Source organism: Rattus rattus, chromosome 3 (assembly GCF_011064425.1).
Source record: "Rattus rattus isolate New Zealand chromosome 3, Rrattus_CSIRO_v1, whole genome shotgun sequence".
NCBI lineage: Eukaryota > Metazoa > Chordata > Mammalia > Rodentia > Muridae > Rattus > Rattus rattus.
In genome coordinates this window covers 125,919,016-125,987,867 of record NC_046156.1, presented here as the reverse complement: position 1 = coordinate 125,987,867, position 68,852 = coordinate 125,919,016, and the positions used below count along the sequence as shown (strand labels likewise).

General features: G+C 43.6%; 1 protein-coding gene across 1 annotated transcript; it reads left to right on the top strand.

Moving 5' to 3' along the window:
* The first annotated feature begins 10,495 nt into the window (after positions 1 to 10,495).
* Positions 10,496 to 38,518, top strand: Slc2a2 (solute carrier family 2 member 2). The gene is made up of 11 exons (XM_032898577.1): positions 10,496 to 10,630; positions 17,102 to 17,194; positions 19,631 to 19,890; positions 24,540 to 24,664; positions 27,631 to 27,746; positions 28,819 to 28,981; positions 29,556 to 29,743; positions 32,022 to 32,126; positions 36,423 to 36,524; positions 37,161 to 37,364; positions 37,444 to 38,518. Exons 1-11 carry the CDS (start codon positions 10,616 to 10,618, stop codon positions 37,642 to 37,644), a joined length of 1,572 nt encoding a protein of 523 aa, XP_032754468.1. The 5' UTR covers positions 10,496 to 10,615; the 3' UTR covers positions 37,645 to 38,518.
* Positions 38,519 to 68,852: the final 30,334 nt, after the last annotated feature.

Below are 68,852 nucleotides of genomic sequence, written 5' to 3'. Positions count from 1 at the left end.
CTGGATCTTAAACACTGCCTAATCCTGTGACTTTGAACAGATCACTAAACTTCAAATATCACCTGTGAAATCAGAACTATAATATAGCCCGTATCAGAGTAATGCCCTCAGGAGATGGCTTTAGTTTGAAATGTGAAAGACTGTAGGATCACTTTTTTGGAGAATCATTATTATCACAAATAGAACTCAAAACAATGAAGTTCTAATGGGTATTTGAACTCACTTAGCTAAATCTGAAGGAGTTAAAATTCAGGTGATGACATCTGCACCCTCATAACACTGAGAACTGGGCATAGGCCTTCGAGATTTAAGAAGTAGCACATACTCAGGTCATTCATGTTAAGAGAATGCAGTCCAGGCTTTACTGAGATCTCCTTATATACAAGAGGCAAAAGTCATGAAAAAAATAATAAAGCAGGTGAAAATCCCCAACCAGGAAAACAGGAAAATCTGTGTCATGGAAAGTCCCAGTCCCAAAACAGGGGCATAAACAACTTCTTATCAACAATAAGCTGAAAGGCTCAGCGAGGGGGCAGGGTGTCATGGAAAGTCCCCAAATCAGGGGACAAGAGTAGTTGCCAAGGGTGTAAACAATTTCCTGCCATAGCAGGCTGAAAGGCTCAGTGAGAGGGAAGGGAAACACCCCAAGGTAGGGCCCAACACTCAGGAAGAAATCATTTACTATATGGAGGTAAGTGGATGTAGGTGGGAAAAGCATCTGTATAGGTGGAATTTGTGTATAAGAAATTAATTATTCTTCAGTCTACTTTCTTTAAAATAAGCCTTCAGTCTCCCTTCAAAGTAAGTCCACATTCCCCAAATTGATCACATGGTTGAAACCTATAGCACTAAGTTGAATCCCCTAAGCATACCATCCTGGTGGTAGATCATCAGTCCCTCCCTGGAGCCATGGTGTGTGAGAACTATTACCTTCCTAGAGAGCTTCTTTAGAGCATTGGGATAGTCCAAGGAAATGGACACAGGTCAAGTAAAATGCAACTAAGTAGTCTTGAGTTACACAGTATAGCTCAGGGTTTCATTATCTAAATCAATAGGCTTAGCATTATCCTCAGACGTTGGAGAGAAGACAGAAAATTGCTGCTCTTAGGCCCTCTGACTTCCTCTTCTTTTCTTTCATTATGGATTCACCAGTTCTGAAAGAACTAAAAGATTAGCCTACCATTTATGTACTGCATATCTTTGCTCTGACCACATAAATCTACCGGTGAAACCATCTGAACTCATCTAACTCTCCCACCTTGGGGCAGCCTCTTCATTGGTCACAAGACCCATACATATCTCTTACTTTCTGACACAGAGGTGCCATTACTGCTCCTTAGATACTGTAATTTTCCTCTCAGTAAAGAAGAAAATGAAGTTGATTGTCTCCAACAAAATCGGGAAAAAGAAATATTAAACGAAGAGAACCTTGCATTTTTTAAAAGAAAATGTGTAACAGCAACTCATGGAGAAAGTGATAGGTATGTGCAATTGAATAATACACACAGCATCTCTAAGCTGAAGAAGAGAATATGTAGCTAGTCTCATCTTCTATATTATATGCCTGACCCTGACATGCACTTAAGCACATTTAACTTACCAACAATTTCACAATGTCTTTGAACTTCAGGATTGTATCTATCTTCTTTACAGCTGGGAGTATCATACAAGCTCTTGTACTCAGATGATGTTCATTAAACAGTTGTGATCCTCAAGGTTGTAGTTGTTCACTGTTCTGATGTGTTCCTCTAAGAACCTACCTCAACCTACCTCAGCCCCTGACAGTTGGTCACTTAGACAAATTCAAAATACTCTCAAGAGAGGATCTAAAATGTCGACCTCAAATCCTAAAGAAAGTGAAATTCTAGAGGACAGCATCCTTCCTGGACTGGTCACTGCTGTCCCCAAGCATGACACAGAGTTGATAATTGGCGTGTATTTGTTATAGAACTAACTGAAGAACTAAGCACTGCAACTGATTAGACTCAGAGCCTGGGTCTAATCCTTACATTGGAAAGCTTTGGATTTCCCTCTGATAACAAGAGGAAGATCTCACATCCTCAGCCTGGGCATGAAGATGCAGCACTAGAGTGGGTTTGGCCTAATGCTGCTTGTATTCTAAGGTTAATTTTGGTCCCCAAAACTGCTTACATGAGTGTCTACACAGAAGACACTAAAGGGACCTAACCTCACTTGGTTCTGATTAGTAAATAAAGATGCTGGCAGCCAATGGCTGAGCTGGGCATTCAGAGTAGGGACTTGAGGACTTCAGGGCTTGGAATGAGAGGGAGGAAAAGGAGATCTGCCATGCTGGAAGAGATGGAGGAGAAGAGACACCATGCCTGAGAAGAGTAGAGGACAGGGAGACATGGCAGCCATGTGAAGGAGTCAGGAGAGTGCCACCCAGAGGGCTGCCCAACTGGGTCCAGGGCAGCTAAGGTAAAATATAAAATTAGTAAGTAATAACTCAGGATTATTGGTGGTAACCTCATGGAGGTTAGACAGTGACCCAGCTATTGTAATGACTAAGGCATATTAAAATATAAAGGCTGTATGTGCGTCTTTCATTCAGGAATGTAAACCATTGAGGTATATAGCAAACCTGCCTCCAAAACTTATTTAATTATTGAATTCAACACAGCACAGTGTAGTTGTGAACTGTAATGTGTGCTTTCAGTGGTTTAGAATTGGTAGGATTCTCAGTGTTTCTTATTGGTTTGCTTATGAAGCTCCCTTTCACCTTAATGAACAATTATCAGGACCTTTCACTATCAGACAAAGACTACAGAGAGAAGATATGACCTTTCACTATCAGACAAAGACCACAGAGAGAAGATATTTATGTCCCACAGGGTTGAAGGTACTAATATGGAGCCTCCAGTAAGAAGTCTGTGTTAATCAGTTAGGTCTACTTAGATTACATGATTTCAAAGTCATTGAACCTTTCTTTATCCGTGGGCAAATGATACTTTGAACTGATTCCTGAGACTAATTCTACCTGCCATTGATTTAAAAGTGGAATAAATAATTTCTAGTAGCCTTTCCAAGACATTCACAAAATGAATTTAAATGCATTGTCCTAAAGCAACTTTGTTATTTGCTAGAGAAAGGTTTTTTTTTAACTATTTATACTTCTGGGCATAGTGGTGAACATTTTTAATCCAGCACTTGGAAGGCAGAGTCAAGTATATCTATGAGTTTAAGGATAGCCTGGTATCCCAGTGAACTAGACTGTTGGGGGGAGGGCGGCAATGGGGGGAGGGTGGGGAGGGGAACACCCATAAGGAAGGGGAGGGGGGGGAGCTTGCCCGGAAGGGGATAACACTCGAAATGTATATAAGAAATATTCAAGCACAAAAAAAAAAAAAAGGATAGCCTGGTATGCATAATGAGTTCTAGGAAAGCCAGAGCTACACAGTGAGACTCTGTCTTGAAATGAAACAAAGCAAAGCAAAGCAAGACAAAACAAAATAACACATACAATAGAAGGCACAGACTATATCTGTGTTCATATAAGAATGTCACTGCCTCTGTTAACTGCCTGTCATTTACAACAGGCTTCTTCTATCTTATAAGATAGTATTAAGAATTCTCTGCTCCCTTAGGATAGCAGTAAGATGGTACCTTGTAGAAGCTCAAATGGTGATGTTGAGTTGGCTATTGATACCTAACCATCCTGAGTTCTCAAGGAGACAGCTTTGGGCTCACACTTGACTAACTACTTTGACCATTTCTTTCCCTTACATCTTGCTTTTGCATAATGGACCAAAATACAGAAGACAGAACAACTGTTTTCCAGATGATGTATGGATGAGATAGGGGTATGGGGGAGGAGAATAGGGAGACCTGAAGTTGCAACATGGGAAAGTTGGGTTAAAAAACTATAAATACTTATGCTAAAATGCATGTGTATTTGTTTTTAGCCTCATGGATTTAAATATGTACTTGTGTATGTAATGGCACATGTTTAGTACCATGTTTAGTACTGATGGGAGCCAGAAGAAAGCATCAGACAGCCTGGAGCTGGGTGAGGTGGTGCTGAGAACAGAGCTCTGGTCCTCTGGAAGAGCAGCAAAAATTCTAACCACTGATCCGTTTCTGCCCCAACATACAGCATTTTAAACTTGGTTAATTTTTTCCCACTTAGTTTTTATTTGTTCATGGGTTTGTAGATAATTAAATTTCCTCCCCAAAGGTGTTTAGAAAGTAAAAATAGTAGGACTTCTATTCTTGGGAAGTTAGAACAGATGTCCTTGACCCACCTCTCCTGCTAAGTACAACACCTAGGACACCAATGTAAGACAGAGACAAGAAGAGTGAGACGTATATTTTTTAGTTTCTTTTATATAGTAACTGCTTTAGTCTGGCCAACTGCCATCAAAGATAATATATAATACAACACAATGAGCCCAACCTGTGTCTAGGCCCAAGGGAGTCTAGACTTCTACTCATGAGGATGCAACAGCAAGATGATGATGATGACGATGATGATGATGAAGATGGTGACAACAATATTAACAATACAGACCTCTACAACTGGTCACATGCAAAGAGTAGGAGACCCTGAGTGCTCTACTCTAAATGAGACATCTGTATCACGCCCCTTCCCCTGAAGCTTGGGAAAGCTTTAAAAGAAAGAAAGATTGTAAGACCCAGAGGGGATGCATGTTTATAAAGAAACAGCATTTACTGGACAGGTCAGTGCTGTTGTGCACATGAACTCAGCAGCTGTGGCTGTGACTGTCTGTAAAAGGCTTACACAGGAGCGATGGATCCGGGGAGGGTTTGTGAAGCCTCACCCACAGCTGGAGAACTATTGGCAATTGAAAGCTGTTGCAGAGAGAGTCGAGTTTCTTCAGGGGTGTGGACCCGAGGAGGCTACCCATTTTCCTGTAATGATCCTAAACCCATGGTCAGGCAGCCAGCCACTCAGTGAATTTGAAAAGGGAAAAAAAGCAGTTGGGACTAGAGAGGTAGCTCACCGTTAAGAGCAATGGCTGCTTTTGCAGAGGGCTCGGGTTTAGTTCCCAATAGCCACACCCAATACACATCCTGTAAGTCTAGTTCCAAGGCATCCAAGGTCCTCTTCTTGCCTCCACAGATACCAGGTAGACAGTGGGTACACATATGTACATGACATTAAAACATGCATATGCATAAAAATAGAATAAATTTCAATCTTAAAAAAGGGTGTGAAATATGGAGGTAAAGTGGTGGTGGTAGAGATTAGAGAAGAATCAGCAGAAGGATTGAGGGGAGTGGACTTGATCAAAACACATTCTATGCATATATGAAATTCTCAAAACCCACAATACAAAACAAAAACAAAAACAAAAACAAAACAAAACAAACAAACAAACAAAAAACCAACCAACAAAAACGAGACCTGAAATCACAGCCAGGATAGTGCCAGAGCAAGCCAGCGGAAGTCAGTGTATTTAACCCCAGTATAGCTTCAGCCAATACCAGAAACCACTGGGAAACTGGACTTCTACTTCCATCTACAGTGACAAAGCACCCCATCTCTTCCTCCTGGGTAAGCTGTCAGAGGAGGTACGGCAGAGAGTTAGGAACACACCAGTCGCCCATCACTAAGATGGCTATCTCTGCAATGGTCCCTAAACACCATGCTGGGAGCTGGAAAGGCCATGTTTACTCAGTCTACCTTGGTATCAAAAAGGGCAGAACCATCGGTAATTGGGACTTCAGTCTCCACTTGGCAATAAAGAGCAAGTCCATTGTTGTAACTATAGACTTCAGCATCCCCAATTCAACAGACAGAGCAATGAGACCAAAGCCTCAATGACATCGTCAAGGAGACGAGCTCTAGGTAACCATTGCATCAGAACGTAGAGCACGGTATGAAAGCAGGATAGACAGACAGGAAAGAGACAAGCTAAACGAGAAGGAAGGGTTTCTCTACCAAGTTAGGCCTGGGGTGCACAGCAATACGTGCAGACTAAATACCCATACCCACAAAATAATAATGGAAATTAAAATTAAAGCCAGAATGAGGTATCACTACATGTAAGTAACAATGACTGAATTTTTTAAGCCAATAATATCAAATTTTAGTGAAGCTTTATGAGAAAATGAGGGAAAATGTTCATTTCTGCTGGGAAACAGTCCTCTAATTTCTAAAAAAAAAAAAAAAAAAAAGAATAAATAAAACCTAAATAAGCAAACAAATAATTATTCAGCAATAGCATTTTTTTCTAGATGAAAGAGGATGTTTGTTTACATGAAACGTATTTTTAATGACATATATAACAGCTTTATTCCTAACTGCCAAATATTGGAAACATTTCAGATGTACATCAAAGACAAATGTGTCAATAGCAGCAGATCTAAACCACGGTCTACTGTGCAACTATGAAACTATCGACACATAGGACTGGATAAATCTTGCGGGGATTCTGCTGAGTAGGAACAGGCCACACAGATGATTCCGATTAACTTTATAGGAAGACTTGCCTGGATCCACCAGGGGTGAGCTGAGCACTGATAGCAATAACCTGGTCGTGACTTCAGCCGGTCTTAAAAGATGTTATCACTAGGGAAACCAAGGCGAACAGCGCATAGGCTCTCTGCATTGTCTCTTAGAACTGCACATAGATTGGCAAATGCCTCGAAATGCTTAATCTTGGGGGAAAATGGAGAAGAACGTGCCTGATTCATTTTTGTGGGGACTGGGAGGGAGCTCTGGATGGCTACTCCAGATTAAAGGCCTAGCACCTCTAATTGCAAAGGTTATGTCTGTCACCCCAGGTTAGCAAGCAGGAAAACAGTCCGGCATCTCCCATCCCCCTCTCTTAAAAACATTACCATTTTCTTTGTGCCCCACAATGCACCTTGAGCTTGTTACTCCTCTTCTTCCCTACCATTAGCCAGGAGCGAGCATGAGTGGTCACTGCTCTCTTGGCAATTTACTTCTCTTCTTTTTGGCTGATTCCCCCACCACCCCAATCCACCCATCACAAAACAGCAGGGACTATATTTTGTTCTATTCTGGGGTCAGTACTGTTCTTTGAGACAGGGCTTCCTGTACCCTAAAGGTTCTGGAACTCCCTAAGTAGCTGTGAATGACTGGATTCCTAACTCTCCTGTTTCTATCACACACACACACACACACACACACACACACACACACACACACACATGCCGCCGTACTGGTGCACATTTCTGAGGTGCTGGGAATCAGATTCAACTGAGGCTTCATGTAAGTCAGGCAAGCATTCTATCAGCTGGGCTACATGCCTGCCACTAGAGGCAATCTTAAAACAAATAATAGATCACAGTAGTCTGCTGCCTGTTCTCCCTGGCGATTTCCCATGGCCCTTCATGTGAATTCTAGCCCGCCCTGGTGGTCTCCGAGTTCCTGCATATCTATGGCTGCTGTCTGTCTCCCCAGTACTATGACAGACAAATTCGATGTAGACCGCTGAACCCTGAGTAAGAAAGACAGCCTCAGAGTCAGACCTACCTCAAGTGGGCCCCTTAGGCCAAGGTGCACCGTGAGAGTTAGCTGCTTGGGTGGGGGACTGTGGAGACTGACAAGCAGGTTTCATAGTGTGAGTTAACAATCTTGATTTCTACATCACAAACGTGCAATTGGACTAGAGGACCAGAGAGGCCAGGCAGGGGGACCTGACCTTCAGGACGGAGTTCTTCCCGTGAAGAACTTGCTTTTCACTCCTGCCTCTGCCCTTATCTCCACCTGACTCAACAGGAGAAGAACGCAGCAGGCTTCTCTGAGCTGTCTCCTCTCATTTATAGACAAAACAAAATTTAAAAACCCATTCCTGTAGCTTTGCTAAAAGAAAAGATAATGAAGGGGCGAAAGGGAGGCGAGGTTGCCATTTCCGATTCTAGGCGTTTCCTCTCTTAATTAACGATGTAATCAGGATGTGACCTGAAAGGTTTTAAAGTATAAAGCCAGGTCTATGAGGACCCCTGCTGGGTCAGAACATTTGCTCTGCAAACACAAGGACCTGAACTCAATCTCTAGTACCCAGTACTGGTTGTGCCTGCATATAACGGGCACAGGGGCACCGAAGCACCGAGACAGAGGGATCATAATCAGAGCTGGTTTTGCAGTGCAGCAGGAATCTCTGAGTGCTTTTGAGAACTCAGTAGGTAGACGTCATCCCAGGGCAAAGTACAAAGAGCCAGGTTTCCTTGCCAGACATTATCCCACAGAAACCCGCAGCTCCTCTGTGCGCCCTGAAGCCACCGTAGCGGTTTCGCATGAGGTCGGTCTGTGACCTGAATTCACCTGGTAAAATCAGCCTGTGCAATATCCTCCCTCCAGCCTCAGCCTGCAGGTATGTTTAGCCCACCCCCAGAAGCTGTAAAGTCTAAGTGAGTCGTGCCTGCAGTGGGGGAGGAGCAGCGCCCCTGGCCTCTGGCGACCCGCAGGAGTCAGCACAGCAGTCTCGGACTCCCTGGCACAGCCATGATGAAGACAAACACCATGACTTCAAAGCAGATTTAAAAGGACAAAGGTAGAAAAACAACCCAAGGCAGCCGTCACTCCTAACCATGGCATAAGTGTGTTTTCTGCAGAGCCAAGTCCGTGGGAAACACTGACAGGGCATCTCCACTCTGGGTCGTCAGTGGTGCTGCATAGGACTGGACGCAGGAACCCTTGGCGCATCTTGGGGTGCTGGAAAGCCCGTGCCAAAGCGGAACGTAGCAGCTCTCTCTAATAGCACCACACCAGTACTCTGTGATGAGTAAGCCAGTCAAGCCCTGAGAAGCGCTGAGCAGACCTTGGGACTGAAAAGCACGCTATAAAGATTAATGTCACTGCTATTAGCACTCTCAGCGCCTGCCTTCTAAGACACTGCATGCTGTGTCCCCACTTCAGTCCTGGCAGGAGGTGACTGGGTCTCATTGGTGACAAGTTAGAGCATATGACCATGATGAGCTCCACTGAAGTTTGGGCTTTGAACTGAATTGTTTGCTTCTCCTCTTGTCAACTTACAGAAATGAGCTGCTGAAGAGGGAGCTCAATGGGTAAGCAAAAGGACCTGGGTTCAAGACCCCAACACGTAAAGTCTAGGCATGGCCTGGCAGTGCCTATCATCCCTGCACTGAAGTGGATCTGCTGACCTGTGAAAGTCATGCATGTGGCTTTCAGATTCTCTGAGGTCCTGCCTCAAATAGAGACAGGTATAGGGTAGTGGAGGAAGACTCTTAACACCAATCCCTGGCCTCCACACAGAGCAGTACAAACACATGTGCATACAACACACATACACAGAGAGAGACAGAGAGAGACAGATAGACAGATAGACAGAGAGATAGACAGACAGATGGACAGAGAGATAGAGAGGCAGAGAGAAAGAGAGACAGACAGACAGAGACAGAGAGACAGAGACAGAGATAGACAGACACAGGGAAACAGACAGAGATAGACAGACAGACAAAGAGACAGAGAGAGAGGAGAAGAGAAGAGAAGAGAAACAAAGAGATAGAGAGAGAGAGAGAGAGAGAGAGAGAGAGAGAGAGAGAGAGAGAGGATATGGATGAGGAGAGGTGGGAAAGTCAGGTCAATTAATTCCAGTTTCCCTCTGGCCATCATGGTTCTGTCTTTTACCATCACCTCTCACATTTCCTCTGCTGCGAACTGGCCCCATAAGGACTCTGTGGGTGCCAGTAACCACAGCTGCCAGTCACAGTGAAGCTACACTAACTTTGGTATCTCCCTCATTATTTTTGGATCAGATGCCAGAGGGGATTCCTAGAAAGAAACAAGATTAAGACATGTGAGTAGAATTTATTGGAAACCCAAGGCTATAACAAACACACTCCCTCTCCCAATCAGGGTCTCTATGTGTAGCCAAGGCTGTCCTGCAACTCCCATGACATCCAATGAGCCTCCAACTCAGTCCTCCTGTCCCAGTCTCCCCAGTGTGAGCATTACAGATGTGTGTCACCCCATCCGGCTGCATGTCTCATCCTGAAATACACTGAGTTAATAACAACAGAAAGCATGTGGCCACCATCTACCAAGAACTTTTTTTGTATGCCAAACGTTTATCGTGCTATTTCGTTTAATCCCCTCAAAACAGAATGCCTGTGCTATTATCTCTATTTGGTCAAGTCAGAAACCAAACAATACAAAACTAAAACACAGAAAAGTCACAGTGCAGACCCCTCCGGCCCTCACTCAGATAGAAAACCAATGCCTCTACAGTCTGTGGCTACAGAGCCCACAGCACTAGCTCTCTGCAGAGCAAACTGCTCTGCACCCTCCCCCCTCCTGACTTCGGCTTCCCCACAACACAGCATGGCTCAGCTTCTCTAAAATACCCCACAGGTTGCTCCTCTCACCTGTCCCCATCCCATTTCTGCCACATTCATCAGCCCTTAAAATGTGACTGCCTCTGGCTTGTAACTTATGAGACCTCCTATTGTTCTCAAGCCACAGGTCAGGGTATATTGATTGAATTACCATCAATACTCAGCCTCAATTAAGGTTAGAATTCACCTCCGCTTGCTCCTCCTCCTACAATGTATAACCAGGCAGAGCTGAGGACTCTGGCTGGTCAGCTACTCATCCACATTCAGAACAGGACCTGGATTGAGACAACAACTCCCCACAAGCACTATGTCAGAAGACAAGGTACAGCAACCTTGGGTTCCTTTGACTTTTGGTTTTGAGGCAGTTGGGAATCTGTTCAAGACAAGGGAGTCTGTTCAGTTTATGCTAACACGGAGTACAGTTACCACAGATTTGGGCTACCTCTTTGGTCAATTACTTATCCTTTTGGCTGCTAAGTAAATCTCACATTTCTTATTCTATAATCAGACATCTAAGGATACTTGCTGTTTTGAATAGCCTGCTACTGAATGTGCCTATCGCCCCCAAGAGCTGGGGCAAGTTAACAGGAATCCAATCATGAACTTGGATCTGGATTGTTCAAAAATGCTCAGGAATGAACGAGAATTCTCGACTAGGAGACTGAGAACTGACTGTTGCAGGTTACTTGGGACCATGGGGAAGAAGAAAAGATTAGATGAAGCACCATCTGGGGGTTATGACTTTGGGCTGACTCTTAGCTAGTATTACCATAGCCTGTGGTGTAGTCATGGGTGTGACAGCATTGCAATCAGACAGGGAGATGCCTATGTTCTTAAGGAGAGTCCCTGTTGAAGTCATAGAAATGAGGTGGCACAGATACTCTGTAGCTCGTTCAGCCAAACAAATCCACATTAAGAAACCAATGCGGTGAGAGTTAGGTAATCATTGGGGAGCAAAGTGAAGGCCATGGGGTTTTCATTTCTCTGGTACTTCAATGTCTCTGTAGATAGAATCCTTTGCAAATAAAACCTTCAAACAGGTGTGTCATTCTCTGTGCTTACCAGCTCTCCCCAACCCCTGCATACAGTAATAGAAGTTGATAAATCTTTAGCCCTGTTAAGAGTGGGGCTCTCACACACTAACATGGTGAGGACTGAGCTGAGCGCCCCTTGGTGAAGGACACCACGTGTTGTGGAATCAGCCAGGCTCAAAGGTGGGTTCTAATGCTGTGTGCTGCTGAGAGTCAGACTAAATCAACTGACCTTTGTGTTGTCTACACTGTGCCAATGTAAGGACTCCTGGGCTATGATATGGGCACTCTAGGCTTTATGAAGCCATCTCTCTGGAGCTCAGAGTAAGAAAAAGACAACATGAGGAAGGCTTAGAGGGCAAATGTTTAAATGTCAGTTATGTATTTGTGCAACACATATTTAAAGAATCTCTAAGGAAATAGAGATTCTGTGAGCACTATAGCTCAGGATACAGCTACATCAGGAAAAACTGTAATGACTCACTAACGATTCTGAAATTGGTAACTACAGGGATGTTGTTCAGATTCAGGAACTGTGGAAAGGCAGCAGTCATAGACCTGATGCCTACATGATGTTGTCAAGAAGAAGGTACTATGCTTAACAGCGCCAGTCCAGAGCAGTTCAGGCTCTGGTAACTTCCCTGTGCTTTAGAGACTAAAGACGAGTTTTCCTCAAGAGCTAAAGATCTGCCTAAAAGAACACAGAAGATGTGGGGACCAACATAAAGAATAGCACGTTTCAGCTTTGTGGACCCACTGGAGTTTAAAGGCACAGGCAGCGGTTGGGGCTCAAGAAAGTTAGGGGTGTCAGTGTGGACAAGCCCGCAAGGCACAGAAAGTTCAGAGGAGGGGCAGACTCTAAGTTCTCCATTTCTTCTGTTGGAAAATGGAGGTGCCAGATAAGCTTGTCACTTCTTACATTCCTTTCCGACTGAAAACCCTATGGAATGAGAACTAGCTGGCCTTTTTCAAAGTTAGATGCGAACTCACCTTTGGCCTGGTTTTCGGGAGCACGTGGAGGCAAATCATATGTTTTCCTGTCAATCAGTCATCACTGGAGAGTCTGTTCTTTGATTAAGCAGTGGGAATTTAAATGTTCCTTACTGGGATGTCTGCCCCAGACTGGTTAACCCTCCCTGAGCATGGCTTCCTCAGCTGCAGAGTGCACATCCTCTCTCAGACTTTGCATGTGGTTCTGTATCTTATTGATGTTGTGTAGAAAGTTGATAGATGGTTATTGATAAGCCCAGGTCATGACATGACAGTCATATGACTAAAAAGCCTTCGCTGTGTGCTCTCTACTTAAAGAACAGCATGCAAGGCACCTCCAGACAACAGTCACAGTATGTCAGTCCTCTGTCACCCGCGGTCACTGCTCTTTCATAAGGAGCAGAAGCATAGGGATACTGGAGGCCATCTAGGACCCCTTTCTCAGTCTTCTGACTTTCTCAACTACTTGTCCATGCCAACAGATGCCACATGACTTCTAAGCCACAAAATAAATGCCATATTTTCTCTCATGTTAAGGCTCAGCTACTTTCTTATTCAATTTAACATTTTTATTCTTTGTGTGTGTATGTAGTGTGTGTATGTGGGTTTGCATGTGAGTGTCTATGTATATATGCGATGTGTATTTGGTATGTATGATGTGTGGTGTGTGTCATGGTATGTGTGTCTGTGTATGTTATATTATAATGTGTGTATTGTGTGTGTGGTATGTGTCTGTAGTGTGTGTGTATGTGGTGAATGTATAATTTGTGTGATGTATGTGTGTGATGTGTGGTATGTGGTGTGTGTCTGTGTGTGGTGTATATCCTGTGTGTAATGTGTATATGTGGTGTATGTATAATGTATGTGATGTATGTGTATCTGTGGGTGAGTATGTGGTGTGTGTCTGTGTGTGGTGTGTTATGTGTATGGTGTGGAATATGTGGTGTGTGTGTGTGTGTATGTGTTTGTGTGTGTGTGTTTGTGTGTGTGTGTGTGTGTGGTGTATGTGCTTCTGTCACAGTGCACACGTGCACAGAAGACTACTTCTCAGAGTCAGTTCTCACTTTCCACCATGTTGGTCCCAGGAATTGTCATCAAGTTTGGAGGCACCTGCCTTTAGCTGCTGAGCCATCTCACTGAGCATCTCCCATGTTTCTTCCTATTCTATCCTTCCATGTCTATCTGCATTATATTTTAAATAGGAAATAGGAACTAGTTTCTCTAACCAAAATGTATTAAGCCCCAAGTAAAATTTGACTATTAAAAATATGTCTAGCTTAGTTTATTTCATGGTCTGTGAAGAAATTTAGGAAAAAGAAGATTTTCTTCCACTTGCCTTCTGTACAAGTTCTATCCATTTCCCCATTCCCCCTTATTCAAACAATGACTAACAGCAGGGTCTTTGGGAGAATAGGTAAACCCTTTAGGAATCCAAGGCCTCAACTGAATGAGGTCCCCTCTGGATTCTCAATATTTTTCTTAGCTTTAGCAAGCTCTTTGCCATTAGACTGGGTAATGGGGGTAGTTGGGACTTTTTGTGCTTAGTGGTTTTCATAAAATTTTCCTGTCATGACCAAACCTTTTCAGACTAAGTAGACAGCCACACCACCCAGATGACTCTGCAGGTATAGGATCTCTAAGGACCTTGAGATGGAGCAGCATGCTCTAGGCTCATCCAGAGGTGTTAAATCTAATATCATGCATTCCTGAAAGTGATGAACTTGTCAGGACCTGAGGGGTACAATGTATCCAGGACACAGCAGCCATTGTTGGCTATGACGATGGAGGAAGACCATTCTTAGCCAAGGAGTATGCTGGCCTCTGCAACCAAGAGGCCTCACTTACAGCCAGTCAACTAAGAGTCCTTACACCTCAGCATCCTACCACCACTAGGAAGTGAATTCTGTGACCAACTAAAATTTTTCTTCTTCAGTTTCCAGAAAGGAACATAGCCAGCTAACATACTGATTTTAGTCTGCAGGAACTCAGACCAGACCTTTAACCTGAAGACCTGTAAGATAAATTGGGTTGCATTGGGTTGCTAGGAATTTTTGTAGCGTCAGTGGAAAATTAATGCCAGGAATAAATGAGATAGTCCCTATGAAGGAGCGAGTAGGCATGCGGGAAGCATCCTCAGCATTGGGCTCTGAGGCTGTGTTTGTGCTGCGCCTCCCATCAGTGTCCACACCGGTGATGGAGAGTGTGTTAGAGCCAGTGTGTTAGAGCCCGCCCAGCGTATCTGGTCCCTTGTTGCTGCTGATAATTACTTTCTGTAAACAAAAAGAAACCCTGATCCTTGGAAACAGCTTGAAGGAAAGATGACTCAAGATGACAAACCACTCACCCGGGAAATAGTCCCATTTTAGCTTTTATTTTAGATGTCTCACTACAGTTTAGAAAGGCATTGAAAACCTTGCATAATCCTATACACTATGTGCCATATAGTATGTGTGTGCATGCATATCTTAAATATTACTTTCTTGTACATAAGATATTATTATGTGTAAATGTGTATCTTTTATTTGTAATAAATATATAATATATGTGACATGTGTGCATGTATGTATCTTTAGAGTGTGAAAAAAGAGAAGGAGAGGGAAGGAGAAAGAGGAAAAGAGGGAGGGTCGGAGGGAGCAGTGGGGGCGGAGTGGGAGAGAGAGAAAATGAACACCTGTTCTATAGTCCTTTCAAGGAACAAAGTTGCTGACTGGGCCAGGCTGCAAAAACAAAAAAACAAAAAAACAAAACAAAAACAACAACAACAACACTTAAAGCTAGAAAAAAAAGAAGGAGCTGTGTAACCTGCAGATTCCACATGCCCAAGTGAGATTCTGAGCTAACAGAAGGACTTGCAGTGGGGACGGAAGGGTTCTAAGAGCTATTCATGTGCTAAGTCCCCAGAGCAGAGGAGGTTTTGATTCAGAGTCAGTGGGCGGGAGAACTTCTAGGTTCCCAAAGAATGAATGTCCGTGATACTTCATTGATGATAACATTGAGCTGTTGGTTTATTAGAAAATCTGGGCCTGGGATAATTATTTATTCTTTATGCCCAAGTACAGAGATTTAAAAATCTCACAACTCAGGCAAAAACTAAAGATCCTATAAGGAAAATAGGCAGAGTCACTTAAAAAAAAAAAAAAAAAAAAAGAGTCAGAGGCAGAGGGGCAGAGGCAGAAGGGCAGAGGCAGAGGCAGAGGGGCAGAGGCAGAGGCAGAGGGGCAGAGGCAGAGGGGCAGAGGCAGAGGCAGAGGCAGAGGCAGAGGCAGAGGCAGAGGGGCAGAGGCAGAGGGGCAGAGGCAGAGGGGCAGAGGCAGAGGCAGAGGGGCAGAGGCAGAGAGGCAGAGGGGCAGAGGCAGAGGCAGAGGCAGAGGCAGAGGCAGAGGGGCAGAGGCAGAGAGGCAGAGGGGCAGAGGCAGAGGGGCAGAGGGGCAGAGGCAGAGGGGGCAGAGGGGCAGGCAGGCAGAGGCAGAGGCAGAGGCAGAGGCAGAGGCAGAGGCAGAGGCAGAGGCAGAGGCAGAGGCAGAGGCAGAGGCAGAGGCAGAAGAATCTCTGTATGTCTGAAGCCAGCCTGGGTCTATATTGTGTATTCCAGGCCATCCATTAAAAATAATAATAAAAATAAAAAAATAAAACCTACAACCGAGGCCAGTACATTTGTTCACATTATTTTTCTGAGCTGCTCTCTAGTGTGTTATATGCAATGTGTATCATGATGTTACGATTGGGTCTATTTAACCGCCCCTATTGAATGGCGTTTGGGTTCTTTCTATAGCTGGCTGTTCTAAGTACCTGATATGTGAATCTGTATGCATGACTAGATGAGTAATTAATTGTGAGTCGAATGCTCTGTGGGGTTAGCTTAGCTTCCTTATGTCAGAGAGGAAGCACTGTAGCTCGATTCACACCTCTATGCTCAGGGCCATGAAGGGCTGAATCCTGAAAGGTATCCATGCCTGGATGCGGGACAGATAATGGTGGTGACCCTTAGGCCCTTGGCGGGCACCTCTGTAGTGTGGAAATGTCTGTAAAGCTCTGATCTCGTGCTGATACAACAGCACGATTGTGTCTGCACTGACATTTCTTCTTCCCTGTAGTAGCAATTCTATTTCTCAGCTCTGACTTTAAATATTGAAAAAAAAATATTGATGTGGGGCTGGGGATTAAACTGGATTGCTGAAGTATTCACCTAATAGGAAGAAGGCTGTGAGTTTGTCTTCTAGTAGCCCATAAACCGGGTATGGTGGTACATGCCTATAATTCTAACATATGGGGGTGAAGGTGGGGAGAGAAGTTCAAGGTTATCCTCAACTACAAACTGGGGGGAAGAGGGGATTCAAACCTGCCTGGTTGATAGCTTCTTTCTACCTCTCCTCCCTACCTCTCTATACCCCCTTTCCCCATCCCCAATGTGGGGTGTGTGTGTGTGTGTGTGTGTACATGCACATATGTATAAGAAACAAAAAAGAAAGTTAAGTTAGTACCCTGGAAAAGCTGTTCTGCTGGGGTGGGCGGTGTTGTTGATATAGTTGTTGCTTGTTTTTTGGGTTGGTTGTTTTCTTTCCTTTTTAGCAATATAAGGAAAATGGTGAACAGCTTTCCCATTCTCCTTATGAACTGCCTTCTGAGCACGGGGCTACTGTGAATGGCTGTGGGAGGGAAAGAAGGAGAGAGAGCCTGCAGGGAGCTGGCAGGGAGTCGCTGCAGTCTGCAGTGGAGGACCAGAGGTCAGAGTGGCAGAGACCAAGTTTACAGCTTTCTGTTTTATCCCTCAGATCACCGGAACCTTGGCTTTCACTGTCTTCACTGCTGTGCTGGGTTCCTTCCAGTTCGGATATGACATCGGTGTGATCAATGCACCTCAAGAGGCAAGTGAGACACACAGAGTTCTTTTGGGGCCAAGCCCTCTCTCAGTTCCTACTGCCTGCTGTATCATACGTTCCTCAGTGAGATAATCTGTCCACGTGGGAGACATGGGGCAATCCTGGTACAATGTGCGTTGGTCCACAGCTGATAATTTGGCCTTGACTCCTGGGTTAACAACCCTCTGAGTCAAAAAAAGGGCAGAGCGTAAGTTTTGATCTCTGACACTGCTGTGCTCTGAGCTCAGAGAAAATGCTAACTCAATACCTCGTGCTCAGGAAGTCTAAAGGCAGGAATTCCTTGCAGCATTCGGTCACAGCTGTCCCCCTAGCATGGATGAAAAAATGCCAGGGATCAAGGGTAAACAACAGAAAGACGATGCAGTCAAGGCAGTCATAAGCACCTACTTACACACTTCAGGGTTTCCACAACCATATCAGCCCAGGCAAGCACTTTGTAAGGAAACATTAGATCCTGCCATTTCTGTGTGTATTCTGTGTATCTAGTTTCTGTAAAGCAGCAGATTCTCATGAGAGAGAGAGAGAGAGAGAGAGAGAGAGAGAGAGAGAGAGAGAGAAACAGAAAGAGACAGACAGACAGACAGACAGACAGACAGACAGACAGACAGAGATCTCACACTCCCTCGCTGCCACAGCTGTTAGGGAACCAGGACCCTGTCCTTGTGCTCCAACTCAAACTGGGAACAAGCACATCTGGGGAGAAGTGCAGTAAGGAAAGAGAACTGAAGGTGTGTTGGGGTAACAGACACACTCATCACGCCTTATCATTTTATCAGATTTTCTTACAGTTCTAAGGAAAATGTCAGATGTCATGAGGTGTGAACACCTGGAATGTGTGTTGACCACAGTCCATTAGCTGACAGGGACTGCTCCTCAAGCTCTTTGGCTGAAAGACAGTGTTCTCATTAAGTGTGTATCACATCCTAAGTGTGTCAAACCTCCTGTTCTGACGAGGAGGGAATAATGCAGGGGGTCAGGAGACCAGGGTCAGGGTCCAGGAGACCAGGGTCAGGCATCTTTCTATGGATAATGAAAGAATGTGCAAATTTGGCAAGCCTCCTAAAATCTGGATCAACCTAGACACCCTTCCTTTCTCTAAGTCCCACCCTACTCAAAACCACCTTTTCTGGTCTTATCAGGAAGATTGGGCTGAGACTGCCCCTCCTTCCATCTAAGCCCCTGAGTCAGAACTGAAAATAAGGACTTCTGATGGCATTTTCTCCTGGTTGAATAACATCTAAAGGCATTTTTAAATCGCAATTTTTCATGAGCATAAAAATTACACTTGCCCATTGAGAAAACAGAAGACAAAAATCACCTGCAATTATTTCTGCATATGTATTAAACCATGCTAAGAATGGTTTGCCTAATTCCTTTCAGCCTTTTCTCTATGCATACTATCTCTATAGGGCAGCCATCAGTTCCACAGATGTCTTGGTCAGACCTTCATAACACGTCTCCCTTTCTTAGCTTGTTTTACCAGATAGGACTGTATTCTTAATAGGAATGGGGAACAACTGAGGTCCAGTCTTGCTGGAGGAGCTACTCAGTTTACTGGGGCTAAACAGGGACCAGGTCACTGCTAGGAACGGGAGGAGGAGGAGTGTGTTGCTAGAGTCTGTTTTTATGCTTCTTCATGGCTACAGAAGCACCATATAAAATGTGGCTAGAAATTTAACTTTGAGGACCGTTCCTTCTGGGACATACTGACCTCTCTGAGGATCCCTAGAAGTCTTTATACCTTCTTGGTTCTATCTAAGGTGTTCCTATCTTGAAAACTCATCAACTCCAGACTTGACCACTTGGATCTATTTGCACTAACTGCTAGGAAGTCTATGACTCACTTTATAGCTCACATCTACCAAGTAATAGAATATTACCTAATCCTAACTTTAGTTTTTACTTAGCTGTGTTCTTTTCTATTTTATTTCACCATTAAACCTTTTCTGCAAAATTAATACTGGTATACCATCTCTACCTGAAGAATGCCTTCAGAGTAAATAGCTGTCAACATTTAAATCTTAAAAAGCTTTTCATAAAAGCCAACACCTCTGGCAGGTGTTATAAAACCCAAGTCTGCTTGCTAATGCCACTTTCCTTTGCAGTTTTCCTGCTTGGTTGGAGCAGAGAATACCGTGCCACAAGGCAAGTGCCTGCTCCCATCTTCCTGCTGGTTGACAATGTGTTTCGGTGCTGTTCCTAGGTACCCCACGCCGCTTTCAGGTGTCTCTTCCCACCTTGCTCCCCTTGGCTGAGTTTGTCATCTGTTTTATAGGACACAATGGAGTATAAATCAGTCTACCCACATCTGTATTAGGCAACCCACACAATTAGGATACCCTGTTTAAACACCTCACAGACATTTAAGGGCAGATCAAATGCTGTATGGGGAATTCTGAAGTCGTGGTTTTATTTCCTCAGGTAATAATATCCCATTATCGACATGTTTTGGGTGTTCCTCTGGATGACCGAAGAGCTACCATTAACTATGACATCAATGGCACAGACACCCCACTCATAGTCACGCCAGCATATACAACACCAGACGCCTGGGATGAAGAAGAGACTGAAGGATCTGCTCACATAGTCACTATGCTCTGGTCTCTGTCTGTGTCCAGCTTCGCAGTGGGCGGAATGGTCGCCTCGTTCTTTGGTGGGTGGCTTGGGGACAAACTGGGAAGGTAAGTTCTATAAAGTAAATATGAACACAGCTTTGATACTTTGTCACTGCTGGAAATTTTATAAACAGATAGCATCTTCCCATTTGTGGAAGTATTAGCATTTTTTTCGATTTATAATCCTCTGAGCTAGGTCACTATTGGGCCAAATTAATAAAACTGTTGTTATAAACCCCTGGTAACCCTAGTTGCTATAAAAGTGTTTGAAGAAACGTGAGTTCTGTGTGTATTTCCAGAGAGTTTGATCCTCTAGCTGTGTGAGTATTAAAACCCATGAGGAAGGCTCTACCAAGTTCCATCAGTTCTCAAACATGATTTTCATTTTTAAATTAAAATTTGACACTTGTATTGGTTAAGCCCTGTGGCCACTGTACCATCCTGACAACTCATTGCACACAAGGCACATGGCTTTCACTTTCCACAATTATCCTGCTGCTATCCCAAAGCCCCACCCAGAGAAGAAGCTAATGAAGCACTTCCCAACTCCAGTCCCTACACCACACTTTAGATTTAAACCACCAGTGTCATTGACGGAAGGCTTGGCTCGGTGGCTAGGAGGCAATACTGTACTTGTAGTGGACCTGAATTTGGTTCCCAGCATCCTCTGCCTGTAACTCTAGATACAGGTGACCCAGCTCCCATTCATGGCCTCCAAGAGAACCTACACTCACACTTGCACGTACCTGCCCCAGACACACAAACACACATACTCAAACTTTAAAACAAGACAAGCAAGCATCAGTGGAGTGAGCTGCATCATACACTTGCCAGTGGGTGTGGCAAAGTCATTAGGAGTTCTGATAGAATAGTGTGTTTTTATTTTCATGTTGATTTCCTGTTAATTCCAACTTTTGCTTGTTAATTACTTTTGATTGTCATAATAGAATTAGCACATGTAAAACATGAGAAGTGCAAAAAATTTTCCAAAGAGGAAAAAAGCAATTTGGTAATTAGCATAATAATGCTGGATTTTAACTTGTTTTATTTTTCCATTTCCTACTATAAATTGTAGTCTTGGACTCATTAATTATAATTCCGATACTTCTATGAAGTTATATAAAATTCAAAAACTGGTTAAAAAACCCTGACTATTCACAAAAGGAAACGCCTTTTCAAATCTATAACAAAACTTGTGGCGTTATTGTAATATCTTTAGTTATGAAAACTCCTGGTTTTATATGTGAACTTATAGAGGTTTGCCTGCCTCTGCCTCCTTAGTACTGGCATTAAAAGAAGTGTGCTACCACACCTGATCACTACGTGGTTTAAAATGTTCAGAGTAATGGCTGTGAAATGACATTTCCACACATGTACACGGTGTATTTCGTCATGTTCATACCACCACCCTCTAGTCTCCCTGCCCCACCTCCCACTCCTTTACTCTCTCAGACTCCCCTCCTCTTAATGAACTAATTTCTCTCTCTTTCCTTTGTTCCTTTCTTTTTTTTCTTAGTGAACCAATGAGCTTAATTAAGGTACCTTACACGAGCATGGGGGAGGAGTCTTTTTCAGGAGCATGGCAACCTAACATGCGAAGAAAATCTCCTTCTTCCAGCAGCCATTTGCTGCCTATCGATCCTTCGGGAGGTCATCCCAGCTACTGGCATCTACATAATGCTAGAAACTTGTGCTACACATGGGTGTACTACCACCAGTAGCCTCACACAGACTGTTTGTGGTGCCAAGCCTCAACTTCTCTGCATTACTCTTCCAATCCTGAGCCTTCAATGGCCACTATGGTTACACCTTTACCAATGGCCTCTCCTGGTCTCTCATGGTGCCAAGCCTCAGCTGCTTTTTTTTTCTTTTGGATATTTTTTTATTTACATTTCAAATGTTATCCCCTTTCCCAGTTTCCTGTCCATAAGCCCCCTATCCCAACCCCCTTCCCCTTCTTCTATAAAGGTGTTCCTCCGCCCCAACCACCTCCCTCTTCCAGCCTCCTCTCCCTGACATTCCCCTACACTGGGGAATCAAGCCTTAGCAGGTCAAAGGGCTTCTCCTCCCACTGGTGCCCAACAAGGCCATCCTCTGCTACATAGGCATTTGGAGCCTTATATCTGTCCATGTGTACTCTTTGGATGGTGGTTTAGTCCCTGGGAGCTCTGGTTGGTTGGTATCGTTGTTCTTACGGGGTTTGCAAACCCCTTTGGCTCCTTCAGTCCTTTTTCTAACTCCTCCAATGGGGACCCTGTTCTCAGTTCAATGGTTGGCTGTGAGTATCCGCCTCTAAGACCCTTTCATGCCTTCAAATCCCATACTACCTGAGTGACTCTTACACTACCAAGTTCAGCTGCAGGATGAGGTACAACCTTGAATGGCTCTGGAACACAGCTTCTATGTCCTCTCAGGAAACACTTCCCAGAAGATTTCATCTCAGTGATGCGGGTCCCCTTAATCACTACTAATCTCCCAGCTCTGACTGAGCAGCATTGAGTATCCCAGCAAAGCAAAGGTTTCGCTTTAGTAGTTCTGGTCTCTTGTTAATCACAGCTGATTCTTCATCCCCATTAACCAGAACCACAGAATAACCAATGGCCCCAATAGTCTTTAAACTTTCCTCTAAAACTTCACAAACCAGGCCTCCATCTTCTGCACTGCCCTCATCATTTTTTTTTCTTTTTTTTTTCGGAGCTGAGGACCGAACCCAGGGCTTTGTGGTTGCTAGGCAAGCGCTCTACCACTGAGCTAAATCCCCAATGATGAGCTAAAACCCTCATCATTTTTATCTTTCCAGCTCCTACAGAGCAGCTCAGTGAACTCTCAACACTCAATGACTTTTCTATCCCAAAATTCCAAAGCCATTCCACAATCCTTCTAAAAACTCATTCGGATCTGTCACAGCCATACCACACTCGAGGTACCAACTTCTGTCTTGGTTAGGGTTACTATTGCTGTGATGAGACACCATGACCAACGAAACTTGGGGAGGAAAGGGCTTATTCAGCTTACACTTCCACAACACTGTTCATAACCAAAGGATATCAGGACAGGCACTCAAACAGAGCAAGAACCTGGAGCTGATTCAGCGGTCATGGAGGAATGCTGTTACTGGCTTGTTCTTGTCGAGCCTGCTCTCTTACAGAATCCAGAAACAGCAGCCCAAGGATGGCACCTCCCACAATAGGGGTTCTACCCTCTCATATTAATCGTCAATTAAGAAAATGCCCTACTGGCTAACCTACAGCCCCATCTTATGGGGGCATTTTCTGAGTTGAAGCTCCTGCCTCTCATATGAATTTAGCGTGTGTCAAATTGATGTTAGAACTATCCAGCACACCATCTCAGAAGGGCCTCACTCCATTCCCCACTTCTATGATGGCTTCTCCTTCTCTTCTGCACTTGCAATTTCATAGTTTACCTGAATATCCCAAGATACTCTTCCTGTCCAAGACTGTTATTGTAATCACCTCTGCAAGACCTCTTCTGCTGGATATGGTGACATTTACAGAGCTTGGGGGCTAGGACTTGGGCTCCTTAAGGACACTATTCAGCCTACTACGTGGCTATTAGGCAATTGCTACAGTGTAGACACCTAGCTTTTGTTCCTAAGGAAAAGGTATGTTTGGACTTGAAGATGCTTGCTTATAAAAAGTTCCCTTGTCATCCGAGTATGAGACATTGATAGAATGACAAGGAGGACTCAGCAAGGGGTTTACACGTCACATTTCACTGTGGCACCAAAACCGCCAAGCCTGTCTGCTCAGATTCTTGTATTGGCTTTGTTACTTTTGACTTAACTTTCAAGAAAGCTCATGTGTGATTTTCGTATGATCACTTTTGTTAGTGATGTTTTTATTGCTATTGTCAGCTTTAAATGTACTTTACAGCAGAAGCACGGGGTGGCCCATGTCTACACCTGAAACAGTGAGGAGGACGAGACTTAAGAATTGCCACAGGCTGTGCCACAGAGTGAATTCTGCACTAGCCTAGACTCTGGAATGATGGCTTGTCTCAAAAATAATGTAATTCTTCACATTTGGCTAATATTGATCATAAATTTTACAAAGAAATATCTTGGTTCTGGGTGAAAATGAGGATAGTTATAATTGTGTCAAGCTTTAGAAGGACATTTTAATTTATCCAAACAATTCTCACCAAAGGAAATCTGAGTTCAAAGCAGCAACTACAAACCTTTACTGTCAACAAAATGATAAAGAGGCAAATGATGGGAAGCAACTCCAGAAATCAGTTCTTCTGCCACCAAAAACAAACGAGTTGTAGAAAAATCAAACAAGGAGTAAGTATCAGAAGTGTCATAGTAAACTTAGGCCTGTAATCTCAGCATTCTGGAAGATTCCTGAGACACGAGGAACTCTGAGAGCTCCAGGATAACCTGGACTACAGAGTAAGGTCCAGTTGGCCCAGGCTAGAGAGTGAGTCCCTCACCTCCAAAACACAAAAACAAAGAGCAAAGCAAAGGAATCCTCTCATGAAAATAAGAGACAGGTGGATGAAAGTCTCCCATCATGAACAGTACTCACAGCTCCACACATCAGATCATACACAAGGAAGTAGCAGACATCCTTCAATGAATAGCTTTTCAGTACAAATAAAAATAGTTATTCATAGGTAAAAGTCTCATCATGGTCTGAAAACAAGTAATTTCTTCGCATTTTGGTGTTGAATTTATTTATTTTTTAAAATTTCAGGATCAAAGCCATGTTGGCTGCAAACAGCCTCTCGTTGACTGGAGCCCTCTTGATGGGGTGTTCCAAATTTGGACCAGCACATGCTCTCATCATTGCTGGAAGAAGCGTATCAGGACTGTACTGTGGTGAGTGACAGACAGACAGACACACACACACACAGACAGACAGCATTGTCTAAATGTTAGTCTAGGCAGAGATCTATGAAGCTGAATACAGCATCACAGAAGGAAGACAATAGGACACAATAAAAGTCAGTGGTGACACTGTCTGTGGCACAGTACAAGCAAGTTGTGATATCATCTGTGTTTGCCCACCCCAGGAATACCACTAGTATTTGTTTGGTCTCAGACGAATTATGTAACTGATTCTCTTTCCTTATCTGTGAAATGAAGATGACAATAACATCAGCCTTTAGTGGAACTGGGAGAGTATATGTAAACTGTCGAGCATAGCATCTGGTGGATATAAACCAGATAAACACTAGCTGTTACTACTGCCCCTGCGTTGCAACCAACAATTGGTTCTCTTCAGATCCTACCTTGCACTGATGGCCTATGCTATGGTGTCTCTGTCTTTCATTGATATGGTAAGGCCTGACCTCTTAGACCTATTTCATTCCAGACATGGCTGTCTAGAGCAGTAAAACTGTGATGTTCATAGGAAGAGGGAATTGGACAGAAACAGATAATGGACTCTGCCCTCCATTGAACTTCATAGCTAGAAGAAGTACTAGTTTTTGGAGACAAGGTTTCCAACCTTCAGAGGCAGGAGTCTGAACAGAGATAGGAAAATTCAACAAAGCAAGAGGGATGTCCTAGCAAGTCAAAGCCCTGGCCACTAAGACTGCCAACCTGAGGTCAATTGCTGAGTCCCACAGGGAAAGAGATAACAGACTCCTCTGACTTTCACCCAGACAGATGGACACACACACACACACACACACACACACACACACACAGAGAGAGAGAGAGAGAGAGAGAGAGAGTCTAAACAAACAAATCAGTCAATGTAATAAAAAAGATATAGAAAGCATAATGGCTCAGTACTTTTAAAAATCTTTGAGTTTAAGTCCTTTTTTCAAATAAAATCTGTGGATTGCTTTTGGTAAGACTGCCATCCTTACTATGTTAATCCTATGAGTATGGGGAATCTTTCCATCTTCTGAGATCTTCTACTTTTTTCTTCAAAGGCTTGAAGTATTTGTCATAGAGGTCCTTATGCTTGCTTGGTTGAAGTTACCCTCAGTTAGTTTATATTACTTGAGGCTACTGTGAAGAACACTGTTTCCCTGACTTCTCTCTCAGCCTATTTGTCATTTGCATATAGGAGGACTACTGGTTTTTTTTAAGTATCTAGCCACTTCACTGAAGGTGTTTATCAGCTGTAGGAGTTCCCAGGTAGAAATTTTGGGGTCATTTACGTATACTATTATATTATCTGCAATAGTAATACTTTGACTTCTTTCTAATTTGTATCCCCTTGTCTCTTTTGGGTGTCTTTATTGCTCTAGCTTAGGCTTCAAGTACTATATTTGAATAGCTGTGGAGAGAATAGTTAGTATTGTCTTGTTCCTGGCTTTAGTGGAATTGCTTTGAGTTTCTCTCCGTTTAATTTGATGTTAGTTAGAGGCTTGCTGTAAATTGCTTTCTTTATACTTCCATATGTGTCTGTTATTCCTGATCTCTCCAAGACTTTTATCGTTAAGGGGTGTTGGATTTTGTCAAAGGCTGTCTCAGCATCTAATGAGGTGATGATGTGAGTTTTTTCTTTCAGTTTGTTCTTATGGTAGATTACACTGACAGAGATTTGTAGATTAACCCATCCCTGCATCTCTGGGATGAGGCCTACTCAATCGTGGTGAACTTTTTTGATGTGTTCTTAGATTTTGTGAGCATTTGAAGCCTAAGATTTTTTTTTTATTTTATTAACTTGAGTAATTCTTATTTACATTTCGAATGTTATTCCCTTTCCCGGTTTCCCTGCCAACATCCCCCTAACCCTCTCCCTCCCCTTCTTTATGGGTGTTCCCTCCCCACCCTCCCCCCATTACTGCCCTCCCCACAACAGTCTAGTTCACTGGGGGTTCAGTCTTAGCAGGACCCAGGGCTTCCCCTTCCACTGGTGCTCTTACTAGGATATTCATTGCTACCTATGAGGTCAGAGTCCAGGGTCAGTCCATGTATAGTCTTTGGATAGTGGCTTAGTCCCTGGAAGCTCTGGTTGGTTGGCATTGTTGTTCATATGGGGTCTCGAGCCCCTTCAAGCTCTTCCAGTCTTTTCTCTGATTCATTCAATGGGGGTCCTGTTCTCAGTTCAGTGGTTTAATGATGGCATTCGCCTCTGTATTTGCTGTATTCTGTCTGTGTCTCTCAGGAGAGATCTACATCCAGGCTCCTGTCAGCCTGCACTTCTTTGCTTCATCCATCTTGTCTAATTGGGTGGCTGTATATGTATCAGTCACATGTGGGGCAGAAGCCTAAGATTTTTGATGCAATGAAGAAGCTAAGTTGTCCTTACTGGGCAGCTGGGAGGAGCCCTTGAGTTCCTTACCCTCGCCCCCTTCTGCAGCTCCATACCACCCAATGGAGATCTCAGGTATCCCAATGTGGTGCGGACTCACCTAGGCATAGAACCTATGTGCAGCCCTCTTCTCCACTGAGGCATTGCCTCTCTCCAGAAGCCAACTTCCTTGATGTTAACTTCCTTTAATCCTACAAGTCTGGATGGTTATTAAAAATCCTCCAAGCTCTTTTCTCAAGACAACCTAAGCTGCTATGATACAAACTAAACTCTAACATGGAAACATTTTAAAGTAAGATCACAAAAACTGCTCAAAATACAACTAAGCATTTCGTTCCATTAATACTTCTAACACCACCTTCATTTAGTACAGTACTAACCAAGGATTTCTCCATAAACTAATAGCAGCCAGTTTTTTGCATAAACCGTGCCCATGTTTGGGGACAAGGGCTCCTCCAAGACATCTAGGGAGTAACTTTCAGTAAGGATGCTGATCATAATTGAACTACACAACAGTTATTGAAATGTCCCAGGTTGCATTTTAACATGTGTATGTTTGTGTCTCATACAGGGCTAATTTCAGGACTGGTTCCAATGTACATTGGCGAGATTGCTCCAACCACACTCAGGGGTGCCCTGGGCACTCTTCACCAACTGGCTATTGTCACGGGCATTCTTATTAGTCAGGTAAACTCTCCTCACCCTTACTTTGGCCACCTTCTACTTCATTTCCCCTTTCCTGACTCTCATCCCCACACTGACTGCAGATAGCCATGGCCAGGGAGGGATGGGAGCATTGTTTCCCACAGTGATATGAGGTGGTGGAAAAAGCAGGCCTTTAGCTCAAAGGTGAATTATTTCCACTCCTCATGTCCAACTAGGAGCTGCTGGTGGGGTTAACAATGCATGTGAAAGTCCTAGAATTAACATGTGAATGCCAAGAAATAGCCAACTCCAGAGTCTTGACTGCTTGAGGTTTCTTTGCTCTGAGTGAGTTATCTGGTGATTGAAATTCAAACTCTTCTTCAGCTGGTACACCCTCTGACCATTCTACCCTCTGACCTCAGGAGGACCTTTGGAATCCTGCACTTAAGATATCTAAAGGGAAGTCTATGGACTACCACGTGGAGATCATAAAGCTGGTTGTTCTTCTGTGAAATAGTTAAGCTCTGCATAACCTAAGATGGGCTTTTAAAGTGAAGCACAAAGTGACATATCCCCCCTGTGTGTGTGCATGATACACTTGTTCATGTGCGTGCACAGCATGAGTCTCTGTAGCCACCAGAGGGTGATGTCAGGCATCTTCCTCTGCTCTTCTCCACCTTGGTTTTAAGAGAGTCATTGAACCTGCTATTTCGGGTACACTGACTGGCCAGTGAGCTCTGGGGATCTGCTTGTCTCTGTGTCCTCTCGGGGCTTTGTTACAGACACACATCATCATGCCTGGTAGCCATTCTAACAGTACAATTCCACCTTGTTGCCTGCAAAAGCATGGTGTGTTTTGCTTCTGATACTAAATGTGTTTATAAAAGTTGAGTTGATCTCCAGAATAAATATCCAACTGGAGTGAATGAAGACAGGCATAGATGAATTCTTTACTAACAAATTGTTCTTGACTTGGTTTGAATGGAACTCATGAATGACAGCCGCCTCCTTTTTTTGCCAACATGAACTAATAGTCAAGGATCACTAATAAATTTCTGTAGACCTCAGGCCCAGTGTACTGTGCAGCTCATAGGTTCCTTCCTTGTCTTTTCAGATTGCTGGCCTCAGCTTCATTCTGGGCAATCAGGATTATTGGCACATCCTACTTGGCCTGTCTGCTGTACCAGCTCTCCTGCAGTGTCTGCTCCTGCTCTTCTGTCCAGAAAGCCCCAGATACCTTTACCTAAATTTGGAAGAGGAAGTCAGGGCAAAGAAAAGTAAGTCTGTAGCAGGGAATTGCCTTTCTCTTATTGAGGGGTTACCAGCTAAAACAAATAGTATGTGTGAATGGTGAGTGGGTGCTCATAAATTAACATGGGACCTTGTAATTGCTCTGAAGAACACAAAGGAGTTAGCTACAGCCACTGTGTTGTGATTTTATCCAGAAGTGACTGGCGAGCTGTGTATTCACCCACAGCAGGAGCTCACATGTAGCCTACCAGATTTAACCAGAGGCTTCCCAATGACCATTCTCAGAATTGTGGGTTTGCGATAAGGAGGAGCTTCTCTCTCTCTCTCTCTCTCTCTCTCTCTCTCTCTCTCTTTCTCTCTTTCTCTCTCTCTGTCTGTCTCTGTCTCTCTCTCTGAAGTCAGATATTCTGTTTTTCTTCTTTTCTTTCTTTAATCAAAGAACAAAATTTAATTTTACAACAACGTCAACAACAATCTCCAGTACCAATGCTGTTAGGTCAAAAACACGGGCATGCACAAATAGAGTGCCTTTGTGACCAGAATAAAAATACTCATTTCTTTTGATCTGGGCTGTTTTAACCTGACTGTTTTGGGGGACAGGCTTGAAGAGACTAAGGGGAACTGAGGACGTCACCAAAGATATTAATGAGATGAGGAAAGAAAAGGAAGAGGCGTCGACTGAGCAGAAGGTCTCCGTGATCCAGCTCTTCACGGATCCGAATTATCGGCAGCCCATTGTGGTGGCACTGATGCTACACTTGGCTCAGCAGTTCTCTGGAATCAATGGGGTAAGCGTAAGAGTGCCTACCACTGATGAGCAAAGGAGCTGAGACAGAGACAGAGTCAGGCTTAAGTCACTAAAAGGCATTTGTGAAAAGTGACATCAAGGGTTATTATATGTTTAATGATGATTGATTTCCCATGCTTTGTTTCAATGGCTCTCTAAAGTTAGCTCAGTATTTTAAAAATGTCAACAATAGGACTTAGGTCCATTAAGAAGGAGACATTGGGGCCCAGTTGGTATATTGCTTGCTGCTGCAAACAAGAGGATCTGAATTCAGAGTCCCAGCACCCACATACAAAGCAGAGTTTAGCTATAACTGTGTATAAAGCCCCAGAACTTAAGAGTGGGAGATCTACTGATTCCTGGATCATGAACATGACAGTCTCTCAAACTGATGAGCTTCAGATTTTGAAAGACCCTGTCTCAAAAAATAAGAGAAGACACCTAACACCAACCACTTACTTCTATATGCAAATGCATATACACTCAAATGCACACATGCAAGCCAGTCTGCATGCATATACCCAACACAAGAAGTGGGGGTATACATGTATGAGTATAAGGCAAAGGCTGTAATGAATAAAAGGCAAGAAAGAACACTAGTTAAGTTACTTCTGACCCCCAACCTAAATTAGAATGTTCTTAGAATGTAAAATCTCAGACTTCTAATAATCCACACAAAAAGGAGTACATGGTTCCATTTGGATTGTATACTTCAGATAGATAGTCAGATAAATATATAGATAGTCAGATAAATGATAGATATATAGTCCGATAGATGGTAGATAGATAGATAAATAGATGATAGATAGAGAGTAGATAGTAGACAGATAGATGATAATAGCAACCAGAACTGTTATATATATGAGTGAGTATCTACTGAGAGACACAGCCAGAATACAGCAAATACATAGGCGAACGCCATCATTAAACCAGTGAACTGAGAATGGGACCCCCATTGAAGGAATCTTAGAAAGGACTGAAAGAGCTTGAAGGAGCTTGAGACCCCATATGAACAACAATGCCAACCAACCAGAGCTTTCAGGGACTAAGCCACTACCTAAAGACTATACATGGACTGACCCTGGGCTCCAACCTCATAGGTAGCAATGAATAGCCTAGTAAGAGCACCAGTGGAAGGGGAAGCCCTTGGTCCTGCTAAAACTGAACCCCAGTGAATGTGGATTGTTGGGGGAGGGTGGTAATGGGGGAGGATGGGGAAGGAACACCCATAGAGAAGGGAGGGGAGGGGGTTGGGGATGTTGGCCCAGAAACTGGGAAGGGAATAACAATCAAATGTAAATAAGAAATACCAAGTTAATAAAGATGAAAAAATAAATGAGTGAGTATATAAAAACTTTATTACTTTTTTGGAACTGTTAGGCAGCATCTATATCAAACCTGAATTTATAACAGACACCATGACCCAGTAATTCTAATTCTGGGTGTAAATACTCACATACTCCACCAAAATAACTGTTAAGAGTATATGCCTGCCAGAACATTGGTGCTTGCCTTTAATCCCAGCACTTGGGAGGCAAAGGCAAGCAGATCTCCATGAGTTCAAGGCTAGCCTGGTATACACAGTAAGTTCCAGGACAGCCATGGCTACACTGAGACCTTGTCTCAAGAAAAACCAAACAAATAAAAAAGTATATACCCAGCATCACTATTTATAAACACCCTAAAAGATCAGATACCTAAGAAGCCACCAGTAGAATAGGTGACTAAATTGTAGTGTGCAGGTATATCAGAATGCTACGTAGTGGTGCCGATGAACAGTGGCCAAAGCACAGGACAGCGAGGATTCTCATGGAGATGATGTTTAGCAAAAGAAGCCAGAAGAAGACCACATGTGAGATACATTTCCATTTATATTGAGTACAGGACCTGACAAAATCCATCCATCATAGCAGATGTTGGGGCAGAGGGGTTCATCAGAGTTGTCAACTAGTTGTTCCTTGACCTGAGCTCTCCTTACATGGGTGTAATCGCTTTTGAACATGATTGAGCTGCTTGCTTATGTGTACTGTTATAGACATGTTATACTTTAACAAAAGCTTTAGAAATTAAACAAAGGAAAGGATGTATAAGAGTTTTCAGGCTAAGCCAAGAACTTAGAGCCTTAAACACTGATGGAAGACTTGTCTAAGGAAAGGGTGGGGTCACCCTTAGAAGACTCTAGGGACCGTGATACACTAAAAATAAGCAGCCATGTGTCTCGCCTCCAAGACTTCAGTGGGAGGTTCCCTGCCTAAGGCTGGCCGGTTCTTATTTTGCAGATATTTTACTATTCAACCAGCATTTTTCAGACAGCTGGCATCAGCCAGCCTGTGTATGCAACCATCGGCGTTGGTGCCATCAACATGATCTTCACGGCTGTCTCTGTAAGTCATTAGCTCGATGAACACTCTGCTTGCTCCTTTGCCCAGGAGTGGAGGTGGGACGGTGGCACATGTCAAACAGTGATCGGCAACTTTGTCCACATGCACTGTGTGTGTTCCTGACATAAGAGATAGGTGCAATAAGTAAATAGTGGGAACGTCCTGTGCACACCCCAGCCACTGCCAGTGCTGACAGAGGCTGCCCGAGGTGGTGAGTCACCGGCTCTCCATTGTACAGGATGCCAGTCACTTACTCATTTGGTGAATTAATAACTCGAATTAACAACTGGCAAGACTTTCTCTCTGTAGCAGACGCTGGGTTCCGGTCCTTCTATTCTATTTAAACACCTCAGGGCCTGTGCACAAACTGCCATTGTAACAACATAGGGCACATTCCTCAGCCTCCCTGCCTGCTGGAGATATCTCATTCTGGCATCTGGGGGAAACCATTTCAAAAGCTAATAGATAACTAAACCTGTAAACGGAATTAAGCAAACGGCAAATTCCTATGATGTTAGCTCACAGGGCAAGACTTCCAGGGGGGTTTGTATGGTTCCTAGTGATACATACAAATATGTGGTCTGGGGAGAATGGATATAAATTATGAAATGTCATTATTTTCCTACTTCCAACAAAAGAAAGAAAGTTATTTCTTAAAGCCTGTGAGTAGTTGATAGTTTAACACAATAAGAAAAAGTACAAAGATTTCTCAGAGGGGAAACTACAGTAGAGATGAAATATATGAGAGAAGAATAAAAGAAATGTAGGGGCTGGAAAGATGGATCAGTGGTTAAGTGCACTGGCTGCTCTTCCAGAGGATACAGGTTCAATTCCTAGCACCTACATGGCAACTCGCAACTGTCTGTAACTATAGTTCCAGGGGATCTGACACCCTCTCACCAATGCACATTGATATAAAATGAAATTCACTCAAAATGAGATTAACTTGGCTTATTTTTATCTTTGAATACAACATGTTCAAAATGCTTTTGAGTTTTCATGTTGGCCATAAGACTGCACTCCTCTTCTTTTGGTCATTTGTGCTTTTTCTCTGTACATGGACTTTAACGTTTACCTTGGGGTGGTCAATAAATTACAGCCTGGCTCCCCAGATCTTATTAACTAGTGCCAGATCTCAGAGAGCAAAGAAACACAAACAAATCACAATGTCATGGCTCTACAACTCCACTTTAGAGACAGTACCTGCCCAAGCCAAAGGATGCTTCAGTCAATAATGGCCATTGCTGGGACACAATCCAAGAGACTCTTTGTCAAATATATATATTTACAAAATGGTCATTATTACTAAAACAAAATGCTTATAATAGCATTTTCTATATAAAGCATCAAGCTGTTACTATTGGGTAACCCAAATTCTGAGGGAAAAGAACCACAGGAAAAAATTTATGTAGAAGTTTATTTCTTCCCCCTGTACTCTGCCTCATTTGAATGGAGGACCAGTTTAATTGATAATTATCACAAATTATAATCAGCATTTCATTGTTTTGAATATGAAATTTTTTGATCTCATTCCTTTCTTTTACAAAAACTTAAAGCAGATCACACACACACACACACACACACACAATCAGTTCATTAACACTCCACAATTAGAGAAAGCACTGGAGGTTTTTATATTTAGTTTGGTCGAGCGTTCAGGAGGCAGGGGCAGGAGGATCTCAAGGCTCTATAGCAAGACACTGTAGCAAACCAAACCATATCAAAACACAACGAAGACATTTTTCTGTGTGTGTCTCTGCACTTGAAGGCAACATTCATGCTGCCTGGTGTAGGAAGAATCAGAACTGTGGTTTGTTTCACTAACCCAGAAGCAACATAAACCACTCAGTGCCCCTTCTCAGAGTGCTTGAGGCACAGCTGTTCCCAGTGATACTCTGGCTCCGAGGCTCCTGACTTCATCCACGGTGATGGGAACCGTGCCTGGCTCTGTTTTCATCCATATTGATGGGCTCACAGAAGAAAAGAATGAAACAGGCAGAAAGATGGAGGGACCTGAGAGGCAGTATGGCTCTTGGAAGAAGGCAGTGGCTGCCTAGCGTCAGCAGATGTTCCAGCTCTCGAGTGCATTCAAGTGTTGCCTATCTTCCAGGAGAAAATGTGACTCAGTTTTCAAAACATGCATTTTTAGCATTTATTATCTAGTTAATATTTTTATAGACAGAGGAAACCGATGTGAAAGAGCCTTTGTTCCTGCAGAAACATCCCTGTTTCCCCATAACTTGACAATACTATGTCAACACCATGTTTCATCCTACCAGCTTTGAACAAGTTAAAAAAAAATGTGTAAGAGGCTCTGGGAGTCCTGTGGAGGGAGTGGGGGAAGCGTCAGAGGAACCAGGGAGTTCAAGGACACCACAGGAACACACGCCAGAATCAAGTGACAGGAACTCATGGGGAATCACAGAGATCAGGGTGCCTGTAAGGGTCTGACATAGGTCCTCTGCATGTATGGTATGCCTGAGTAGCTTTGGTGAATTTGTGAGAATCTTAACAGTGGGAGTCGGGTTGTCCCTGACTCTTTTGCCTACTTGAGGAACCCCTTTCCTCTTATCGGGTTGCCTTGTCCAACCTTGATGTAATTGATGGTACATGCCTGGTCATACTGTAGCTTATGTCTTTTTTTTTTTTTTTCAGAGCTGGGGATCGAACCCAGGGCCTTGCGCTTCCTAGGCAAGCGCTCTACCACTGAGCTAAATCCCCAACCCTGTAGCTTATGTCTTGTTTGCTTGATGTCCCTGGGAGGCCTGCTCTTTTCTGAGGGGAGGCAGAGGGGGTGGACGTGATGGGAAAGGGAAGGTGGGGACCTAAGGGAAGCAGTCAAAGGAGAAACTACAGTAGGGATGTAATGTATGTGAGAAAAATAAAAAAATATATAGGGGCTGGAAAGATGGCTCAGTGGTTAAGTGTACTGGCTGCTCTTCCAGAGGATCCAGGTTCAATTCCTAGCACCTACATGGCAGCTTGCAACTGTCTGTAACTATCGTTCCAGGGGATCTGACACCCTCCACCAACACTCGTTGATATAAAAAAAATTTTTAATGTATAAGAGTGTTAGAGAAGTGGCTCGGAGGATAAAAGCACCAAGTGCTCTTCCAGAGGACCTGAGTTCAATTCCTGGCACCCACACAGTGGCTCACAGCCTTCTTTACCTCCAGTTCCAAGGCATCTGATGCCTCTTCTTAGATCTGCAAGGACTGCAGGAATATGGTACAGACACGTACACATGCATACAGCACCACACGGAGAGAATAAAATAGCAATTTTAAAGAAATATATAGGAACTCTTTTCTTGGTTACTTCTCAGTAATTAAATGTGGGTTTGCTGTGGACTTACTTAGATTGATGAGCATGGGCAGTTCACTCGTGTGTGTGTGTGTGTGTGTGTGTGTGTGTGTGTGTGTGTCTGTGTCTGTGTGTGTGTGTGTGTGTGTGTGTGTCTGTGTCTGTGTGTGTGTATCCATCCATCCAGCACTGACAAGATTCCATGGGTCAGACTCTAGTCAACAAATATTGATCTTGGTTAATAGCAAACCTCGCTCATTGATACAAGGGTTCATAACTCAGTGCCAGGTTCCCTCAGGACGCAGAAGCACCCTAATGTCTTGCTGTGATGTCTTCTGTTTCCAAATACACATTCACTCCCACAGCCCGCACCTATCAGCACGGCAGGAAAACACAGAGCTCACTATTTTAACCCAATGATCAAATTCTAAATGTCACCCGGTAAGTGGTCATCATTTGACATTAAGTACTGAGGAGTTGCATAAGATTGGCTGACACCGGACTAGTCACACTGTCTCCAACATCTGTGGCATACAGACTCTTAGGATTAAAACTAGCAGCTGAGAAAAACCAGGGCCATCCTTTTGGTTTTAGCACAACAGGGCTTTCTTCTGTGATGTTGGAGATTGAATCCAGGGCCTCGTGCATGTGAGGCTAGGATGCGAGCTACCACCTCAGCCCTGATGAATCATTCACAACCTCATTGTAGAGATAATCTTAGGAGAGAGCAGGATATAGAACCTCTCACTGCTGTAGTCAAAGGGATGACCCCAGGGTGTTGGGAAGACCCTAGTCTATTTCAAGACTGCACTTCTCAAATCAATATGGTCAAGTTAAGCCAGCATTTAATTTCCACTGTTCATGAAGACTAGCACCACCATCATACACAAGCATCATGTCTCACCTCAGTTGTGCATCTGTAAAATGGGGTCACAGCACCGCCTTGCCCCCATCCATACAATGGATGCTGACATCACGTTCTGTAAACCTTCCTAGGTGTTGCTTGTGGAGAAGGCAGGGCGGCGGACCCTGTTCCTGGCTGGGATGATTGGCATGTTTTTCTGTGCCATCTTCATGTCGCTGGGACTTGTGTTGCTGGTGAGTTTGGTACCGGGACTGGTATTTTAAATCTTGGGCCTTTGGGGTAAAGAGCTCTGTGAGTAGCAAGCTCTCCAGACTGGCTTATGAAATAAAGGAAGAGGAGAAATGTAAAGGAAGGGGAACTATGTTCTTGGAATTACAGGCTTGTCATTAGCCATTGCTGCGTGTTTGGTCAGGGCACAGTCTCCATGGGTACCTGCTGGTATAACCATGGGCTGGGACCTAAACCTCCCCTCTCAGTCCAGTGTCCTCATCCAGCTTCGGCTGGAGTCACAACCCCTGTCTGGCCATCTTGGTAGGAAGACTTTAGGGTTATGGACCTTCTTGCTTGTCACAGGGAGAAAGAGTGGCCATGGAACAAAACCCAAAGACCCTAAAGCAAGAGGTTGGCTAGGCAGAACCTCCTAATACAGAAAAGCCAAGGTGCCCTAAAGCAAGGGATTGGCTGGGCGGAATCTCTTAATGCAGAAGCAAGATGTGGGTCAGCCTAACTTGTCACAAACTGAAGTCATTTAAACTTTATGGAAAACAAACACATGAGAAGAACTGTGTCCACCTCTGAACCTGGCCTGAGAGAACACAGAAGCTGCTAAACTCTGCCCCTCTCACTTAAGATGTTCTCTTTATCTTCAGGATAAGTTCACCTGGATGAGTTATGTGAGCATGACGGCCATCTTCCTCTTCGTCAGTTTCTTTGAGATTGGGCCAGGTCCAATCCCTTGGTTCATGGTTGCTGAATTTTTCAGCCAAGGACCCCGTCCCACGGCTCTGGCACTGGCTGCCTTCAGCAACTGGGTCTGCAATTTCATCATCGCCCTCTGCTTCCAGTACATTGCGGTAAGTGCCCACACTGTGCGAGTCCACGAGGACAGGGCGAGCCATGCAGCTGCTGACTCTACTGTTTGCTCTCTTGCAGGACTTCCTCGGGCCTTACGTGTTCTTCCTTTTTGCTGGGGTGGTCCTGGTCTTCACCTTGTTCACATTTTTTAAAGTTCCAGAAACCAAAGGAAAGTCTTTTGACGAAATTGCTGCAGAATTCCGGAAGAAGAGTGGTTCGGCCCCACCACGCAAATCCGCTGTACAAATGGAATTCCTGGGGTCTTCAGAGACTGTGTGAGGATGACCTGCCTAAAATCCAGGAACAGACCAGAGGGGAACCATGTGCCCCCTCTCAACTCGAATCCTTCATGAGTGTAGGACTACACCCAGAAGGATCATTTATTCCTTTTGAAGAATTTGTACAGACTCCGATTAGAAACGTCAACCTATAGCATTACCAAAGAAAGTATTTTTTTAACTTAGAGAATCTATTTTTGATGGTAAAACTCTTCAGAAAACCAGAGGCTGTTCTGCTTCTCTACAGGGAAAGCGCGTTATAAGCTTCCTCACCCGGCTCTACTGAAATTGGAGAGCTTTCAACGTATCACTGCTCTTAAAAGCACGTGACTAAGAAATCTGAAGCTACAACTGATATCTATATATTTAAATATAATTCCATTGGAATTTTCTTAGCCACAGATCTGGTGCTGAAGGACCTATGGCTGGCAAGGCTCACACTCAAACTGACGTCTCTGTTACCCACCTCGGTTTCTCTCACGTGTACTAGATTTTGTGTTTTGCTTTAAACTATTTTTCTGCATTTTTATATAGAACTCCTGAGTGTGTTGAGCTATATTTGTAATGAAAAGCCTCGTCTTTATAGCTACCAAAATATTCATGTAGTGAGAGAAAACGTTTCAGTTTCTTTGATATATATTGTAAGGTAAAACGCTCGAGTTTTTCCTAGCCATTGAGTCTAGATTATCAGTTAATATTAGCATCTAAGCCATGTTAGTTACTCTCCATTTCAGTCCTTTGTGTTGTACTTTTACTTGTTTTTTTTTTTTTTAATTGCCCATGGCACACACTTAAAACCATTAGGAGTCAGGCATTTTGCATATTGCCTCCAAAATCTAATAAACTGGATCAATCACAGGGAAATCTGGAATAAAGAGCAGCTCTATTTGTTAATTTTTTTTTTAACATTCTGATATCTCAAAAGAAGTTGAACTCTCAGGCCTCCTCTTTAATTTCTCTGGAAACACCAAGTGGGTTCCCAACATGTCAGAGTCACCCCTTTTACCTGGTTCTCTTTACCTTTACCGTGCACAGGTCCCTATTGCTGCCACTAACCTGTGCAGGCAGAGTGGCAGTACTGTCCCTAATTATAGTTAAGAACACACAGCTCTGATGCTTATCAGGCACCGAAAATGTCTCCAAATTGTTTTCCTTACAAAGTAGACGAGAAGATCAATTATTCATGGATGGATGGATAGATGAATGGACAGATGGATAGATGGATAGATGGACGGATAGATGGATGGGTGGGTGGGTGGGTAGGTGGGCAGATGGACAGACAGATGAATATTGAAGAAATATGCTTAACTTTTCATTTGGGGTAGGGAGTCAAGTTGGAGTCCTGTGCATCCTAGGCTGGGCTCTCGAACTCCTACACTGACCTCCCAAGGGCCAGGGCAGACATGAGCCACCAAACCCACCCAGTGAAAGACACTTTTCAACAAAAGCACTCCCGAAACATGAAACCCTCACTGGACACCTTGCTGCCTCTTCCTTCTTTTCGTCTTTCCTCCTCTGTCCCTCTCTCTGTCCCATCTCTCTGTTTATTTATGAAAGAATTTCTGTAGTCTTCCATGATCTGGACCTTAGATGAAGTCAAGGCTTGCCTCAAACTTGTGATCCTCCTGCCTCTGCCTGCACCACCAAGCTTTACCTTTCTAGTGCTTTTTGGGTTTTTCTTGGCCAAACTTGTTCAGATATATACATTCAGTTTAAACCAGCATGAAATTACTTCTCGACATATGTTTTACTTTGATGTCTTTCTCCTTTGGGAAAGGTTTGGGGGATTTTTTTTTAATTTGAAGTTTCAGAAGTCAGTCTAAAAGTGAGCTAGAGTGGTTCAGCAGTTTGTGTGCTATGCTGTGGATGCGGAGCAAAAACGCAGCTCTCTAGGTAGGGCAGGGGCTCTCACCCTCCAGTGAAGAATTCCAACAGCCTCTGGGAAGTTCGAATCCCAACAAATGAGACAGAAACCTAATGAATTTACATGGATGAATGTGCTTTCTGTCAATTCGTGGTCCCTGGCCCCATTCTCTGAAAGAATAAAGTAGTAAAGTTTTCTAAAATCATAACCCCCAAAGATCACTTTTAAGATGTACCCGCTTATCTTAACTGACCCCAAATTCAAGATATTCCAATCCTGACATTTTCTGCCTCAGAGAAATGTAAGTAGTCTACATTGTGCTCCTGGCTGGGTTGGGCATTCCTCATCCCCCACTGCACCTACCAAGATCAGCAGATGCTCAAGGCCTTGGATAGAAAGGTGCATCCTCCACAGGCAAAAGCCATCTCTAGGTCACTTGAAAGACAATGCAAGCACTATGCAGATAGTCATTGTGCTCTATTGTCTAGAGACTAATGGTGAGAAAAACATGAATGTATGCTCATTGAAGGTGCGGTTTAAAACTCCCTCTGAGGATGCAGAACCACCAGTATCAATGAGCAGCTCTCTGTGTTTGCTGAAGAAATATTAAAGGAAAACAAAAAGTGAATAAAGACAAATGTACTTGTTGACATCATCATCACCATCATCATCATCATCAAACTATTGGCCTTTAATGGTAAATAGCATAACTAATGCTATTACATTAATTTCCAGGAAACTCAATTTCCAAGTATTGTTTTTGTAGAAGTATTTTCATACAAGTATGACTTTTCTCTCTCCTTCTCTGAAACACAACTAGACTTCCCCATCTGGCCACATAACTGCAACACATTGTTACTGTCTGCACTTGGGAGAGGGTTTTGTCCTGGGCATGTTCTACTCTGTAATACATTCTGTGCTGTAGAGAGACATTGTTCGCACACACTTTAGGGAGTTTACGGTCTAACAGCAAATTAAGATAGACAAGGGGGTTCAAGAGCCATGATGCCTTTTGGTTTCCTTCAGCTGCATTTACGGAAGATGGAAAGGATGACCTTTCCTACCTCAGCAAACCTGTCCTGAGTGCGAACCACAGGGCGAGCATATGGGGTGCTCCACAATGGCACCTAGAACTGTGTTCAAGAGATGCCGTCAAGACATGCTCCACTATGTTCACAGCAGCCTTATTTATAATAGCCAGGAGCTGGAAACAACCCAGATGCCCTTCAACAAAGGAATGGATTCAGAAAATGTGGTACATCTACACAATGGAGTACTACTCAGCTATCAAAAACAATGACTTCATGAAATTCATAGGCAAATGGATGGAACTAGAGAATATCATCCTGAATGAGGTAACTCAATCAGAAAAGAACACACATGGTATGCACTCACTGATAAGTGGATATTAGCCCAAATGCTTGAATTACCCAAGATGCAATGCACGGACCACAAGAAACTCAAGAAAAATGACCAAAATGTGGATGTTTTATTCCTTAAAAATGGGAACAAAAATATCCATAGAAGGGCATAGGGAGGCAAAATTTAGAGCAGAGACTGAAGGAACATCCATTCACAGCCTGCCCCACAAGTGGCCCATATATATACAGCCACCAAACTAGATAAGATGGATGAAGCTAAGAAGTGCAGGCTGACAGGAACACTGAGAGACACAGCCAGAACATGTCAAATACAGAGCACATGCTAGCAGCAAACCACTGAACTGAGAACAGGATCCCTGTTGGAGGAATTAGAGAAAGGACTGAAAGAGCTTAAAGGGGCTTGAGACCCCATAAGAACAACAATGCCAACCAACCAGAGCTTCCAGAGACTAAACCACTACCCAAAGACTATACATGGACTGACCCTGGGCTCCAACTGCATATGTAGAAGAGAATAGCCTTGTTGGGGCACCAGTGGAAGGGGAAGCCCTTGGTCCTGCCAAGGTTGGACCCCCAGTGTAAGGGATTGTTGGGGGGGAGTGATAATGGGGGTGGCTAGGGAGGAGAACACCCTTATAGAAGGGGAGGGAGAGGAGTTAGAGGGCTGATGGATAGGAAACTGGGAAAGGGAATAACATTTGAAATATAAATACCCAAATTTTAAAAAGTGGAAAAAAATAAATAAATTTTTTAGAAATCTAAAAAAGGAGAAGGAGGAGGAGGAGGAGGAGGAGGAGGAGGAAGAAGAGGAAGAGGAGGAGGAAGAGGAGGAGGAAAGAAAGAGAGACAGACAGACAGACCATCAAGATAAAAGTAGTGGCGTGGAAGACAGCTCCAGTAGTTCTTTCAAATAGCAGGAGTTTATAAGTACAAGGTAATATTCTCTTACTTCAAGGAAAAAATATAGCAAAACAAGTCAATGATAAAATGCCACAGAAGGTCCTAACCTAACTCCTAGATCTAAGTACAGTATTTCCAAGTTACTCTGGAAGAGTTTTTATCTTGTTTTTAAAAACATGCTTTTAAAATATAACATAAAAATTTATGTTATGCTATATTAAGGGATCTATGTTTAATATTATTTCTTTGGATAATATTATATACAAAGTAAAATGGCATATATTGTATTTAAATGTAATGTGTATAAAAGGATTGCAATAACAGGACAAAAATCAAACCTTACTTATAATTCTTAAAGATTGTAAAGACGCGATTTGCCCACATGTATGCACTGAATATGCTTTTCTGCAGGGCTGTGCCCTCCCCACAGAGCCAGCAGCACTGCAGGGCTGTGCTCTCAACATGGTGTTCTCAGCCGAGTCATTCTGGGCAAGTCGCAAAGTCTCAAGTTTCAGTCACTCACCCCTGTGTGAAATGAAAATAAAGACAGCATTAATCATGCTTAGACCCAAACAATCATCCTCAAAGAATGCATTAGCTCAAGTATGGCTGTGTATATGCAGGTAATTTTGTCCCTAAATGGTGGATCAGCCAGCCTGTGCTGCTGACAAAACTCACAGAACAGCACTGAACGGTTTCTCACAGTTGCAGGCAGGAGCGTCCAAGGCCACGTGTGCGCTCTCAGCCTATCCTGTGGGTGGCCAGCTTCTCACTGTGCGCACTAGGGGAGAACAAGAGACTTCTAGCACATGTGCTTTCTAACAAGTACACTGTCCTTAGATTAGTCCCCCACATACGAACTCAGTGTACCAGAGTAACTAACTGAATTTGGAATATTGAATGTGAACTGAAAGAGAGGTGGGTGTCCGTTCATAACGAATGGTACAGAACTTCATCCATACGCTATGCAGACAATTGGCCTATTCGAGTATTGGGTTGACAGAATTTTTATTTGTGCATGAAGAAAAATAAAACCTGTAGGAGAATGGATAAACGAAGCAAGGCGATCAGGGCTCAGAGAGACAAATACCTTCTGTTCTCATTCCTCTGTATATTGTCTCTTTGGTCATTTAATGTGTGTCTAGGTGGGAGTACTGCGGGGAAAGGCCAGAAAACTAGAAAGGAGCCCGTGAGATGGGGAGGAGACTTTAAGGGAAGGGCAGCAGGAGGAAGGTGACTGCATGGCATATAAACCGAAAAGAGCTGCGGGAGGTGGCGGGTGAAGTCGGGAGAGGGAGCAGGGGAATGGGAGTAGCAAGCTAAGAGAAGGAAGGATGTATCAATGCCCCCAAGAAAACCAGTAAAGCTGTGTAAGCTAAGCTTTTAGACATTGCTTATTTTATTTTACCTGTATGAGCTTTTCCTTGAATGTGTGTGTGTGTGTGTGTGTGTGTGTGTGTGTGTGTGTGTGTGTGTGTGTGTGTATACATGTGCGCGCCTGCTGCTCACAGAGGCCTGAAGAAGGCATTGATCCCCTGGAACTAGAGTTACAGTTATGAGCCACCACATGTACGCTAGGAACGAAACTCAGCAAGAGAAGCAAGTGTTCTTAAGTACTGAGGCCTGGTAAACTAATGCTTAAAAAGAACAAATACAAACGCCTAACAAATACATATGTTAAAAAAAATGTTTAAGCAAAACTACAGTGAGATTCCACCTCCCCCAAGTCAGAAACAACAGCTCATGTGAGGGTGTGCAGAGAGGAATCTCTTACACACCCCTTGTGAGCATGCATTAATGTAAACACTGTGACTATCAACATTCGCCAAAACGATATGAAGTGAGACTACTATATGATCCTGCTATCCCACTCCTGGATATGCACAAGACGGAATCTAAGACAGAATATCACAGAGATATGAAGATATCCATGTTTATACAAGAGTATTCGCAATGGCCAAGACAAGGAAATACCCAGATGTCCATCCAAAACGAATGGATAAACAAATGTGGTGCCCACAAGCACACGCATGGGAGCATGGGCGCATCATCTCCACCATACAGGAGGATGGACACATGCCGTTTGCTGGAAAGTAAATAAAATGGGGATCATCTTATTAACTGGAATAAGGAAGGCAAACGTGACAAATGTTGGTATAAAGAACACACACATACACGCACACTGCTCTTCATCTCTGTATATATCTTACACACATCCCCAATTTTTTTAAAAGTGAAAAAGAGATACCCCTGAAAGAAAATGTTAGCTTCTTACAATCTCTGAGCTAATATCGAAGCAAATCTACCAAGGAGACTTGAATGAGCTTTTTCATCGTTTGAACGGCTCCCAAGGGTAGAGTCGATAATAATTAACAAGAAAATACGACATCAGAAATACATGAATTACAGCTATACGTTGTAAATTCTGGGTGACTGAGAATGGAAGATGGAGCCCCCAGTACCACCAACTTTAGCACAAAGCAGGAATGAGCGGTCACTGTGCTCTCAGGATAATGTGCAGCCTTGGGAGGGCAGGTTGAGGTGGCTACATCCGGAGCTGGGTTACTCCAGATGTGACCATAGCTGACTGTCCCCCCGCAGCAATCAACACAGTCAGCACTGACTAGATTGAGAACATCTGACCAGTCCAGTTCAAACTTGTTCCCAAGTGACGACAGTGATTATTTTTATCTCATGATGTTATAGTTTAACTAACTCACTAATGATTAAGAGTGTTTTGAACACTGAGCAAGCCCCACCAGCTAAATGGTGACTGCACTTTAGTTAACATGCAAAGGGTGTGTGTTCCCTGCTGACAGCTAATAACGCGTTCTAATTAATAGCACTTGGAGAAAGTGTCCTGTCAGCGGGGGACCCAGAGGTTGTTTTCCTAATACATTAAGGCGAGCTCCATCAGCTCTCTCCTGTTTTGTCAAATAAGTAACTGGAGCTACCACTATCCTGATCCTTTAATTCTAAAAGTAATTTAGTTCCTAATTCGAAACACTCAAGCACTTTTTTCACAAGTACTTTCTGGAACTGACGTGTGCTGTGCTGTTGAAAGCACACAGCCCCAGCCTTATTTACTCACCTCCAACTCTGCCTGTGTCGCCATGAGGGCTCCAGCAGGCAGAGGCCCAGGGGTTCCAGGGCAATGGTTCATTTTCTCCTCCTCATTTATTCAAAAGCATACGTGCTGATGTACGTACTGCATATCACATGATATATTACGCGTATTTTGACCTATGGTATGTAAACTTTTCTGTATTGTCTCATTCTTTGTTGTAACTGGAAAGGCTCTGGTTTCACACAGGGAGGTCAAGCTGGGATGCCCTAAGCACTCGACTGCACCACCTAACACCAGTTTGCTGGCCCGGCAGACTAACTGGTGGCGAGGACTTCTGAGAAGGGCCGCTGGGTGAAGCAGTGGCAGTCCTATGACCGGTGATTCTCTCATGTGATTGATATCACAGAAATATTTCTAGAAGCCGGTGCTCATCCTCCAACATGCCACCGCGCCCCCAGCCCCGCCCTTTCTCATCTCATGTCTCAGGAGGAAAAGCCACAGTGCCATAAAGGAAGCAACTGCCCTCACTGGCAGCTCCCTGAAGATATATAAACAGTGCAAGCATGGAAGGACCGAGGTGGGAAGGGAAGACGGGCTGCACGTAACGCGAAACAAGAACAGTTTTCCTACCGCTCTGCAACTGTACCAAATGTCCATTCTAATTGCATCAAAATCAGATGCAAATAAAACGTCTACTAACCCTGGCCCTGGCAGAGAGACTGTTGAATGCTCGGTACCATGGGCTCAGTGTTCTATGACCGCCAGCTGGGAAAATGTCGGTCAGGTCTTCTGCTTCCTTACTGATTATTTGTAAGGACTGAGATCTAGCCTGTTCTGAGGATTACTGATGGAAGTGTTGAAGTCTCCAGCGGTAAATATAGCCTGCACCGCTATCACGCGCGGTCCTTCCCACACTGTCACAATTCTGGACTCTGCTACTATCAGATTTTTCTTTAAAATAATTAATTTTTTTTTTTAGAGAGAGAGAGAGAGAGAGAGAAGAGGTCCGGCCCCCTGGTGCTGATGTGCTGGAGTTACAGGCAGTAGGGAGCAGCCTTCTCAGCTGGTACACAGCCAAGCAGGATTTGAACTGAAGTCCTTTGACTCTCAGGTCCCTCGCTGCTTCCTCCTGTAGTATGCTGCAACTGACCTTATGAATTTTAAGGGTTCTAGAACATGATTGTCAGTGTTGCGGTTTAATTACCTGGTTGCAGCAGGCTCTGCGATCTTTTCAGATCGGACATTTCTCCTACAGATTTGTTAGTGCGTTTATCTGGGGATATTTGTAGACAACTGGTCACTGTATGACTCTTCCCTCACGGTCTACTGTAGCAGCTGTAATAACGACAATATCCATGGTAAACACAAGTATTCTCAAATTCCTCTGGCAGCATGTCTACAGATGTCATTACACATGAAACATTTAAAAACAAACAAGACAGAGAGAGGTTACATAGACTCTTGAGGTTTTTTTAATTGTATTGTATTTGTTTTTATTCTTTGACGGTTTCATGCATATATAATGATTTTTTAGTCATGTTTCTCCCCTTATTTACCCCTCTTATGCTCTCTCCCTCTGAGCCTCTTCTTTTTAGCAGCCTAGCCCTCCCCCCAACTTGGTTTCATGTCCTGTGTGTGTGTGAATGTGTGAATGTGTGTGTGCATATGTATGAGTGTGTATATGTGTGTGAGTGTATGCATGTGTATGTATGTATGTGTATGTGAGTATGTGTATGCAAGAGTATAGTGTGTGTGTGTGTGTGTGTGTGTGTGTGTGTGTGTGTGTGTGTGTATGAATGTGTCCTATCAAGTTTCATTGTGTTCCTTTACAGTTTCCTTGCCTGGCACATACACAAATTTTCTGGTGGCCCAGGTTGTGGTTACTTTTTTAAAGCCGATATATATATATATATATATATATATATATATATACACATACACACACACACACACACACACACACACACACACACATATATATATATATATATATATATATATATATATATATATATAGAGAGAGAGAGAGAGAGAGAGAGAGAGAGAGAGGCGCACTTAGAATCACTAGAGCTGGGCAGACATCAATCTTTTATGCTAATTTGGCTACTTCCTTGTCAATAACCCCAAGATATCACTTGCAATGTTCTTACTAGGCCCCTCCTACTCGAGCAAACCTGCCTTCATGTCCATGTGCTCATGATTTACCTACCCCTCATGGTCCATCCTGGGACCCACAAACCTGGGACCTGAAGCTCTGCCTACCTTTCTTCACCCCAGCCTCGGCTATAGGCATCTTCATTAACCAATCAGGGACAGCTTGGGGGACAAGGTTTACATAACAAAAGCTGATACCTGTGAGGATTCACTGGTCTTAGAAAAAACAGATCTTGGGGTACAGTATTTAGCATTTGAATAGAAGCAGCAACAGTCCAACCCCCTACATGCCTATTCAACCTTTAGGGCTGTTCTAGAGTTCTACTTTCTAGAAAACAGGCTCTAAGCTCTCCTTCCTGGAGTGTCCCCGAGCAGAGCATCCCATTTCTCCCAGTAGTCCTCACCTTTATGTACACAAAGCACTCACCATATCACATGAAAAGGCCCTCAGCTGCCTCCTACACTACTGCAAGCATTACCTCATCACAAATAGAGCCTCCTCAGTATTCTGCAAACATGCTCATTTTGTAGAATAAGCATGGTGCCTAGTATCAGTTAGGTTCTGAGACTTTGGGGGAACCCTGAGCTCTGTAATAGGAAGGGGGAAGCATCAGATGACAGATAGTCACTAAGATCCATTCTAGTTCAGGGGCACCATGGTTCTGAGACTTGGATTTGAGCTTGGACTAGCATAAATTGACCATCACCAAGAAATGAGGAAAATAAGAAAATCATTTCCTGGTCAAAGTTAGACAGACTACCTGCCCGGGCTGTTTATTAAAATAAAAAATATAGTATGTTGTAATGGTGTCTACATGACACTATGTGCTATGGTATTCTATCCAATACTATAACCCACGGTATCCCTTACACAGTATCCTATACAATGCTAATTCCAATTTTCCAGTGGAAATTTCCACATAAGCCCAAGCTTTTATATTATTTTACTACAAATAATTTATTTTAAACAATATCCCCTAAGAATAAACTACAGTTACATGAAACCGGTTGGTTACATGTTGAATATTAAAATAGCATGCAGGAAAGAGACCTGTCGCAGAGCCAGCCCTTCCCTGTTAACAAATGGCCTGTTTACCATAGCTCTAGGCTTCTACCAGAGCCGTCCTCTGCCTTGAGACACTTTTAATCTCTGTTGATGATTCCTGTGACTTTCACCAAGCGGCCTCACACAGCAGTCATTATTTTCTGCCATCTAAGGGCTTCATGAATTGTAAATTGATTCAAAACCGATCAAAACACATCAACTTCCACTTCAAAACCTATTCCAAAGCCGAATAGTTTTCCATTAATCCAAAATGTCACTGGGAACCCACCGTGACGATCTTACTCGGTGACAAGCACATTTACTCACTTTAGCCTTGGAAATGAGCTAAATAAAATGTCACATGGTTCTTTGTGTCTTATTTTCAATGTATCCTCGTCGCAGGAAAATATTGTGAAGGATGTTTGATAGAAGGCGGTGTGTGTGTTGGGGGACGGGGTGCGAGCACAGTCGAGCATGCAAGTGTGGAGAGGCCAACGGTACCGATCGCCCTGTTACACTCCGCCTTGTTGGACGCAGTCTCTCACAAGCCCTGAAGCCTACCATCTCAGCTAGGCTGACCGCCAGCAAATGCTGACACTCACCGGTCTCCACGCATGCTCGGCCCCACTGCTGGAGGTGCAGATGTGGGCCCTCTGCACCAAAGCTTTTCAATGAACGCTGGGGGTCCTGTCTCAGCTCCTACGGCAAGTACTTTACTGCTGTGCTGTCTCCCCAACCCCAGACGGCTGGTCCTGACTGCGATATCACAGTCTAAATCGAATCTCTCTGGTAGGTGCAAGAGCAGCAATGGAAGGTGGCCTCCAGTTCCCGGCTGGGGAGCAGAGTCTGATCTGGGAGCTGCTGTGGGGATGCTCCTTTCTCCGCAGTATTCAAGTGAATGTGCACGTACCCTGATGCTAATCTGAAGTCTGCAGTTGGGCTTGCTGATCAACAGTTTTACTCTAAGCTGCTTGTGCTGCTGTCCGTGTGCTCTCCCGGTGCATCTCAGAGTCCACTCACTGTCCAGATAAGGTCTGGGATCTCTCCTTGTGGATTTTTACCCAGGTCATTTGCAACCAAGTGTCTGGCTGTTTTGTCTTGTGAAACCACTGGATCTCACTCACAAAGAATGTTTAGGACATTAAAACTAACTACCCCATACCATACTCTACTGTTAGATACATATCATATCAGTGCTTCTGTCTAAAGCTACAGACTACATAACACCAAACGTGAACCCCAACATAACCCATGGCCTTTGGGCGATGAGGACCAGTCAGCGAGTCACTTGGTCTACTGCACTCTGGTGGGGAACGCTGTGAGGGAGGGAGGCCTTGCTTGGATAAGGCAAAGGCTGCATCTTTGCTCTGAAACTGAAATTCAGTGAATAAATAAATAATTGAAGAATACAGTCTAGGGGTTGGGGATTTAGCTCAGTGGTAGAGCGCTTGCCTAGTGAGCACAAGGCCCTGGGTTCGGTCCCCAGCTCCGGAAAAAAAAAAAAAAAAAAGAATACAGTCTATACAGGCTGGAGGGAGGCCTCAGTTGCTAAAAGCAATTACTGCGTTTGCAAAGGGCTCACGTTTGGTTCCTAGCACCAATATTGTAGCAAACGGTCATGTGAAACTCCAGGGCCTGTGTGTCAGGGCGGGGAAGGGGAAGGTAAGCTATTTTAAAATACACCTCTCTCCCCCTGACAAAGAGAGTCTACTTTTAGACAGTTTTCAATGTTGTTGTGGATAGTACTTCGTTAAATGGAACTGGAATCACCACCTTGCTTCCACTTTCAGCTGGGAATATATTCCACATAAAAATCTATAGGGGGGATTGGGGATTTAGCTCAGTGGTAGAGCGCTTGCCTAGCAAGTGCAAGGCCCTGGGTTTGGTCCCCAGCTCTGGAAAAAAAAAGAGAGAAAGAGAGAGAGAGAGAGAGAGAGAGAGAGAGAGAGAGAGAGAGAGAGAGAGAGAGAGATCTATAGGGGCTCAATTTCAGCCTACCATAGAGGGACATTTTAAAGATCTGATTTTCTTACATTATGTATATGTATGGGTGCGGGATATATGGCACCCCAGGGACCAACAGTGGTGGGTCCCTCTGGAGCTGAAGGCTGTGCACTGCCTGACATGGGTGTTGGGCACTGAACTTGGGTCCTCGGTAAGATCACTACAAGCCGTTCCTTCAGTCCCAGGGTGACTTTTAACAAACCATTTAGTTGCCTTTGAGTTCACTTCTAAGACAACCAGTATATAAATTAGGTGTTTACTATGTGCCTTTAAAATAGTTTTACTGCATTTATTTGAGGAGTAACAGGCCATGTCACATGTGAGGAGAGGGGACCAAATCTAGGACCAGGGGATAGAACTCAGGTAACCAAGCTTGGTGCAGATGCCCTTACAAACTGAGGCATCTCTCAGGCCCCTGTAAATAATTATAGCACATCTATCCTCTCAGCACCTTCAGATGGACACATCTACTGTCCCATGATGACAGCAGTAGAACAAACATGCTCATGGGTTCTCTCTCTCCCTCTGTCTCTGTCTCTGTCTCTGTCTCTGTCTCTCTCTCTCTCTCTCTCTCTCTCTCTCTCTCTCTCTCTCTCTCTCTCAACCTGGCAAATGCTTGTCCAGTGTCCTTGGAGGAAACTGAATGATGCCCTCACATCTCTGGGAACTGAGCCCTGCCCTCCCAGCCTTGAGTTTCTCGTCTGTGGATGAACTGCTGATAAGAAAGCCCCAGATACACAGACACATTAATAAACACCACTCATTTGTTGCAGCTTCCCTTTTGAAGAAGGAGAGAGTCGCTGGTCGTTAGCACAAATGACTCTGAGCACTGCAGAGTATATGGTCCCACTGCAATGAAGCGTAGATGAATTATTAATAAAATGACATTTTTTTCAAAAATGAAGTGCACTGGATTCGCAGGAACACTCCATACTCTGTAATTCCTCGAGAAGGTTTAACATGTTACTATGATTTGAAAAGTTGCTTTTGAGCTCCACTATCTAAAAACAGTTCTACCAGTCAGAACCCCGAAGTATTACTCTAATCCCTGCCTTCTCCACCTCTGCATATGCAGAAAGAACTCAGAAAGGTACCAAAAACCATAACAGACAACAGACACTCACGGAGGAAGAACTGTAAGTGGCCAGCCATCACGCGTGAAAAAAAGTCTGGGTGCCAGACAGCCATGCTTTCATTGCCAGTGGCTGCAGCAGACAAGTGGGGTCTTTTTCTTTGTTATTCTGTGTGTGTGTGTGTGTGTGTGTGTGTGTGTGTGTGTGTGTGTGTGTGTGTGCACATGAGGGTGAGGGGCTGCCTTAGGTGTGCATCCTTCTGTCAGAGGCAGTGGGTAACGGTGCTTGTCACCAGGCCTGACTGCCTGAATCAATTCCCAGAACCCACAAGAAGGAAGAAGAGAAGCAGCTCTCAACAGCTGTCCTCTGCCCTGCACACTGACAGCCTGGGTGTCAGGAGAAGCAGGCCTAATGAAAAGGAATGATGGGAAATTCACGGAGTGGCTATCATAACCCTACCTCTGCTGAAGACTGGGAACTACTCCTAGGGAAACTGGAATGGACAGAGGAAGAAAGTTACTCTACAACGGTATGAGTCCCTGTGGCGGCTGGGACAGGGAATTACTTCACTAGACCTTGTGAGATGACAATAGAAGCCCAGGAATAAGAAGGGTCAGAAGGGACCCACAGAAACGTTAATAAATAAATAAGAACACGTATTAAAAGAACCGTTGTATCCTTGCAGTTCAAGAAGATATTAATGCAAACAACAGTAGAGGGCTGCAAAATTAAGGGTTTGGAGTCTGTGTCCACCCCAGTGCTTCCTAAGGGATCTTCATCAGTGGCTTGCCTGCTTGGCTCTATTTGAAAAGCACTAGCACCCCCTGGTGTCAGCATCACAGAACTACCCCATAGTCCTGAAGGCTCTTTGAAAGTTCAGATATGCATAGAATGGGAAAGACGGCTACAATAAACACTTTTACACCTTCAACCATGGCTATCAGCTATTTTTCCATATTTTTTCTGGTACATTGGCCTATGTGGGCTAAACATTTGCAAGTAGACTACAGAGTTAAGGTGTCATGAATATTAATTACTGGGTAACCAAGCACTTTCTAATTAAAGGCAGGCTCTGAAGGAATAAACAGGAGCCTGGCAATTTTAAATCTGTCTAAGATCTAACACATTTTCACGAAAAATAACACTTCCGTTTTGTTAATGGACATAGTACCATGTTTCTCTTTACCCAGGATAAGTGGGGCTTTAGGTCCTTATCAGAGAAGCACATTGTGTAGTGAGTGGATGGTGGTTAACACTAAAGTTCACAAGGAGTCGAAACACAGAGATTAAGTATCTGTGGATATCAGTATCAGCCACAAACCGGACATCTATCATTTTGCTTGAGAGCTGTAAACCAGGATCCAGTAAAGCTTCCTCCTTGGTACTTGCTGATGTGCTCTGGAAGTCTCTCTCAATCTAGAATATTCTCACTACTTTACGGGCCTCCCGTGACACTAAAGTTCTTGAGGTGAGCCATCTTGTAAAATGGCCTGTTTTCTGGATCTGTCCAGTAACCCCCCCCCCAATATTAAATCAGTGTGGGAGATTTTGTCAAGAATCTTCCACAACTGAGTTTGTGCACTTCTTACTGCAGCATCTCAGGAAATGCAGTGCTAGGCTGTTCTACTTCCGGTGCTGCTACTCGGTCATTAGGCTAAGGTGTGACCTCAAAACTTGTAAACTAGTGTCATAAGAGGTGTGTTACCAAAGGAATAGGACAGCTAACACATTTTTATACAAGGTTTTACCATTGGTTGATGAGTCTTGCTTGAGTCAGCCGTAATGCTGGGAATTGCAAAACAAGTGTTTTCTCTTACCGGCATTCCTTTAAGATGTATGATCAAATTGAAACAGATTAGCCTGACTGTCAACCAGGATGATAAAACAGAGCAGACAACTGCAGTATGGACAATACTCTAAGCACCCTTGGTGAGCTTGGTGTATCGTGTGTAATCTCATCAATATTATAATCCGGAGAGTATTTTACATGTACTGTGGAACAAAGCAAATGAATACATGTGCTTCTAAAGTGCACATAAAAAGATGTAGAGAAAAATGTTATGACATATTGTACTTGAAAACAGGGGAGATCACAGAGACCTCTGGGACAGGGGACTACTTTATCAGACCTTGAGGGATGTGATTAATTATCAAATAGATGCATGCAATTGTTTTCTTTCATCTAAAACTATACTACTTTTTCTATACTCTCAGTGATAAACATTTAACTACGATGTAACTGAATTAGTCTGTTTTAATGGCAATTACTTTTTTCATACCCTTCCCAAAAAGCGTTTGTCTACCCCCAAAGACAATTTAAATATATTTAAATTTTAATATTATATTTAAATTTAAGTTTTTATAGGTTCATGTATAAGGCTTATGAATGGTTGGTCTCAATTTCTGTATTTGATGTGAGACAGGCACTACAGTTTTGTGAATATTCAGTAATTACAAAATTAGTAGTTGAAAGCTTTGCCCTAAGAGAGTTGGAAAAATGCTCAGCAGTTAAGAGCACACACTGCCCTTGCAGAGGATCCAAGTAAGTTTGGTTTTCTGCAGACAGGCCAGGCAGTCCACGACCACCTGGAACTGCAGCTCCAGGGAAACCCATGCCTCTCTCAAAGTTCCTGTACTCACAGGCACAAACCCACTCACAGATACACACAAATACACATTTTCAAAACAATTATCTCTAGAGAGATGGCTCAGAAGTTAAAAGCACATTGCAGGGGACCCAGGTTCAGTTCCAAGCACCCTCGTGGCAGCTCACAATGTCTCTAACTCCAGTTCTAGAAATCTTCATGCCCTCTGCTGGCCTCTGCAGACACTGCAAATGTGATACACATACATACATTCAGACAAAATACTCTCAAAATACTCATTCAGACACATGAAATAAAAAGCAAATTTGAAGTGTAGGTTTTAAAAAACTGTTTTGGCAACTTCGTTCAAAATAGGGGGATGGGGCAAGTTCTCTCTGTGTTGCTTCAGTGCCAAGTTCTGCTTTACCTTGTGTTTCTGGCCCTGGTACAGAGCCAACAGTGTGTGGACCTCCATAAGTGTTGATGGTTGCTGTGGATATAAGGCTTGTTTGTATAATAAGGTACATTTTTTATATTATTAAGATTATGAAAATCATGAAAATCAGAGACCGCAAGAGTCTGGGAGGTGAGGGTGTGTCTAATGTCTCAGCAAAATGATAAACACTGAGATCTTTAGGACAGCCCTCAAGGCTGTGGGAAAGAATGCTAAAAACATGAGTTCAAAAATATATAACTTCTCAACTATGCAAAATATAAGGATGCAGTATGAATTGTAGAAGGAGCCTCACAGATGTAAAGGAACAGAGGCAGCTGCACTATGAGTCAGCTGGTCTGAAAGGTACTAAGAACAGAGAGAAAGAGATTGGGGAGTAGTGATTGCAAGGTAAGATACCACCCAGCTAAATTTTTTTGTTTATGCTTACAAAGGCAGACAGATTCCTGAGCTCGAGGTCAGCCTGGGACAGAAGGAGTTTCAGTCCAGGCCCAGGTATGGCAGGAATGGTAATTTCAGGGCAGGTGTCACGCAAGTATTTTATTGTCTGTGCTTGTGTCTGTCTCTAAGATTCAAGGGGCTGGGGTCATAGGATGCTGATACATAGGATAGTTAAAAGGGAACCTGGGGTAATGACTGAATAGCTATCCAGAGATATTTTAGAACAACAAGAGAGAGCTATCTCCAGCAGAACAAAGACAAAGAAGTGTGAAAAGCTGTCTTGAGCAGAACAGATGGGGAGAGGGGCTCAATCTAGAAAGCTGTCTCGAGCAGCACATAGGCCATCAGCTTGGACCCACAATTTGATTTTGAGTCATTTGTTTCACCGCTCCCAGGAACCCCTTCTCTCAGGAACCCCTCCCCAAGTCAAGGCTGGTACTTGGTGTTTCAGTCACCTGTAAATCTATATCAGAAACATGATCTACTATTACCTTATAAAAAATATGAAAGTTAAGCAGAAAGCTTTCCAATTTGCTCCTTTTCAAGATTTTTTTTTATATTCTAGATCTTCTGCAACCTCAAATACATTTCAGAAAGTATTTGCTAATCCTACACAAAGCTCGGTGGAATTGACTAGAATTATATTTAATCTATTACCAGTGTGGACAGAATTGACATTTTAATAATATTTAGTATTCTAATCCACCAACATAAGATGTATTTCCATGTAAATTAACTTTAGCAATTTTTTTTCATTTCCCAAAGTCTTGGATGACTTTATTAAATTAATTTGTAAGTACCTTTTTTTATGTTATTATAAGTAAAATTAGAGCCCTCTAGATAAAGAGAAATCAGGGAGAGAATACCTCTGGTATCTGCCTGCGTGCAGAGCTGAAAACCAGTCACCAGGAGTAATGACACATCTGAAAACAGAGATAAGACCACCACTTCTGCTCCAAAGGACCCGCCTGGAGTCCTCAGGACACAGGAACCCAGAAGCAGTCTGGGACAGGACCCTTCCAGATTCTGCCTGTGCCCAAAGCAGATCTGGTCCCACAGCTCTCTGTACCCAGATTCCGCTGGGAGAAAGCAGGTTTCCAGAAGTGAAGATGGTGAGAGACAACTGAAGGAACCTACGCAACAAAAACCAAGACTACTTGCCATCATCAGAGTCCAGTTCTCCCACCAAAGCAAATACTGGATACCCCAACACACGGGAGAAGCAAGATTTGGATTTAAAAATCACATCTCATGATGATGATAAGAGGATGAAGAAGGACATAAATATCTCCCTTAAAGAAATAAGGGACAACACTAGTAAACATTTAGAAGCCCTTAAAGAGGAAACACAAAAATCCCTTAAAGAATTACAGAAAAACACAAGCAAACAGGTGAAGGAATTGAACAAAACCACCCAGGATCTAAAAATGGAAATAGAAACAATAAAGAAATCAAAAAGGGGGAAAACCCTGGAGATAGAAAACCTAGGTACAACCACTCTGGAAATCAGTCTGGAGGTTCCTCAGAAAACTGGACATAGTACTACCTGAGGACCCAGCTATTCCACTCCTGGGCATATACCCAAAAGATGCCCTAACATACAACAAGGACAATGTTCAACTATGTTCATAGCAGCCTTATTTATAATAGCCAGAAGCTGGAAAAAACTCACATGTCCTTTCAGCAGATGAATAAATACAGAAAATGTGGTACATTTACACAATGGAGTACTACTCAGCTATTAAAAACAATGACTTCATGAGATTCATAGGCAAATGGATGGAACTAGAAAATATCATCCTGAGTGAGGTAACCCAATCACAAAAGAACACACATGATATGCACTCACTGATAAGTGGATAATATTAGCCTAAAAGCTCAAATTACCCAAGATACAATCCACAGACCACATGAAGCTCAAGAAGGATGACCAAACTGTGGATTCTTCAGTCCTTCTTAGAAGGGGGAACAAAAATACTCATAGGAGGAAATATGGAGGCAAAGTGTGGAGCAGAGACTGAAGGAATGGACTCAGAGCCTGCCCTACCTGAGGATCCAGCCCATATACATACAGCCACCAAAACTAGACAAAATTGCTGATGCCAAGAAGTGCATGCTGACAGGAGCCTGATACTGCTGTCTCCTGAGAGGCTCAGCTAAATGCAGAGGTGAATGCTAGCAGCCAACCATTGAACTGAGACCAGGATCCCCATTGAGGGAGTTAGAGAAAGGATTGAAGGAGCTGAAGGGGTTTGCATCCCCATAAGAACAACAATACCAATCAACCAGAGCTCCCAGGGAATAAACCACCACCCAAAGAGAACACATGGTCAGACCCATGTAGCAGAGGATATCCTTGTTGGACACCAATGGGAGAAGAAGCCCTGGGTCCTGCCAAGGCTGGACCCCGCCCCCACAGTGTAGGGGAATGTCAGGGTGGGGCAGCAGGAAGGGGGATGGTTGGGTGGGGGACCACCCCTATAGAGGAAGGGGGAGGGGGAGGGGATAAGGAGGTTTATGGATGAGAAACCGGGAAATGGGATAACATTTGAAATGTAAATAAAAAATAGCCGGGGTTGGGGATTTAGCTCAGTGGTAAAGCGCTTGCCGAGCAAGCGCAAGGCCCTGGGTTCGGTCCCCAGCTCCGGAAAAAAAAAATAGCCAACAAAAATAAATAAATGAATAAATAAATAAAATTAATTTTCCAGAAATATTGCTTATATAAGAATACATTTTAAGCTATGTGTGTGTGTGCATGCCACAGCATACATGTGGCAGACAGAGAACAAATAGCAGGGGTTGGTTCTCCCCTTCCACCATTTGGGTCAGAGGGAGGAATAAACCTCAGGTAACCAGGCTTAAGTACCTTTACTGCTGAGTCATCTTCCCAGCTCACATATGATTCTTTACACACAAGCTTTGTGTATTGAAACCCTGATGATAGTGGTGCTGTAAATTCCCTCCAATTTCTATACAGTCACATGTCCAACACAAAGAGGTGGGGCAAGCCGAGAGGGAAAGACAGAGGAAAGAAAACACAAAGGTTTTCTCTTGTCCTTTTATCATTAACATTTGTTTCTTGCCTTATTGCTATGGTGGGAGCCTTAGAGAGACTAGAAAGGACAGTGGGTATACTACCTGCCTAGTTATCTCTCTCTGGGGAAAACAGTAATATTGTATAATTAAGGGGTGCTGGCTCCAAGATGTTTATATGTCCGTCTCCTCTCAAAGACGGTCAGAAACATTTTTGCTCTAGTCAGGCCTTCAATTAGGTGAGATCCACCCTCCTCAGGGAGGACAAATCATTCTAATATTTCAAGTATTAATATACCCAGAGACATAGTCATAAACATACCTAGATAATGTTTCATCAAATACAAAATCCATTTATCTGTGTTTAGTGCCTATCAATTTTCCCAACTTTACCCCCAAAGCTTTTCCCTGCTTGAAACATTTTTTAAATACTTTCCAAATATTTATAGGTGGACTCTTTATGTGTAAGTCATGGCCCAGTGAATTTAAGACAAAACATTTGCAGCTAGCATAGAGCAGCACTCCAGTTTCCTCTCAGTCTTCAGGAATAATCACTGTGGCAACACTAATAGCCTTCTTTGCCTACTGATTCCTATGCAGAACTCCACAGGACACAAGATGGGTCTGAATATCAATGTGTGTCTCTGTGGGGTTGAATGAGACAGGCAGAGGGAAATCTTCTCTATTCAGTGTTATTGATTGAAATGTTTATCTCAACATGACACAGCTCTACATAATTACCCAGGATGCTTTCTAACCAAATGCTGTATTAGGGGAAAGCTTTGCTCTCTGCCTGTCTCTGATCTGGAGGGTGATTTTCTTCTGCTTTGCATTTCAGCCCAAGACTAGAATTTACTTATCAGTTTTTCTGTCTCTCAGGCTTTGAGGCTCACCCTGGAACTCCTGAGTAAAAAGAGCCAACACTAGAGTGCAAGGCTTGAAATGAGTCTTAACTACCAGGAGACCCCCAAAGTGAGACACGAGAATGGAGTTCGATGCAAACACAAGAGGTTTATTTTCCGGTGCACTGGGGTCGACCTTCAATCAGTGGTAAGTGACTGGAGGGCAACCTTGAATGATTATAAACAAGCAGTTTTTATATGTTTTAGGGGTACTAGTTGCATCAGCAAGGTTACAGTTTAAACTTATTGGCTAAACATATTGACCTTTGAATCTATTGGCCAGCAAGCATATGACATGCATTCGAACTCTATCTGGGACCAGAGGGTCAGGTGACTATCAGTACATTCTTTGGATTTTCAAGAATGTCCCTGCTCCTCCCAAGAGCTGTGGGTAGAAAATGAAACTTGGCCTAACCTTGACCTGAGGTGGTGGGTATAAAGCTGGCAAAAGCCCTTAGGGTCCTTCACAGGAACTCCATAACCTACCTGCTTTCTACCAGACCAAGCCTCTTAATAGCTCTTACACTACAGTAAGAACTAGGGTCCTTCAGGATCTGTCACAGTATGTTGTTTCAAGCCACACTACAAAGATATAGGACAAAGTCACCATGGCAGGGACACCTAGACCAATGAACTAGAATAACAGACATAAAAATAATCTCATGAAGCTATAACCACTTGGTTTTTGATGAAGACAAAAAGCCTGCACTGAAGATGGCCTTTTCAACATACGCTGCTGGAGAAACTCAATTTCCACATGTGGAAGAACAAAAGTGCATCAATATTAAGAACAAAAATCAATTCACCATGGGCAAATGCCTTAAACACAAGACCTGAAAGGCTAAAACTGCTGAAGGAAAACGCAGGGAACCACTTCAGGTTATAGCACAGGCAGGAGCTTCCTGAAAGGCACTCTAATGGTCAGGAGACAATTCCAATTGTAACAAATGGAATTGTATAGAATTAAAATTTCCCCGGTAGAGCAAAGGAAACAAAAAGTGAGAGAGCCTCCTACACAACTGATGGAGGATTAATATTCGGAATGCAGAATCCAAAAACCTGAATTCTGATCCACAAACAGGGCACACGACATGGCATTTCTCAAAAGACAGAGTCTGATATGGCCAACTGATGCATGGACAATCCACCATTATCCTATGTGTCAGGGAAATGCAAATGGGAACTACACTGATCTCCACCTTCACTTATCAGAATGGTTATTGTTGTTTTAGTGCAGGCGAGGATGTGGGAGAAGGACATTTGCACACTACATGGCTGGGGCAAACATAACTAGTGTAGCCACCACCAGAATGAGTATAGAGGTTCTTTAGAACGGCAAGAACAGGCACTGGACATGCTGATGCACACCTGCAGTCCCTGAACATGGGAGGCAGAGGCAGAGGGATCTCTGGTCTGTGTGGTAAGCTCCATTTCTTCTAAGGCTACGTAATGAGACCCTGTCTCAAAACAATGAACAGAACAGAACAGAAGCGCCCAACGTCCACTCCTTAAAAGCTAAGAGAACTGAATGTGAGTTAGCTGAACCACTAGTGAGAATATCCTCCATCAGCATCCTCTAGAGACGATTATCCATTGACGTCTTTCAGAGCACCACTCACAACAGCCAGCACAGACATCTATCAGCAGGTGAATTTATAATGAAAATGCGGGATAGAAACGCAAAGGAATTTTGTTCATTTATGAAGAGAAGTGACATCCTATCATGCCCGGGAAAATGGATAGAACTAGAGGTCCTCATATTAAGCAAGACAAGCCAGGCCAGAAGAACCTCTCCCTGGTCTGTGAAATCAAGACTACACACAGACCAGTTCTGTCAGGAAGGGAGCAGAACTGTCAGGGTGTGGACTAAAAGTCATGGGGTGCAAATATGGCCGAATTACCTGACGTACTTCGGCAAAGCATGATTATGATTGTGAGCCCCACTGCTTTGTACACAAATGTACACTGATACAAATAAAGGTCATGGGTTATCACAGGAAGCATCTATTCTGCTTACCGTGAAGCCGCTCAGAAGCACTCCCTGGCTGTCTTCCTCATATTAAAATTTGTGGTGATGAATCACCTGCATTCCTCACATCGGTGTCTTGCTTTGGTTTTTCCATCCTGATACAAAGTAGAGGCACCCAAGATGAGAGACCCCCAACTGAGGAACCGCCTCCATCAGATTAGCCAGTGGGGACATTTTCTAGATTAATGATTGGTATGGGAGGACCCACGTCAAGGGGCATCCTTGAGCAGGCAGGCTTAAGCAATGGAGAAGCCTTAAGCCAGGCTTAAGCCAGGAAGAAGTATTCCTCCATGGTCTCTGCTTCAGTTCCTACCTGGTGGGTCCTGTATATTAGTCATAATATAGAGGAACAGAACTGTCAAAGTTAGGGTTACTATTGCTGCAACTTGGGGGTTAGGGGTTCACTCATATTTCCCTAGAGCAGTTCATCATCAAAGAGTGAGGGCAGGAACTCAGACAGGGCAGGAACCTGGAGGCAGGAGCTGATGCAGAGGCCATGGGGGAATCACTACTTACTGACTTGCTCCTTGTGGCTTGCTCATCCTGGACTACCAAGCCAGGGGAGACACTGCCTACATGGGCCTGGCCTTCCCCCACTGGTGACCAATTAAGAAAATGCCTTACAGCTGGATCTCCAACATAAAACTAGCCAATACAAGAACTAATAGACTGATATAGATATAGATATAGATATAGATATAGATATAGATATTGCATAAAAGTGAAACGGAGCTCTCTCTGGCTATGAGGTGCTAGGTGCTCTGGTGATCAGCAGTAATAGGTCTGAGCTCTGGGTGGGTGTGGGATAGCAGTCATAGCGGGCACTAAGGTGGGAGTGGCAACCCTGTGCTCTTAGTGGCATTGACAACTGGGAGAAAGTCACTTCCCCCAGGCCCTGGGGAATACGTCTGTCATTGAAGGACAGAAGTCCTTGTTCAGAGGTGAAGTTGGGGATGTCTTCCTCCAGAGAGTAGGACTGCCTGCTGCTACTGGGTCCTCCTCCAAGGAGCAGGAGTATCTGAAAGCTACCTCTACCCCGAAGCTAGGCTCTGGCTAAGAGGAGTGGAGTGGCCAAAAGGCTATTCCCAGGCTCTGACTGGCAGGGTGTGAGCAAATGAGGGAAAAAATAATGAACATCACGGCTCTGTGGAGAACCCACAGCCAAGAGAGTTCTCATTTGGACCATGTTCCATCTCTTCTCCACCTCCCCCCAGCCCCTCGATGATGCAGCAGAGACAGAGAAACTGAAACAAGAACACCGGTATACAACTCCATGGTTTCCTGTTGGTTCCCTACTGCTGGTCCTGCCCAAGCCAGGGTTTCCGTGTCCAACGTTCCTAGCTACTGGCTATGGTCACCTCATCGTCTGGCCTCTTTTTAATGTACTTTTTAAAAAATGTTTAATTTTAAAATTTAATCTTACCGCCTCTTATTTATACTTCTTTGAGTTAATATTTAGCGGCCATGCGGAAAGTACGATATCTGATTTATATCTACCTCTCAATGTATGGAGTTAGCCCTCCCTGTTTTCCATTAAACATACAAACTATGATTTTTAAGACGTGCATATGGCACAGTGGGAGACACCAGCTTTACTCCTTTCAAAAACAAAGCAATTAGATAGTTATCCATGAATGAAAATAATCACAGAAGGGCTCAAGGGTCCAATTAAGAATCACGGCAACCGAGTGGAGCAGAAGCGGAAGCTGCGCGTGGAACAGACTGATGGGGCTGTCCCTGTGGATGATGATATCTGGTGAAGAACAGAGGAAAGGGGGGCTGTTGGTATCAGCCCATGTCACCACAGTCCCCAGTGGCCTGGTCTACAGCAAAGAACTGGCAGCCTTCATGGCCTGAGACAACCAAAAGCCTTTGTGCCCTGAGCTCCACAAAGAAGCTGACACTATCTGAAGAAGCCACTCTCTGTGCCACTGAAACGGACACCTTACCCAGGTCCATGTGGAGCCTGGGACCTGGAGCCGTGGCTTTTCTACACACCCATGCTGCAGACACTAGAGCTACTGCTGCTCTGGGAGAGCTTTACCCTGGGCCATACAACCGTTAGCACTCAGAAAATGCCCAAACTACAGGCCACGGTGCCTACATTCCTCAGACATCATCGTCATTGCTGTGGCAAGGTAGCCTGCACCTGGTGCCTAGAGCCATTGTCTTGCCTATTTATGTGCTCTAGACTCTGGATCGATGGCTGAACTGAATGTTCTAACACATGAGGCATAAACCCATTCTAGCCTCCAAAGCTGTCGGCTGTGTGCAGTGCGCTGTTCAACCATATCCCTATGAGCACATGGTCTTTTCACAGCGTGACAAGCTCAGCAGTAAGGGAGCCTGCCTTCCAGACAGGTGTACTACCACCTCCCTCTACAGCTCATCTGTGCATATCCATGCCCCATGCCTTGGCTCTGTAGCCACTGCATAAGAATCACTCATCAGATGCTGGCACAATTGCTGCCCACAAGCTGGACCCAGCACCAAGAGACACCCCAGTCATGAATTCTACTATGGGAGAAAGGCAATCAGAATTCCAGTGGCCTTCACTATTAAAGGCCGGCAGAGTCCCTGCTGCTGTGCACACTATGGACACCCACAGCCTTTGCAACCCAGGATCCGCGCAATCTTCATCAGTCTCAAAGGATAGAGCCGCAAGCGACTATAACACTGTTCCCTCTCGTGCACCAAAGCTGCCGTGTCCTACCTAGCCAAAACCCTCACATGGTATGTTTAAAAGCTTACAGAATCTGTTTTCCCCGTGGTGCTTTTCAAACACCCTTCTTGTTATTTATCCCTTCCTCCCTCTCCTTTAGACGACTTGCTTGAATTTAGTTCACACATTCTTTTAACAAGTCTCCTGTTGGCATTGTCCAGTGTATGTTTTCCATGCCATGCTATAGTCTACAGCTCCAGGATTTCGGTTTGGTTATTTTGAGATGTTGTTTCTAGGGATAAATAGATGGGTCGGCAATTACAAGAGCTTCCTCCTCCTGCGAGGACTGCAGTTGGGTTACTAGCACCCATGTTGGTAACTACCCCCTGAAACACCAGTTCCTAGGGATCTAATGACCCTTCTATGGTCCCCTGTGCGCGTGCGCACGCACACACACACACACACACACACACACACACACACATTAAAAATTAGCAAAATCCTTAAAAATATTTCTCTCTCTTGCTTGGGAATCATGCATATTGTTTTGTGATTTTATTGTTTACTTTTGCTCCTTAGGTGACTGCTAGGCTACCTTTAACAGTTATTTTTAATTAACTGTCAAGCAATTTGTCACTTCTCGTTTTCCAGGTTGGTTACTGGTAAAACCATTGCATTCCTTTGGTGGTATCATATTTTTTTTTCATAGTCCTTATTGCCACATCTGATGTCTGTACACTTAATGGAGCAGTTGTCTCTTTCAGGACTTGTGGACTTGTTTCCATGGAAAAGACCTTCATCTACATGTGGAGCAATTGAGCTGGAATCAACATGGAAGCTTCCTCCCTGGGGACTAGTTCTCATAGCATCTGAATGTGCTATGGAAGCTGACAAAGGACAAGAGATTGCCAATCATACACAGCTATAAAACCTATAAAGCACAACAATGAGCAGACCAGCAAGACATCCCCCATGACACTAGAACGGCACTACTATTTTGGGGTAACAAACAGTTGTCTAATTGGATCTAAGGCCCACTCTGTAGGAGGAGATTCTGTCATAAAATTAAGGCCTAACGAATGCCAGCAACAAACCACTGAACTGAGAACAGGACCCCTGTTGAAGGAATCAGAGAAAGAACTGGAAGAGCTTGAAGGGGCTCGAGACCCCATATGAACAACAATGCCAAGCAACCAGACTTCCAGGGACTAAGCCACTACCTAAAGACTATACATGGACTGACCCTGGACTCTGACCTCATAGGTAGCAATGAGTATCCTAGTAAGATCACCAGTGGAAGGGGAAGCCCTTGGTCCTGCTAAGACTGAACCCCCAGTGAACTAGATTGTTGGGGGGAGGGCGGCAAGGGGGGGAGGATGGGGAGGGGAACACCCATAAGGAAGGGGAGAGGGAGGGGTTAGGGGGATTTTGGCCTGGAAACCGGGAAAGGGAATAACACTCGAAATGTAAATAAGAAATACTTAAGTTAATAAAAAAAAGTAATAAAAAAATTAAGGCCTAAGTAAAATGAGAAATATCTTTTTTTCATGGTTAAGCAGACTCAATATTATTAAGATATCAATTCTCCTTAAAATGATTCTTAAAGCTTACTTTATATAACCAAAAGTAAGTCTGATTAAGGAGAGCAAAGTTAAGGAAATTTATGTCTGGTACTGTAATCCTAGACAACTACCCATGGCTAAACATGTCATAGACCCTAGAGAAGGACCTACTGCTGCCATTTTTACAAACCAAATACAACTTCTAACTGTATTCTCATTATCTATCCTTATACACTGAGATTTACAGAATCTTTCTGCCATAAAATTAAGACCTAAAAAATTTAGAAATCTCTTTTGTTCATGGATGAGCAAGCTCAATATCATTATGATATCAATTTTTAAACTGATTCTTAAAACTAAGTTACCATAATCAAAACAAGTTTGATTTTTAAAAAGCAAATGTGAAAGGCTAATACTACCTTTTCTCAAGAATTATTTTAGAACTACAGCAATTAAATCAAAATAGTATTGGCAAGAGAGAGAGGAGGGGAGAGAGAGTAGTATAGATTTAGGAGCATAACAGAGAGAACAGAAGCAAATCTAGATATATGACAAAAACTGATGTTCGAAGTTTAAAGCACATGGTGGAGAAAACAGAGCCTTTTCAGTAGATGAAGAAGAACCAAATATCCATCTTCCTAAATTGAATTCATACCCATACCTTACACAATTTAAAAAAACAGAAGAAGGGAAAGAGAAATGGAGGGAGGGTGGGAGGGAGGTAGAGAGAAGGAGGGAAGAGAGATAAAGATTCATACAGAACAAAATAAAAAAAGTACATTACCAGAAAACCTTTGGGAAAAGCATACGAGAAAACCTAGCTAGGCACGGTAATCCCAACTACTTTGGATACCTAGGAAATGCAGAGGTATTTTGGTGTTTAGGAGTCCGTACTGCTCTTCCAGAGTGCTACAGCTCAGTTCCCAGTAGCTACATTAGTGAGCTCACATGTGCTGTATACTCCAGCTCCTGGGGCCCTCTTCTGGCCTCCAAGAACACCTTACTCATGTGCTCATTCATGAACACAAGCACATGTGCACACAAACGTAAACAAAAAATAAAAGTAAATCCAGGCAGTGGTGGTGTACACCTTTAAGGCCAGCACTCGGGAGACAGCCGGAGGCAGATCTCTGAGTTGGAGGCCAACCTGTTCTACAGAGTGAGTTCTAAGACATCCAGGGATATACAGAGAAACCCTGTCTTGTGGTGAGGGTGGGGTAGGAGGAATGACTGAAGAATAAGTTCAAGAACTAATTGGGCTATGTAGTAAGTTCAAGGCCTGCAACTTATCTCATTATACTTTGAGACTTTGTCTCAAAATAAAAAGGGAATAAGGGCAAAGTTCAGTGGGCCCAGTGTTCATCCAGCACACACACATCCTAGATTCACTCCCCAAGGGTAGACAAAAAAGTCTATATATAAACGTACAGGTATGTGTACGCACGCACATATGAAGAAATCCTTATGATCTTGACTTAGACAAAGCTTCCTAGGTGTGAACCCATATCAAAAACCCAATATATGTAAGAATAATTTAAGAGGGATGAGAGGGTGGCTCAGTCAGTGAAGTGTCTGCCATGCAGGTGTAAAGACCTGAACTTTATCCATTGCCCACATAAAAACAGGCATAGCAGTGTGCACAAAAAATCCCAGGGCTGGGGAGACGAAGATAAACACCTCTCTTGCCAGATAGCCTAGCTTAAGGCCAGTGTGAAAGATAATATCTCAAAATACAAGATGAACAGATTCTCAGGCCTGATGCCCAAGGTTAACTTCTAACATCTACTCTCCCGTCCACATGCATACAAACAGCAATATACACACACTGAGAAAACTAACAAATTAAACTTTATCACAAATAGCTAGAGTTAGTGATTCTTGCCTAGCATGCATAAGGTCTCACATCAATCTGTAGCACCATTAAAAATGGGGTGGGGAGAAGGATGCGTTCAAAACACAAAGAAGGCTGAAGGATAAGTAGGAGAGAGTATTTATGGTACAAATCTGACCCAGGGCTCATACAAACTAGAAAGCAGCATGTAAACGCAGATGTGAGCATATACCGCAAATCCACTAGCTATAGGGAAAGGAATGGCATCTTCGTTATTAGAGGAGTACAAATAACACATCAAAAATGCAGTGTATTGGTGGTGTCTCTGTGATAAAAATGTCATACCTCAAAGCAAGTTAAAAAAGAAGGGGTTTACCTCGGCTTACAGCTGTAGTCCATCATGTAGGAAGACAGGCAGTTGAAGGCAGGAACTGAAGCAGAGGCCATGGAGGCACACTGCTTACTGGCTTGCTCAGTTTGCTTTTTTATCCACCCAGGACTGCCTGCCCAGGGATGTGTTAGACCCGTCTACATCAATCATTAAGAAAACATCCCCACGGTGGCTCACAACCATCTGTAATGAGATCTGATGCCTCCCCCTGGTGTGTCTGAGTGCACACACACACACACACACACACACACACACACACACACACACACACACACACACATATATATTATATATATATATAATAAGAAAACGTCCCACGGGGTTGGGGATTTAGCTCAGTGGTAGAGCGCTTGCCTAGCAAGCCCAAGGCCCTGGGTTCGGTCCTCAGCTCTGAAAAAAAAAAAAAACAAAGAAAAAAAAAAAAAAAAAAAAAGAAAACGTCCCACATGGGCTTGCCAACAGGCTGATCTGCTGGGAACATTTTCTAAATTGAGGTTCCTTCTCAGATGACTCTCGCTTGTTCAAGCTGTCAAAACAAAAGAGCCAAAACCCAAAAAGAAAAAAATACAAACAAACAAATCCTAACAGAATAGCCGAAATAAAGATATTCAGTTATTACGAATGCCCACAAGAATGTAGAACCCGTGCTCACATGCGGCTGGCTTGCAGGATTGCACAGCCACTGTGGAAGACACCCTGAGAGCTCCTTCTGAACAAAGGAGCCAACGATCCTGATTCCAGTTACATTTTTTCAAGAGAAATAAAAACTAGAGTTTGTACCAACTTTCATACACGACGTCTTTAGCTTCATGAGCAATCTCCAGAAACTGAACAACGTCCTGCAGCCAATGGGTAAACAACGCGCTACTCCCTAAGAGAGAACACAGAATTGGTTTGTCTGGCTAGATAGATTCATTTAAAATGCATTTTGCCAGACAAAAGAGCCAGACAGGCTGAGGGAACTCTTAATGGTTTACAGCTCCATTTATCTGACACTCTGGAAAACGTAAGGCTATGAGCATGGGAAAGATGCTAGTCGTCGCTAGAGGATCGAAGGTGGGAAGGTGTCTGATTACAGTGTGACAAGAAAGGAAGCTTTAGGGCCGTGTCACCCAACTGGGCAGTTGGTAAAAGCCACATTTGGCAAAAGCCACAAAACTGTGTACCACGGAGGAAACATTAGTCGTAGCCAGTACTTAAAATTCACCCCGTGTTTCGGAGAGTTCTAAGATCTGATGCAGACTGTAATGGAATAACCTAACAGGATTATAAATACATAACTTCACTAGGACAACCTCAGAAGGGAGGAGCTGAACAGTATGTAGTCTATAAGGCTAAGACAAAATCAACTGCGATAAAAAAAACAGCTGTGTTTCTCACAAGAGTATATGCAGGCAATTTCAAAACTACTTTACATATATATTAAACAAGTGGATACATTGTAGCTAACAAGGAAATTGTGTCTCACTGTCAGAGAAAGAAGCAGTGGGAGCACAGAATAAATCTTGTATTAGCCAGGAATAGGAGAATGAGCTATGCTTAATCACGTCTGAGTAAATGAAATAATTATGTCTAGGTGTGTGTACAATGAAGAACTGGCTCAGCTGGACCATTGCTCAAACGTCCCTATTCTAGAAGACCCACTTCCATGACTGGCCTTGGTTTGCTCCTGAAGACCGAGTTCCTGCAATGCTCTGCAATGCCTACTGGCAGCTCTGAAGCCCTGCAGTTTTGAGAGGGTGTGTGCAAGTCAAGGTAATTTGTGCAATCAGTGTGATTTATGCTAAATGCTTTCCTTCCAGACATTGAACTTTAGAAGCCACTTAGTGT

Bases quoted from the DNA above. Each gene is read 5' to 3' on its own strand.
- Slc2a2 (XM_032898577.1), top strand. The intron at 17,195-19,630 runs GCAAGTGAGACA...TTATTTCCTCAG, and splicing joins TGATCAATGCACCTCAAGAG to GTAATAATATCCCATTATCG. The intron at 32,127-36,422 runs GTAAGTCATTAG...AAACCTTCCTAG, and splicing joins TGATCTTCACGGCTGTCTCT to GTGTTGCTTGTGGAGAAGGC.